At 36.2% G+C, this 60948-nt stretch overlaps 1 protein-coding gene across 1 annotated transcript; it reads left to right on the forward strand.

The window, feature by feature from the left end:
• The first annotated feature begins 24319 nt into the window (after nucleotides 1–24319).
• Nucleotides 24320–58854, forward strand: LOC150096943 (F-box only protein 22-like). Its single transcript, XM_090408490.1, has 3 exons — nucleotides 24320–24693; nucleotides 45960–46158; nucleotides 57994–58854. The coding sequence occupies exons 1-3, from the start codon at nucleotides 24466–24468 to the stop codon at nucleotides 58818–58820; spliced, it is 1254 nt and encodes a 417-aa protein (XP_090264616.1). The 5' UTR covers nucleotides 24320–24465; the 3' UTR covers nucleotides 58821–58854.
• The last annotated feature ends 2094 nt before the right edge of the window (nucleotides 58855–60948 follow it).

The raw sequence follows: 60948 nt of genomic DNA on the forward strand, positions 1-60948 counted from the left end.
GAACTGTACTCCAGGAGATTGATGAGGCCAGGGATTTGGGAGTGTTGGTGGATAGGGAATTGAAGTTTAGGAGGCACATTGCAAAAGTGGCTAAATCAGCTCATCAAATCACTTGGCTTCTGAAAAATACTTTAACATGCAGAGACAAACAAGTTGTTGTTCCTCTGTATCGAGCCTTGATAAGACCCCATCTGGACTACTGTGCCCAGTTATGGGCACCAGGGTTTCTTCGTGATGGGGAGGAATTGGAGAGGATCCAGAGATGAGTGACCAAGATGATAGCAGGTCTGTGGAATGAAATTTATGAGAATAGGTTGAAGATTTGTGGGTTACAGAAATTGGTCAATAGGCGGAAGAGGGGTGATATGATTGAGACATTCAAATTACTGAAGGGTTTCTATAAGATTAATCCAGAAGATATTTTTGAAAATAGGACTGGTGATGGGAGGACTAGGGGCCATGCATGGAAGCTGGGCAAGAATGTGGTTGACAAGGTGTTAGAGCTAGGTTTTTTACTTGGAGAGTGGTGAATGAGTGGAATAAGCTGCCAGAGTCTGTTGTGGGTGCTACGACCGTGAATGAGTTCAAGGCAAGGTATGATAGATACTGTGTGAATGTCGAATAGTTGTTCTTGACATGATGTTAGGCCCTCCCTCGATGAGTCTGTCGACTCCTTGGAGTTGCCCATAATAATAATAATAATAATAAGATGGATTATTATTATTTTTTATACAAAATAAGAGAATTTTATAGGATTGTTGATGATAAAATTAAATATTACAAGCAAATATAAATAAATTAATAAATATATTTATATATATATATATATATATATATATATATATCGATAAAAAATTGGAGGTGCTGCAGTTCTGCAGTGCCTATGCACGAGCCTCCCCTGACTGTTATAATAAATTTGGTATGAAAATCAGCATTAAAAAAGACAACTATGAAAATAGGCAGGAACCTCAACTGCATTCTAAATGGAGAATCTATAAAAAAAATAAAACATTGCAGCTTAAGTAGGCACAATTTTTAAGAAAGTTGGCAAATTAAATATGGAATGTGGATATTGTGAAGTATTCTTGATGCTATTCACTTCTTTATTCTTACTAGGTTTTTGGTGCACCTTCCCAAATGTGAAACACTGTTCTAAGGTTGGGTGAATTTGGGATTTATAAAATATGAGTTATGCAGATGAGAAATGTTTTGAATAAAAGAAGACAGTTTTTTTGGAGACTGAGAAGATTATGTGTGATGAATTTTTCCAGGATAAGTCATGTGAAAGTCAATCCAAGAAAGAAAAAAAAATATCTTGACTGTAGATTGGAATATTTTGAAACTGCCGTTAATGGTGAAGTAAGGTCTGTCTTATGAGCAATAACAGTGTAGTGTTTTGGTGGCAGGCACTGACATTCTTATCTTACCTTGCCTTAATCCTTAATCTTAATCCATTAATCTAAATTTTAATCCATTTGTGGATGGTGAGTAAGTCATTGTTTAATACATTGGTTATGGACATTTGAATCACTCAAGCATTACAAGGTTTCTCAAATCAAGAATAGCATGTACTCTCATTAGCAAAAGTATGGACAATGAGGTTAGTGAAAGGTATTTAATGTACAGGAGGAAGGGTGTAGGTGAAAACATAGAGTCCCAGGGGTACTCAGGCATTGACAGAGAAATCTCCTAAGATTGCAGGTATCAACACAGGACACTGGTGATACCTGCAATCTAAAGAGTAGGCATGGTATTAAGGTAGCCTCTATGCTCTACTTGATCAAATATCCTGAAAATGTCAAGAGTGATCACATTAGTTTTTCCAAACTTTTCCATGCCTTGGACGCAAGCCATGAAAAAAATTGGTTGTTAATGAATTTTTCAAAATGTTGATGACTTGAAATAGGCGGATAAAGACTTGTATGCATGCTCTGCAGATGCAATCTGGGTATGGTATAGGTAATACTGGAGGGGTGTTAATTTTGGAGTGCAGGTTTTAGTCCAATTGAAGGGATACCATATGGACCAGGAGATTTATTGCTATATAGATTACTGATGACTTTTCTGATGTTCTTTCTGAAAAAAAAAAAGACCAGAGAAGATATGCACTGGCTTGTTCATGGTAAAATGAGAGGGAGATTTTCCTTGGTTGTCTGTACAGGATTTGGAAGGGAGGCCCTATGCTGAGATGTCAGTTTTATCTTTAGGTAATGTTTGCATAATGCGGAACTATGGAAGGACAAAAGTTGTGTTCAGTAGCCTTGATGCGGGATCAGAGGGCTCAGCTACTGTTTTAACAGGATATATACAAAAATGCAAGTATTTTGTATTTACAGATTCTGCTTTGACTAATAAATGATCCCTCTTTCACAGACGTTCGGTTTCTACCTTGTGCCTCTTCTGCAGATACTTTCATGGACAGTGCTCTGCCAACTTGGCCATTATTATTATTCCACTCTCCTCCAAAATCATTAAAACGAGCTACTGCTAACCAACACCCTTTTACAGCCCATCTTGAAACTCACCGAACCAACTTCACTGCTTCCTCTTTCATTCCATCTACCTCTGTTAATGTTAATTAACAGAGATAGATGGAATGAGGTAGAAGGCAGAGTGGAGGAGACTGTTCCAAAGGAACAGTCTCCTCCACTCTGCCTTCCCCAAAGATTACAACCCTCAGCTGTTTAATCAAAATGTGAACAGACTCCTCCTCTCTTCTATTCCTCTTGCCCACACATGGCACTAATGCGCTATAGGTCTTGTGGCCTTTCATGTGTGGATCAGATATAAAAAAAATAACAATAATAAAAATTATTGATTTATTTTAATATCAGATGTTGTTGTTGTTATTGTCAGCTAAGCATAAAACTGGGATTTTCAGTATATGTTACATGGTATATGTAACATATATATTCAGAATATACCGAACATGGTATATGTTTTGCCTGTGTGCTAACTGGTGGCTTTGTTATTCATGCCGGTGATTTAAATTTCATGTTTTCTAAAGTTGTAATGTCCATTTTTCCATTGCTCATGGAGGCAGAAACGACATCAAGCAACATCTACATAGCGAGAAACATAAGGATGTTGAAAAGACTGGCTTCAGTTAAAAACATCTGCTCATTTATGGTGAGACGTGGTGGTGATAGTGAAAGCGATAAAAAAAAATTGCAGCAAGTGAAGCACTTGTTGCTCATCATACTGTGAATCACGGCCAAAGTTTTCGGACAGATGACTGCTTGTTGACTTTGATAAAGAAAATTTATGAACCAAAATTTTCTTCAGCATGTACCAAATCAGAAGCTGTAATTACTGATGTTTTATTGCCATACATACTGGGCGAAGTAATAGAGGATTTGAATAAAACAAAAATCATTACAGTCATTTTAGATGCATCAAGCAAAACAAAAGACATCAAACTTTTCCCAATCGTTGTGCGGTACTTTTTTGCCAAATTGTCGTGTTCAAGACAAAATTATAGACTTTATTTTCTTACCTGGTGAAACGTGTCCTACAGTGTGCTATGTTGAAGGAAGTAAGTTCCAAATTTGCCTTACAAAACAAAAGTGTTGCTTTGTGTGCAGATAACACGAACACCACATATGGTAGTTGCAACATGATGTGTGGCAAAAACTTGAAACTGAACTGAAGAGGCAATTTATCGGTATTAGTTATGGGACATACATTATACACAGTTGTCTCCAGTGTGCTGTCGACTGTTTACCAATTGATATCGAAGATTTTGCAGTGAAAGTGATAACTGATGTGGCTTGATGGATATCAATCCCATGGATTCTGATCCCTTCATCACTATGAATGATTCCTGGTTTAAAGGAAGAAAGTTTTGAGCACTTGGCTCACCCTAATTAGGGCTATGTTGAAAGATTTCAATCTGTGATCAGGGCTGCCTGTGGGCGTTTATGTTTCCATCTGTCTTTTACATCGTAATCTGATGACTCATGAATGAGTAAGTTGGGATGGAGTGATGCCTGAGCAAAGTACTTGGTTGCTATCTGGAGGAGAAACATAGGTATGTCTGGCAGGTTTCAGTCTGGATAGAGGATAGTGTTCCTTACAAACCACGGGGCATCGAAGATCATTCGGAGGCATTTGGTTTGGATTAATTGTAATCTTTTAATGTTGCCAGGAGAAGTGTGGCTCCACGCTGGTGAACCATAAGTCAGTATGGGTCTGATGATTGCTTTGTATATTCTTAATTTGTTTTCTGGACTGACTCTGCTTCTACGGTTGAGTAGAGGGTAGAGCTGATCTATTGCTGAGTTTGCTTTGTTGAAGGCATGAGAGATGTGGGAGTTGAAGCTGAGATGATTATCTAGTTTGATTCCCAGGTATTTTACTTCTTTTTGCCATGGGATATCAGTATTGAACATTGTGATTGCTCCATGATGGTCTGCTTTCTTCCTTATAAATAGTATGGCCATGCTTTTGTCTGCATTAACATTAATTCTCCATAACCGAAACCATAATCTGATGACTCATGAATGAGTAAGTTGGGATGGAGTGATGCCTGAGCAAAGTACTTGGTTGCTATCTGGAGGAGAAACATAGGTATGTCTGGCAGGTTTCAGTCTGGATAGAGGATAGTGTTCCTTACAAACCACGGGGCATCGAAGATCATTCGGAGGCATTTGGTTTGGATTAATTGTAATCTTTTAATGTTGCCAGGAGAAGTGTGGCTCCACGCTGGTGAACCATAAGTCAGTATGGGTCTGATGATTGCTTTGTATATTCTTAATTTGTTTTCTGGACTGACTCTGCTTCTACGGTTGAGTAGAGGGTAGAGCTGATCTATTGCTGAGTTTGCTTTGTTGAAGGCATGAGAGATGTGGGAGTTGAAGCTGAGATGATTATCTAGTTTGATTCCCAGGTATTTTACTTCTTTTTGCCATGGGATATCAGTATTGAACATTGTGATTGCTCCATGATGGTCTGCTTTCTTCCTTATAAATAGTATGGCCATGCTTTTGTCTGCATTAACATTAATTCTCCATAACCGAAACCATAATCTGATGACTCATGAATGAGTAAGTTGGGATGGAGTGATGCCTGAGCAAAGTACTTGGTTGCTATCTGGAGGAGAAACATAGGTATGTCTGGCAGGTTTCAGTCTGGATAGAGGATAGTGTTCCTTACAAACCACGGGGCATCGAAGATCATTCGGAGGCATTTGGTTTGGATTAATTGTAATCTTTTAATGTTGCCAGGAGAAGTGTGGCTCCACGCTGGTGAACCATAAGTCAGTATGGGTCTGATGATTGCTTTGTATATTCTTAATTTGTTTTCTGGACTGACTCTGCTTCTACGGTTGAGTAGAGGGTAGAGCTGATCTATTGCTGAGTTTGCTTTGTTGAAGGCATGAGAGATGTGGGAGTTGAAGCTGAGATGATTATCTAGTTTGATTCCCAGGTATTTTACTTCTTTTTGCCATGGGATATCAGTATTGAACATTGTGATTGCTCCATGATGGTCTGCTTTCTTCCTTATAAATAGTATGGCCATGCTTTTGTCTGCATTAACATTAATTCTCCATAACCGAAACCATTTTTCAAGATTCATTGCTGCATTTTGTAGTTGTTGTGTGGCCAGGTATGGTCTGAGCGATCTACTTAGTATCGGCATGTCATCTGCATAAAATGCCATGGTGGTTGATGTCGTGCTTGGGACGTCTGAGATAAAAATGTTAAAGAGCAGAGCCGATAATAGGGAGCCTTGCGGGACACCTGCTGTGATACTTCTTGTAGTTGATCTGAGCCCACAGAGTTTCATTTGAAATTTTCGGTCTTTTAGGTAAGCGTCTATGATTTAGATGAGGTTTGGTGAGTACTTTGCAGTAAGTAGTTTGTAGATGAGGCCTTTGTGCCACACTTTATCGAAGGCCTTTGCCACATCCAGGAAGATTGCACCTGTATGCTGTCGCCAATTAAATCCGATAGTTATGTATTCCATAAGTATGTGGATTTGTTGAGTTGTGCAGTGACCAGTTCGAAAACCAAATTGTTCTTTTGGGATTAGATCTAGATTGTCCGTTTCATTTTGTAGGCGTTTTAGTATTACTTTTTCAGCTATTTTCCCTAGGCCTGACAAGAGGCTGATAGGTCTGTAATTTTGGGGGAACTGAGGTGCCTTCCCTGGTTTGTGGATAAGGATTACATCTGTCTGCTTCCAGCGAGTGGGGAAGTAGTTGAGTTTTAGCATCGCATTGATGATAGCCACTAGATGCATTATTGTTTTGTGAGGGAGTGCTTTTATCATTATACAAATCATTCAATATATATACACAGTCAGAGTTGAAGAACTGAAAAACTTTTGTGACCTTGCAGGAAACAATTACGCTAAATTATTAGATCATAGAAATACAAGATTTTTGTCTTTGAGTCCATCAATTGACAATTTTAAGCATGTTTGATGAGCTTCGTTCTTATTTTCTTTCTCAAGAAAAATGCCCTGTTATGTTGCAAAAATGGTTTGAAATTGTGATTGTCATTTGCAAGAGATCAAGTGTCTACATTCCAAATATTCACAAGCTTAATTGAAAAAGATAATATTTCAGCTACAGGAGTAGCCATAAACATTGAAACAATTTTGTGTCCAGAAAAAGTGAAGTGTTTGTAACTTTTTTGACATCAGTAGATGTCAAAAAACAACTGAAAATATTAGTACATTCAGGAGAAATTAATGAGGTTAAGTTTTTTGATGTAGTTGAGAATTTCTATGAAACTAGCTTAGAATATGTCAACAAGTGGAAGTACAGTTTAGGAAACAGAAGTTCAAGTGGGTGCTACTAGGCAAGTCACCTGAATGGAAAGAAATACAGGACGGCCTGAACGAGGAACTCATCACACGCACAGAAACAGAAGAAACTCGTGTATTCGATCAGTGGACCCACATAAAATCTATAATTGTGAGGTAGTTGGATATATGAAATCAGAGTTGTCGCCAGATTAGATCGCGACTTGAGGCAAACAATCCATATTAAATATGGATTATAAGACAAAAATATAAGAAAATCTCCAATTGCTATATTGTTTTTATTACAAGAGAAACATTAATGCAAAACATATATAATAATATTAATTAAGTATTAATTAACGGGTTTACAGTGATTCTACTGGACCTTGCTAAAGCCTTTTATAGGATACCACATGGAATTCTAATCAGTAAACTGCAGCATATGAGAATGGATATAGGGTTGGTGAGATGGATAGAAGGGTGGTTGATGGAGAGATATCACAGAGTGGTTTATTCCAAAAGATGGCCTGTGACTAGTGGTGTGCTGCAGGGTTCTGTTCTTGGACCAGTACTGTTTAATTTGTTCATTAACAATATAGGGAAGGATCTGAGAGGAACTGTGCATTTGTTTGTCGATGATGCAAAGTTGGGTAGAGCAATAGTGAATGCTCAGAATGTCAAAATTTTGCAGGATGATTTTGATAGTTTGGAGGACTGGGCTAAGGAGAATGGATGTCAATTTAATGTGGAAAAATGTAGGTTTTGCATTTTGGGGTGAAAAGATTAGCAGCAGTATATCACATTGGTGGAACTGTACTCCAGAAGATTGACGAGGCCGGGGATTTGGGAGTGTTGGTGGATAGGGAGTGGCAAAATCAGCTCATCTAATCACTTGGTTGCTGAAAAACACTTTAACGAGCAGAGAAAAACAGGTTATTGTTCCTCTGTATCGAGCCTTGATAAGACCCCATCTAGACTACTGTGCCCAGATATGGGTGCCAGGGTTTCTTCTTGATGGGGAGGAAGTCGAGAGGATCCAGAGACAAGTGAACAAGATGATAGCAGGACTATGGAATGAACCTTATGAGAACAGGTTAAAGATTTGTGGGCTGCAGAAATTGGTTGATAGGGAGAAAAGGAGTGATATTATTGAGACATTCAAATTACTGAAGGGTTTCTATAAGATTAATTCAGAAGATATTTTTGAGAATAGGACTGGTAGGGGGGAGGACTAGGGGCCATCCATGGAAGCTTGGTAAGAGTGGGGTTAGCAAGGGTGTTAGAGCTAGGTGTTTCACTTGGAGAGTGGTGAATGAGTGAAATAAGCTGCGAGAGTCTGTTGTGGGTGCCATGACTGTAAGTGAGTTCAAGGTGAAGTATGATAGATACTGTGTGAATGTTGAATAGTTGTTCTTGACATGATGTTGGGCTTCCCTCGATAATTCTAAGGACTTCTTGGAGTTGCCCGTAATAATAATAATAAATGTTTGCTCTATGGTGATATCACACAATAAAACTGTTTATAAGTTATTCTAAATTTAAATTATAAGCTATGTCTGCCTCTATCAATATAGTTTCTAGGCTGACCAATATCTTTGGTTTCATTGCTGTTCGCAAATTTTTAATCAGTTTAAGCTTGGAAAAACTTTCCGCACAGTGGCTTGAAAACCTGGGGGTGTTGCAATTTTCGAAATATGCATACACGCTGTAAGTACAGTGTATACGTGTTTGGATAAAAAAAAAAAATCAGCTAACGCCTTTTTATTCCCGTATACGGGAGTAGGCGAGGCCATTTAGCCCCATCTAACTTTTGGAGACTGAGTGGGCAGTTCAATCTCCACTGGTACCCAATCAGAGATAGATGGCTCAAGGTTATCACTAATTAAGCAGTACGCAGTGAAGAGAGACGGCTCAAATGTGCCGCCATCTCGTGGTCCCTAACCCTAACACAATATATTTAATGTCTGAAATAATGTGGGTTCTATGGTCGATTTTCTTGAGTTTACTGGACGAAAAACCTGAGTTTCCGGGAGGAAAAACCCGCTTGCCCGTGCCAGAGATCGACTAACTCGTGAACCTGTCGAAAAAAGGCTTAGAAAAATTTCCTCTCGTCGCCGACTAGACTCGAAACCAAGTCTTCCTTCGTGCAGCCAATCGCCGTGGTGTGCAAACGCCATATCCACTGAGCTACACTTGGATGAAATATGAAAATTATGGTTAAAAATTAAAAAAAAAATTAAACATGAAAAAATATTGTTTATTGTCGATGAAATTATACAGTTTGGTATAATTCAAAATTACTTCAAAATAAAATATATTCTTGTTTTGTTTCATGAAAAAAATATTGTTTATTATTATCGATAAAATTATACAGTTTAGTATAATTCAAAATTACTTTTAAATAAAATCCATTCCTTTTAATTGTAATTAAGGGAATGGATTTACAATTTTTGGATATTACAATTAAATCCTTTAATTGTAATGACCAAATATTTAAAGAGACGGAGTAAAAACAATAAGCACTACGAACACCCTATTACTGGCACAAACTGCATATAAACAACAGTGTAACTGCGCGACGGACAGTGCCGCATTACGCTAATACCTCGCATCTCACTATGACGTGCATATGCTTGCGCGGGTAGCAATATGACACTGTGGTAAACACAGTGCTGCTGCGCCCTCCTAAGTGCTACAAGATGGCCTTTTATTATTTTTTATACATGCCACTGATTATTATTATTATATCAAAGATATAATAATAATAATAGATCCCTTTAGACATAAATAATATCAAATATGCAGATGATCTCGTTCTTCTTGCAAGAACCCCAAATGAACTACAAAAGTTGATCAACAAGCTAAAGAAAACCTGTAAAACATATGACATGACAATAAATATACAAAAGACAAAAGTGATGAAAATAGGGAGAACGGAACTACCATCTCAGCCACCCTAAACGGAGAACAAGTAGACAACGTCATATACCTTGGATCAAAACTAACAGAAACAATAGATGAACTCAAAACAATCAAACAATAGCGATAGAATGGACCAACATGGGAAAATTACAGAAAATCTGGAAAACAAACAAGATATCTAAGCAAGCCAAAATCAAATTATATGAAGCAATAATTATACCAACAGTCGTCTGTGGAGCAGAAGCGTGGACAGTTAAAAAAAGAGAGGAGAAAAAACTGCTGGCATTAGAAATGAAATGCTTAAGAAAAATAAATAGAACAAGTTGGATAGAAAAGAAAACAAACATCACAGTCAGACAAGAACTATTGTATAAAAAAGAATAATAGAAAAAATTAGAAAACAACATCTGAGATGGTTTGGACACACTGTACGCATGGACGCAGACAGACTTCCTAACGTCCTAATCAATACTTTTCCAACTGAAAAAAGAAGACCCGGAAGACCAAGAATTACCTGACTGAAATTAATAAAGAACATCTCGGGATGCAGAACATATAAGGAACTTTTCCAACAGCAAGGAATAGAGAAGACTGGAAGGTCCTGCTCAAGAGAAGACTCAACCCGTCTTAGATGGAAGAGAAGAAGATAAAGCTTATTCTTTGTCTTCCACGAAGTACAGCCGATGTTGAGGGAATGTTTTCTGTTATGAACAGTGTGTGGTCAAAGGAGAAATCTAGATGAAGTGTTGAGACAATGAGGGCTATGTTAGTTGTAAAACAAAATTGTGTCATATAGTGTGGAAAGTTTTATGATGAGGTGTTGAAAGAGCGAAATTTGCTGCATAAGATCACTTCATCGGAGAAATACAGTCTCCCTTCGCCCCTCTCAACGCTATCTAAATTTTTGTATGGGTTCTATCACTTAAGAATAATGGTAAGCTCATATGTTTATGTAATAAAACTTTTTTTATCATCTTACTTTTTCTTGCTAAAATTTCACCTCTCTCCCGTTTTTGTCTCAAGGAAATACGAGGGTGGTCCGAAAAGTCTCGGCCTCGACTACAGACGGTATCACTATCGACAAGATTTTTTTTTCTAAGTCGGTACATCTGATATAAGCATCCATGCGAAATTGTGAGTCATTCTATCAAGTAGTTTTATACAGCTGTCTGAAGCAAAATAGTTGTCAGTATCCTTTGAAATGGATAAAACTGAGTATCGTGCGGTTATAAAATTGTTTCTATTATCTACCCTATCTATATATAATGATAAGCCTTTTTACGTAACGTTTTTTGTCAAGTTATTTGAAATGTTTTGAAACTCAGGGGCTACCCTGAGTGTCGAGTCTTTGAAATTCGAGTCATCAGAATTCAAGGAGAACCGGCTTACCAGTCCGGAACACGGGAATAGGGGGGAAAGGGGACAGAACCCCCTAGTATTTGTGTAAAATTCTTTCGACAAAAGAAATTCATTCAAAGTTTATGAACACTTCTCTTTCGTTTTCGACAATCAAGAAATGGACAGCAGAGTTTAAACGTGGCCGTACCAGCCTTGAAGATGATCCACGTGGATGTCCAAAAAGTGTAACAACACCAGAAATCATTGATCAAGTGCACAATATGGTATTTGCATGACCGGCGAGTCAAAGTTGCGAAATTGCTGAGACTATAGGCATTTCAAAAAAAGTGTAGGATATATTTTGCATAAAGAATTGCGTATGAAAAAACTTTGCGCAAGGTGGGTTGCGCACTTGCTCACAGCAGATCAAAAGCGCACTCGCATGAAAATCTCTGAACAGCATTTGGAGAGTTTTAACAAGAATAAAACTGATTTTGTGCGTCGATTATTAGTATGGATGATACTTAGATTCACCATTACACACCAGAATACAAATAGCAGTGAAAATAGTGGACAGAAGCTGGTTGTTCAGCGCCAAAGAAGAAAAAGTAGGTTCCATCAGCAGGAAAGGTCCTGCCATCGGTGTTTTGGAATGCTAAAGGCATTATTTTTATTAATTATCTTGAAAATAGTAAAACAATAACCGTGCAATGTTATTTCGATCTTTTAACCAGACTAGACGAAAAAATTCGTGCGAAAAGACTCGATTTGCAGAAGGAAAAAAATCATCTGTCACCTGCCCACAAAGGTGTTTTGGCAACGAGAAAATTAAGGATCTACACTATGAATTGTTGGAACATTCACCCATTCATCAGATTTGGCTTCCTGTGACTTCTAACTCTTCCCAAAACTAAAACTCTTCCTGGCTGGTCAGTGTTTTTGTTCGAATTTGCAGAGTTTACTGAGAACCACTACAGAAACGAGATAATGGCGCTGGAGCATCGCTAGAATAAATGTATTAGTCTTAAGAGAGATTATGTTGAGAAATAGAAATAATTTTGAAATTATAAATTCGTTTTTTCATTGTTAGGCCGAGAACTTTTCAGACCACCCTCGTATCTGATTGGCTGCCAGTGAAGATTGAACTGCCCACTCAGTCTCCAAAAGTTAGATAGGGTTAAACAGCCTCGCCTACTCCCTATATACAGGAATAAAAAAGGCGTTAGCTGATTTTTTTTTTTTTTTTTGGTTTTGCAGATAATATTCTATCCCTAAATATATTCACTACCAATCTTCTAGCGTAGGATTCTCAAACTCTTTGAACAACGTACCACTGTACATTACCAAGTTAAGTTCATGTACCACTAATAGGTTTCAATTTGGGGGAGGGGTTAATTTTTTACCATGGTACTTTGACACCTTGAAGGTTAATGGGTATAGAGACGGTGGCGGTTGCATGGTAGTGTAATTCTGTTTTCTCGTCGTATTTATCTGATTATCTGGATCGAAATGACGATATCAATATGAAATAATGAAAAAATATGAAACGATTATGAAGTTTCATATTTTATGAAGATGATAATAAAAATACGTTATACCCATGATGCCGGCCTGGTTGGCAGAGTGGTTAGCGTATCCTCTCTCCATTCAAAAGACTGCAGGTTCAAATCCAGCTGTGGGAATGGATGTTTGTGATTGTTTGTGAAAATACACTTAGGTGTACTAGTGGTGCTGGTAGTAGGCAGTAGATGGTGTAGATGATGGGGTTGGATGTAGTTGGTGGATTGAGTGGTGGATATGAATAGATGTAAAGTAGGTGCCTTCCCTCGATTAGTCCTTGGACTCCATGGAGATGTCACGTAATACTACTACTACTACTACTAATAATAATAATAATTATTATTATTATAATATCTTACTCCGGACTTGTAACGGAAACCTTAACTACCAATGAGTTAACATTCTACTAGTCTGCCGTTTCTGAAATTCTACCCATAAATTAACAGTTCTATACCATTGAGTAAGGTTATCAGAATGTAGATGTGAATATAATCGAAATATCAACGAAAGCGATTTGTTTCCGTGGAATGTGAATCTTGCGTTGATCTGATAGAGGTATGTGAAGTAAATTGTGCTGTACATGTTCTCCTGGGACAAAGCAACTGATATTTTAAAATGACTGGAATATTACTAAATATATGAAGAGCCAAAGGCTTCAATTCGGCGACATAACTTATTTAAGTTAACGGATATTATTACATCTCATATTGTTTCTTAGCCGAATAAGAAACTCAAAGAGTTTCATGCCGAATATAGAAACTATATAAAGTTCGGCGATTCCAAGCGTAAGCAAATACCTGGATAGCAGCAACTGACCCTTAAGGTAGTGCAAGCTGAGGCAACTCATAGCAAAGGTGGAGCAAGCTCCGTTCACTACTCTTGATATTTACCCATAATGTGAACTTAGCTCCTAGGAGCTGTATTACTGTTCTACATTATCAGAGAAGGTCACTACCCAGACCGGTTTCAACCTTTGTTGAGGTCTCATCAGTGAGTAGGTAGACCTAGTTAATAATACCAAGTTTGTAGCGAATAGAACTTACATCCCTTCTATGAGAATTGCCAAGAGGTGTCCTAATAAATTACTAAATATATGAAGAGCCATAGGCTTCAATTCGGCGACATAATATTTCTATATTCGGCATGAAACTCTTTGAGTTTCTTATTCGGCTAAGAAACAATATGGGATGTAATAATCTCCCTTAACTTAAATGACTGAAATATGTTTTTATAATTTTGAAATTCTGACCACTTTGTATAGCTTATCTTGCAGCATGCCAGTATGGTCTAATGTCTTTTATGGAATAAGTATGGGGAGGATTGAGATTGATAATGAATGGGAATTATAGATTATTTAGTAATGGATTAAGTTTGTGTGTGTGTGTGTGTGTGTGTGTGTGTGTGTGTGTGTGTGTGTGTGTGTGTGTGTGTGTGTGTGTGTGTGTGTGTGTCTAATGGAAAATGCAGAAACACATTTACAGATGTTAATCAGTGATGTACGAAAGAATGTGAGAAAAGAACAGGGTCAAAAAACAGGTAAACGGCGTGAAGACTAAAAAGAGGGAAAGAAGATATTGCGCTGTATGGGGATTCTATAATTAATGTTGTGAAAGATGGTAGAGTCATTAAAGCATGCTATACAGGGTCAAAGATTAGGGATATAACTGAGGCTGTGAGGTTGCAGAGGGATTATATGAGTGAGGCTGGATACAGAAAGTGAACAATGAGGAAATCTACAGACGAATACAACCAAAAGAAAACCTGATCCAGAAAATAATCAAAAGGAAACTATGTCTATTTGGCCATATATGTACAATGAATTATTATTATTATTATTATTATTATTATTATTATTATTATTATTATTCGTGCCTCCAAGGAGTCCGAAGACTCATCGCGGGAGGACACCTACAACTGTCGCAATCACTACACCGAACCTCTACTACGAATCATCTCCATCAACGCCATCTACCGCCCACCTCCACCACTACCACAAGTAGTATTTTTTGTCTGTAAATTGCGTGTGTTCTGAAGGGCCGATTTGTCTGTATGTGGGATGAAAAACCCGAGTTTCCGGGAGAAAAAACCCTGCTACTTCTGTATGAGATCGGCTAACTCACCTTCGATTGAAATCGACCAGATAAAGAATGATGAGAGAAAATTAAAAACGTTGCTGTTTGGAATGATTGAAGAACAAAAGAGGAAAACCAAACAGAGAAGCGGGCGATGACATCGTCAAATGGTGCGGAAACTCTGTACACAAACTGAGTCATCATGCACAAAATAGAATGCAATGGAAGAATCATCAAGATGGCAGCAGACACCTATGGGCATTGAACCCATGGTTGTTGATGATGATTTTGATGGGAACGGACGATCTTGGTAGTGAAAGATTTTCTACTAGACAAGATTTAAAGACTTGATGATAGCAATGAATGCAGAAAGAGAGAGAGAAAGATAGCAGAAAGATCATATATGTGCTACCAAGATTCGACAGTGAATTAAACAATAGGATAATGTCAAAATTGTATAAAAACTTTTATAAAGAAATGAAACTGAATATTCATTTTGCGAATGTCTGGGATGAATTTGATAAAAGGAAGGAATTTTTTAAGAGGATAGTTTAACGGATTGGGCGTATGGCATTTATAGAGCATTCATTGATAAAGGTTAGAGTGAATTGTCCAAAACAGGGATATGAGATTTGCTAGGGAGGCAGGTGATCGGTCAGCTGTTCTTCTTTCTCATCCGTCGGATGACGAGTTGAGTCCCCCTGTGTGCAAATCTTTGCTATTTGGTTCTATCTTTGGCCATTTCTGTCATCTCTCTCTCTCTCTCTCTCTCTCTCTCTGAAACTCGATAATTGAGACTGTTCCTTCAGACACTTTGGAAAAGTTATTTTGGGTCTACTTCTTGATCGTCTTCCTCCAATTATTACATTCAAGACTATATTTGTGATTATTTGGAAGGACATTCTGTGGAAGTGTCCAAACCATCTTAATTGCTGTTTAAGAATTAAAAGCTATGATTAGTTAGTTTTTGACTTCATTTGGTTTGTGTTCTAACTAGTGAGCCTTATTTATTTTTAATTAAGCATTTCATTTGGTATGCTCTGTATTTATATTAGAGCATCCTTTGTTAAGTCTGTATTATACTGTTTCTGTGCTGTCGAATTTACTTGAGTAATGAGACTATCAAGATGTGTATAATTACTTTGCTTGTTGAAGTATGTGATTTTCTAAGTTTATCGAAACTTTTCCCTCATATCTTCTATTTTTCATTGTTTAGTTTTGCTTAGATTAATTTTCATTCCAACAGTTTTGCATTCTTCATTTAAAATATTTATTGTTTTTTTCAATTGTTTTTTAAATTCTGCAATAATAATAATAATAATAATAATAATAATAATAAAATCAGTTAACGCCTTTTAATTTCCATATATAGGAAGTAGGCGAGGCCATTTTAGCCCTATCTAACTTTGGGAGACTGAGTGGGCAGTTCAATCTCCACTGGTACCAATCAGAGATAGCTGGCCCAAGGCTATCACTAATTAAGCAGCACGAAGTGAAGAGAGACGGCTCAACAAGTGCCGCCATCTCGTGGTCCCTAACCCTAACACTCGTATTTAATGTCTGAAATTATGTGGGTTCTACGGTCGATTTTCTTGAGTTTACGGGACGAAAAACCCGAGTTTCAGGTAGAAAAAATCAGCTTGCATGTGCCAGAGATCGACTAACTCGGGAACCTGTCGAAAAAAAGGCTTAGAAAAATTTCTTCTACTCGCCGACTAGATTCGAAACCAAGAAGTCTTCCTTCGTGCGGTCAAGCTTGTGCAAACGGCTGGATATTTGATGGGGTTGATATTCGTGCCATTCTTCAGCTGTGGAGTTGCATATTTCTTCGAGATAGATAATAAATTTGGCGAGAGTGGGCAATCCCTTTGACCCATTTGAATTTGTCAGTTTTTATTTTATTAAATTTGAACAGTTACTTTGGTATCTTTATAAATGATAATTTATAAAGATACCAAATTTTATAAAATTCGGAATAAAGGTTTGCATTTCTGAATCACAGATTTTAAGTTGTTTATTATTTTGTTCCTGTCGAATCAAATGCTTTTCAAGTCAATAAGACTGCAGTATGTAGGTAAGTTGTATGCCCAGTACCTTTTAGCCAGGCTATTATCTGCAGAAATATGGTCTATGGTAGACCTTTCAAGTCTGAATCTTCTTGATATTCTCTTATTGTCTCATTCATTAAAGTCTCGATTCTATTTTGAATAATTCGTGTCAAAATTTTATAGCTATGACTTAGCCATGTTATGGGTCTATAATTTTCGTACCTTCATTTATTTCCCTTTTTGAGAAGTGATGCCTAGAATTTCAGTCAACTGGGATTTCATCAGTATACAGTATTTGGTTAAAAATCAAGCAGGAAATCGATGGCTGCTATGCCTCCATATTTCCACAGTTCAGTAGGAAGTTCATTATAGCCAGGTGACTTAGATAAGTTAATTTGGTTTATTGCATTTAAAATTTCTTCTTTTACGGCGCATGGTGCTTTTTCTCTTTCTGTTTCTTCGTTCATGTTTTCACAGTTTTCTTCCTTCTGGAAAAGCATCTGGTAGTATTCTTTTTAATTTTTTTTTATCTCTTGGACTGTGCCAGTTTCAATATTATTTTTATCTTTAATTTTTAGTGGTCTGTTTGGTGTATTTTTAATTCTTTAATAATTTTATATAGTCTTGCTATCATTATTTTTATTGGCTTCTCACCCGTTTTTTGCTCTTCTAACCAAGCATTTTTAACAGATCTGCATATTCTTTCTATGTGCTTTTCAGTCTTTAATAATGTTGCTTATTTTCCTATGTATTTTCCCTGTTCAGAGTATTTTTTGCAGCTTTAATTCTTCCAAAATGTCCAAATTTTCTGTGGCTATCCACTCGTTTTTTGTTCTAATTGTTGTACCCAGCGTTTTTTCTTGCAGCATTTGCCATAACTGCTCTGCTTGTTTTCCATCTATTTTCTATGTCAAAGATTTTGTTCTTTAACACTGTTTCTATTATGTTTCTGTAGTTGTTTAGTATAGTTATATGTTTCAGTTTGGTCATGTGAATAATGTTCTTAGGGGTTTGGTTTTGCTGTTTTTAAATATCAACTTAATTTTTGCAGATAGTAATTCATGATCAGTGTCAAAATCTGCTTTCTTCAGTACCCTTACATTTTGGATTGATGTCTATCAATCGAAATTGGAGATGCCCATGTGTCTACCTTATGGTCTATAGAAAAACATACATTTGATTAATAGATTGTTATGGTTACAGAATTCCAGCAGACTTTTGTCTCTTTCACTGCTCTTGTCCACTCCGAATTTGTCCATCACATCTTTCATGTCCTGAGTAAATCTCCCTACCATGGCGTTGAAATCTCACATTAATATTAAGATATCCTTTATGTCGGTAAGTCCTTTAGTTGCTTTTAGAAAGTGATTCTTCATCTTCATGTGATTGATCTGGAGCATAAATTTGGATAATTAAAAAAAAATGCACTTTTCTTTTCCTTTTAATGCAATTGTTATTATTCTTGGACCTCTAAGGTTACGATGGAGCCCTGCAAGCGATTATTGATTAATATTGCGACTCCTTCTTCTTTGTAGGTGTTATCTTCTCTTCCTGAGTAAAATAGTTTTCCATTGAAATTTACCATGACTTCTGTCCAGTGCGTTTCGTCAATACCTGTTATATCCCACTTGATCCTATCTAGTTCTTTCTCCATCAATTTGGTCTTTCAAAGTTTAAGAAGAATTCTTATATTCAATGATAGAAGGTGGGTTATTTTTTTTCAGTTGACCACGTAGCATGTTTCTCAACTGTTTCCTGTGATCTAAGCACAGTTGCGTCGGCTTCCCCGGACGTGGCAGCATTATCTTAGCTCGGTAATGGCTGTCTATTCAAGAGAACCATTACCGAGGCTATGAGGATAGTAGCATGGATAGGGTGACGGCTGATAGACAGGATAGTAGCATGGATTATAACATGGACATGATGATGGCTGAAAGACATACACCAGAGAGTAAAATAGAGTGGAGTGGAGTGGAGTACCTCAGGGTTTGGTACTAGGGCCACTGCGCTTTAAGTTATATATCAAGCACATAGGGAAAGATTTAAAAGGGGATATTCAGTTGTTTCCTGATGATGCAAAACTGGGGAGAGCAATAGTTGATAAAGGTGATGTACATATCCTACAAGATGATTTAAATAAATTGGTATTGTATGCAAAGGATAATGGTTGTCAATTTAATGTTTCAAAATGTAAGGTTATGCACATTGGGTTGAAAAGGTTGCATATGGTGTATCATATTGATGGTAATGGTTTGTAGGAAATTGCTGAGGCTAGGGACTTGGAGATAGTGGTGGACAAAAAGTTGAAGTTCAGAGGGCATATTGCAAAAGTTGTTAAAATAGCTCAAGGAATTACTTGGAAGTTAAAAAACATGCTAACTAGCTATGATTCGGCCACATCATGACTACTGCTCACAGATTTGGTTACCTGGATTTCTTGGCGATCGGGAAGTGGTCTAGAAGATTCAGAGGCAAGTGACCAAAATGGTGACAGGTTTGTGAAATACTCCCTACGAAGATAGGTTGAAAGTGTGTCTGTTGCAACGTTTACTTGATAGGTGGAAAAGAGGGGACATGAAAGAAACATTTAAGATATTTAAGGTATTTTATAAAATTAATCAAGTGAAATTTTTCATATATGAGAATAGTCAGAGAACTAATGGCCATCCGTGGGACTTGTGTAAGAGTGTTGTCATTAGAAGTGTGCGAATCAGATTTTTTGCGTGGAAGGTGATGAGTGAGTGGAATGGGTTGCCAGAATTGGTTGTGAGTTCCCTGACGGCGGATGAATTCAAGAAGAGGTATGATAGGATTTGTGAATGATGGTTGATTTGGATCTCCCGCGATGAGTCTTCGGATTCCATGGAGATCTGTGAATAGTAATAATAATAATAATAATGATCGTCGTTGACTCCTGACTTCTACTTTTCCAGTCTCTGGTTGCATCAGATTTGAATTTTTTTTTTAATCATTTACTGAGCTGATTTTTAGAAACACAGAATTTAAATTAAACTTCAGAAAAAATCGACAAATAAAAAAATATAATAAATATATAAATAAATGGCGAAACTGGAATTTAAGACGACAAAAGAGAAGATGAAAAAAAAATTTGAAGAGCACACTTGGTCAAAGGCTCCATGAGAAGTTAGTGATGATTATCTGCAAGTTTTCTGAGAAGTTCTCACTGACAACTAAATCAGCTGATAGAAAGATTCTAATGACAAAAAAAAAAAAAAAAAAAAAAAAAAAACAGCCTTTTATTTCCTATATAGGGAGAAGGCTGTTTTAATCCCTATCCAACTTTTGGAGACTAAGGGGGAAGTTCAATCTCCACTGATATCCAATCAGAGACAGCTGGCTCTCACTAGTTATACATGGTGTCCAGTGAAGAAAACAGTGTGAAAAACTGCCTGAAAATAGTATGGTGCCACTGCCGATTTTCTTGAGTACATGGGACAAAAAAATCAGGTTTCCATGAGGGAAAAAAAAAAAAATAAAAGTTGCCATTTCTACTGAGCCTATGTAGCTCAGTAGATGTGGCTTTGCACTCTACAGCGCTTGACCACACGACGAAAGGCGTTTGAATCTAGTCGCCGACTAGAAGAACTTTTTCTAAGCCTTTTCTCGACCGGTTCCAGAGTTAGTCGATCTCTGGCACGGGTTAGCGGCTTTTTTCTCCCGGAAACTCGTGTTTTTCGTCCCGTAAACTCAAGAAAATCGGCCGTCGAACCCACACTATTTTCGGACATTAAAAATATTGTGTTAGGGTTAGGGACCACCAAATGGCGGAAGTTACTAGCCGCCTTCTTCACTGCGTGCCGATTAATTAGTGATAGCCTTCGGCCTGCTATCTCTGATTGGCTACCAGTGGAGATTAAACTGCCCACTCAGTCTCCAAAAGTTAAATAGGGCTAAAGTATGGCCCCACCTACTCCCTATATGGGAACAAAAAGACGTTAGCTGATTTTTTTTTTTTTTGATAAAAGTGCTTTTCTGTGCCAGAGATTGACTAACTCTGGAGCCGGTCGAAAAAAGCTTAATAAATGTCCTCTCCTAGGATAGAATTTATGCCGGTCTTTCTTCGGACAGTTTAGAGCCTTAGACAGCGCACGCTATTTTCAGTGAGCTATACAGGACACTTTCTACGACTATTAGAAGAGAAACAGAATCTCGTTAGTTGCAGAATGATGTGAAAAGTGAAGATATTAGAAAGGAACAACATTAGTGACACTTAAGAATTATGAGCAGAGATAATATAAGGTGTATAGTCCTGCCTTAAACCGAATGTGAGCGAACACCTAAGAAAACAGTGGTATGGCATAACGACAAAAAAAAAAAAAGATCTAGATGGAGTGATTCCTGTAAAGTCTGTCAAGAGTTTACAATTAGTAACATTGAACTAATCATCAGTAATCTACCCATCTTCTTTTTCAGAATTAAATTCAATAGCCTGTCATGTCGAGTAACTTGGCATATATGAAACCTGATGATATTGGAGTTAATTCTGTCTGCTTTGCCTACTATGTCTGTAAACTGTATGTGTGTGTTCCTCTGGCAGGGTTGTTTGCTTATTTTTTTTTATAATTTATATTTTTTTGAAAAAAAAAAACAGTTTCAGTGATAAAAAGCACTCCTCCCTAAATATGTGACTGACCAATTCACTTCCAGCTGAAAATTCCTGATACATGTTCTTCATGTGCTAGATGGAATTCGGACCCAAATCTTTTGAACCAAAGAACATCTTTATCACTGAGATATGGAGGATCTCCAGTCTTTAATCACTACCGCTGCTACTATTACTACTAATACTGTACTATGTGATAACTCCAAGGACTCATTACGAGAGGATGCTGTACATCGCACAACCTACAATATACGATAATTAAATCTTTATTTGCACATTACGTAATCTAGGCTATGTCCTTGCTAATAATAGCAATGCCACTAATAGTGATTTGTTCTGTTTAGATTCTTTGGAAAGATGGAATTTTCATCCCACATACATACTGACAGACAAATGAGCTACAGAACACATGAAACTAAGAGATAAAAGTACTTAGTGAGTTACAAATGTATAGTGTATTGTATGATATGTAGTGTGTGAATAGTAGATTAAGTAACGTGCATGGTGTGCTGTAAAGTGCTCTCTGGCGATGCCTCCTTGAACTCCCTGGAGGAATTACAAAATAATAATAATAATAATATAAAAGTTTTTGTTGAGGCCTGTGCAGCTCAATGAAAGTGACGCTTGCATTCTCTGCGCTAGGCTCCCCGAATATAGACTTAAGTTCAAGTCTAGTCGCCTACCAGAGGAACATTTTCTACTCCTTTCTTCGACCGATTCACGTGTTAGTCGATATCTGCCAAGGGAAAGTGGAGATTTTTTTCTCCCCGAAACTCTGGTTTCTCCTCCTGTAAACTGAACAAAATCGTACCTAACCATAACATATCCTGTTATGGTTGGGTACCAAGACACCGCAGCACTTGTTTGCCAGTCTCTTCATCGGTTGTCACTTATAATTAGTGATAATCTTGGGCCAGCTATCTCTGGTAGGCTACTAGTGGACATTGAACTTGCCACTCAGTATCTAAAAGCTAGACAAGGTTAAAAATGGCCTTACCTGAAGGAATAAACGAGTTTGCTGATTATTTTTTATTAATTTAGTGTTCGTTGAACGATTTGCCATTTGTGCCAGATGGAAAAATCCGAGTTTATGGGAGTATACCCTCTTGTTTCTATATGAGACCAACTAATTCACTTTCAATCGAACCTATCTAGGTTCTTTTTGTCATGACTAGAATCAAATATCAAATCATTTTATGAGTAAAGTATATCAATTTTCATTACTCACCAGAATTTACTATCGTATGCAAACAAGTGAATATTGTCACTCAAATATTGACCTACATCATGAAGGTATAAATTAACATTGACCACAGAACAGAACATTTCACACAACTTGTCATTTGGTATCTAGGCATGCCCTTTGCAAAATCTAAAAATATCATTGACTAACATCTCTTCTGTCCAATACAATTGTCAAGTTACTGTAAAATGAATTAGGTTTTGAAATAATACCTGTTCTTTAGAAAGCCCATACCTTCTTCTGGTTAGATTCCCATATGTGTTGATCTACTTTGCTATTCTGTTTCTCATCAGCATATGAGACTCTTTTACGACCAGTCACTTGTTATTCCTTTTACTGTATATGAAACTGGTTAACTCACTTTCAATTTAATCCATATAAAAATTCTCATTACGAGAATTAAATCGTTTTATAAGAAAAATATATCAGAGTTCTTTGTGATTACTTGGCAGAATTTACTATCGTGTGTGGGGAGTGAGGGTTGAATGAACAGTGTTTTTCCACTTGCTGACAATGAATGTTTAACTGTGTTTTCATTTAAGACTTTGTTTCATTGATAGAGAATGACTGTATCAATGTAATCTTTCTTATTGTATAGCCTGCACTGCTTTGGTGCAGCAATTGAAAGTCTATGAATGTCTGAAGTGAATGTGTATTTATGAGGAAATTTTGGTTGCTTTCATAGCACTGTCCACTCAGAGAAGGACTGTCATAAGTTCGATTCCATTCTGCAACTAGAGGGAGTTTTTAGGCCTTTCTTTCACCCGATTTCTTGAGTCGATGTTTAGCACAGGCAATAAGGGTTTTTATTCCCAGAACCTCAGTTTTTTAATCCTGCAACCATGAACACTGACAGTAGAACTCACACAAAAAATATATTAGGATTTGGGGAAAAAAGAGGTTGTCATTTGCCTACTATTCTCTCTTCCCAGGTAATTATGAAATCGTTGGCAACCTTGGGCCACCTATAAGTGTCAGCTATGGGTAAAGATTTGCGGGCAAATTCATTAAAAAGTTGATCAGTATTTTATAAGTCCAATATTCGCTTTTTATATTACAAAACGAATATTGGACTTATAGTATATCGACCTTAGAGAAGAGACCCCAAAACAAATCTTGGTGTCTTAGTTCAACAGTAGTCCTGATTTAGAGTACTCTGTGCTCTAAATCATGACTCTAAATATTGTGTTATTATCAACCAGAAAACATATAATTCCTCCCCTCCTCTTTTTCCCATGGTAAGCTGCGTGTTATTTGCTTGGTCTTGATCAGTACACAGGCTTTAAAATTTGCACATTCTTAAAGGATTACTTATACCTTAAGGAGTGGTAGCATTCCTTATAAAGCCAGAACTAGAGCTTCGGTTCTTATTCCAATGCCGCATTGCAGTTGTGATGGTTGTTCCTATAAAATTTCAAGAAACAGTTCCCATCCAAGCACTATTAATTTCAACTGATACTTAATATTTTATTGGTTATCATTAATAAGAACGGATGTGCAGTATAATAATTGCAGTTTTTGTGAATATGATTGTCCATACGAATGTCGTATACAGTGTTAAAATCGTGTCGTGAGACATTTTTTAACCTTTTGTTTTTCCCCCCTTTTTTTATGTGTAATTCAGTTATGAAATTCATGTCCAAAGCATTGTTTCATAGAGGACTACTTTGTCAATAAATTTATCACGTAGTAACTGACGTCAGCTTTTTTTCCTTTCTTTTATTTTTTTCCCGTTTCGTTTTTCCATTTCTAATGTTCAACTATCTTTATGTGGAATATGATGTACATGACAGAACAGATACTTTAATCCGCGGATCTATACTATTCACATTAGTTAGCGGTAAGCTGTGGGTGTAGATAGTTGGTAATCTGCTTCGTTTGAGTTGATGATTTAATCTGCATTAAAGCATGGCAGCTGCCAAGCCATGTTATGAACGGAAAACACCTGAGATAAACTTAAAGGCAAATGATGATTTCAGTGGAATCATTTTATCTTGCATGACTCATATTGTTGAAAAAATATTGACATGCATGACAGCACGGGAACTAAACACGTGTGCTCAGGTTTGCAAATTATGGAACGATGTTGCCAGATCTATCAAGGCTAGAAGATGTCAGATGTTTTGGATGTTCAAAGTAAGTGCATCTTCGTTTTTTTCAGTAGTTAATGAAAATTTCAGAACTATTTGGTAAAATACTGGAAATTCATTAAACACATTATTTTGTTTATTATGAAAAATTAAATGGAAAAGAAAAGGTTTTAATTTGCTGTGTATGTTATTTCATAATTTTGCTCAATTCAGTAATCTGAATGCACCATCATCACTCACTTTCGTTTCAGCAGTGTTAGTGTGTGTTAATTTCATTATCATCATCTTTCTCATTCGCATAAGTCGGGTTGAGACTATCATGATCAATAACTTTCCAATCCACTCTATTGTAGCTAAGTTATTTAAACTTCTGTATATTTCATGCTCTCTCTCTTCATTACCATCTAGGTCTTCCCGGTGGTTTCTTTCCTTATACCCTTCCATTTTGGAGAATTTGAGGAAACCTATTAGTAGGCATTCCGTACACATGTCCATACTACTGTAACTAATTTATATATATATATAATTTTTATGGGTTTTACATTTTGAAATGATGCTTTCCATTTTTTGTTGACTAAGATATAATTAATACAGTTTTTTGTTTTCCTCTCAGGTGAGGTCCATCATGTGTATTGATGACTGATATTCCTTGCATATCAGTTAATTTAACTTCTCAAAATATCATCATTGATCATTGGCACTTCCCTCCATCCTTTGGGGGATGGAGGGAAGTGTAAGTGCATAACAGAGATTTTTTAATATGGTTCTAGTACAGTAGTTTAACCCCCCCCCCCCCAATGGAAAATATCTTATAGCATTTGTTCACAGTGCATAATTGTAAACTGAAAGAAATGTTAAGTGAAGAAAGGATTCTTTTGTAAACATGCAATACCTCTGGATTTTGTTTTATCAGGAGTGAATAATTCCTTCTCCACCCCACTCCATGCACACAAAAGAAATAAATTTTTCATTTTAAAGAGAGAATATCATAAATAATGGTTTATCAAAATATATGTGTATCCTTTTAAAGGCATTGGCAGAGGTACTCAAAAAAAAAAAGTAATAATACATGGCTGCGATCATGATATCACCTTTTCATTTAAACAGCTTTATTATAGAATATATTTCTCAATAGATTATCTGATTCATGTGTGTGTGTGTGTGTGTGCATGCGTACATTAGCAAAATATAACAGTACATTATGTTTTGTCTTGGTGTTCATCAGTTTCCTTTGTTGACCAAGGAGAAAGATATGTTATGGATTGCTTGTCGAACTTGTCTTTCTTCAATGAAGCTAGTGATTGATTCTTTATATCAAGGAAAATATGCATATTCCTCTCAAAGTGTGATTGATTAGGTAACCTGTTCATTTTTAAATAAATATATTTGTGTACTGGAAAATAATGTATAGTATTATTTTATAACAGAATAATTTCAGTTGATTGGTTGCATTCAGTAGAGTATACATAAAACAAAAAAATTGAGAAACTATGCTTTTGAGAATGTTTGCTAGGATAAAATGTTCATTATTATCACTACCATTATATGGCCCTTCTATGGAACCTAGGGACTTATTGGAAGTGATCACTCTATGTTGAGAGTTTAAAGGATTAAACTAAACTTATTATGGCCATTCTACAGCTACCATCTAAACTACTTACTCTACCATGCAAGCCATGCTGTCTACCTACCACTCATTAATAGTATTTTTGTCTTAATTGTGTGGTCTCTGGTTGATTTGCCTGTATGCAGGATGGAAAAAAACCTGAATTTCTCTGAGACAAATGCTGTTACTTTCGTATAGTATTATCTAAATCGCCTTCAGTTGAAAAAAGCTTCTCATCATGATGAGAATTTAACCTAGGTCTTTTCCAACTGAATAGCATGCTAGCTCATTATTCTTCCAACTGCTCCACTGATGACATGATAATGAAATTATGTTATAAGTATACAGAGAGTAAGAATGAGAGCAGTGAGTTGAAAGACGAAATGCACAATAATATGATTGCCAAGGTTGGTGTTACAAGCAATATGGGAGGCTGTAAGAATGAAGTGACAGAAAATGAAAAGCATGACCAGATGGTGATGGAAAAGACAGCACACTTACGTGGAGTTCTCCACAGAACAAAATGTGAAATTGATGGTTTGAGAAATGCCTGGTTGTAGTTATAACAGAAGCGAAATGGAGGGAGATGCGTGGGGAGGGAAAGCAGATTATAAAAAAGTGCAAACCTGAGAATAAGGATCATATTTTGTATGATTCATCATTGATAAGAAGTATTAATTTGGTCTTAGGATGACTGTCTCCCAGATCTTTGGTAGATTTATATAGCCATACCTGTTGAGGTTTGGGGTATGTTTCAAGGCTTCTGTTGATTCCAGAAACAATCTCTCTGACTTGTAACAGCTTCTGTGCAGCACTTTTGTTTTTTTCCAATTGATCCTGTGTGCAGGGGTATCCAAAGCATGGTCTGCTAGACACGACTTGCCATAGCGAAAGTGCTGGATATATTTTTTTGTGTTCACTGAGGCGGATGTCCACAGTTCTTCCTGTCTGTCCATAGTAGGCTCGATGACATGAACAGGGCGCTTCATAGACTCCTGGATGTGATAAAGGAGAGAATCTGTCCTTAGGTGAGCGGATAAGAGTTGCCAATTTCACATAAGGTTTAAATACGTGCGTAGTTGGTATTTGTTAAGCACCCTACATATCTTTTCAGATGTGCCTTTAATGTATGGGATGGTGACAGATTTGTTGTAGTCTTCTGTGGTAGACAGTGGCGGGGGGATTTTTGCGGAGCATTTAGTATTTTATCTATCTTATGGGGATTATAGCCATTGGTCAGGAAGGTGTGATGTAAGTGAGAAAATTCAGCAGTGAGAGCATTGTCATTGGAACAAATTGCTCTAGCTTTATGGATAAGTGTTTTTAAAATAACACATTGTTGAGAAGGGTGATGGCGTGATTGTGTAAATATCGTGATCCCATCAACTTACAAAAGAATAAGGTATGCCAATTATTGAACACAGTTACTTCCTGGCCTAAAGAAACAGTCAACAAACTCAAGCTCTCCCACGTTAAAATACCCAGGATATATGGAGCTCCAAAAATTCACAAATAAGGTACACCTCTATGCCCCATTGTAGATAGTATAAACAGTCCTACATATAAACTTGTTAAACATTTAGCCAAACTACTAGCCACTTTTACAAACAATTCTCCCTCTTTTGTTAAAAATTCTACCCACCTAAAAAAGTATTTTAGAAAACCACAGCTTAAAAAGTTCAGACTTAATGGTGAGTTTTGATATCACCTCACTATTCAAAAATGTACCATTAACTGAAACCCTTAAATTACGAAATTTGCAATTTCCCCCTGATATATTTCAGTTATTTAAATTCGCAGTATAGGCAGGTTATTTTACATGGAAAGGGAAAATATACAACCAGTTAGATGGGACAGCTATGAGATCCCCCCCCCCCTTTAGCCAACTTCTACATAGAACATCTGGAAAAGCTAGCTATCAATACAGCTACTCTCTGTTTACGCTATGTTGAATGATGTGTTTGCTATTTGGCCACATGGCCCAGACACATTGAATACATTTTTAGTGCATCTAAATAGCCAGCATCCAAAAATTCACTTTACAATGGAACTAGAGGCCAATGACTGTCTGCCCTTCCTGGACACACACTAATCACACGTCTTCCAGAAGGTTCCTTATCATTCTCAGTTTATAGAAAACCCTCACATACAGGGAGATATTTACACAAACAATCACATCACCCTTCTCAACAATATAGTATCTTAAAAACACTAACCCATATAGCTAGAGCAATTTGTTCCAATGACATTGCTCTCACTGCTGAACTTTCTCACCTACATCACACCTTCCTGACCAATGGCTATAATCCCCATAAGATAGATAAAATACTAAATGCGCCCTAAAAATCCCCCCCCCCCCACTGTCTACCACAGAAGACTACAACAAATCTGTCACCATCCCATACATTAAAGGCACATCTGAAAAGATATGTAGAGTGCTTAACAAACACCAACTACACATGTATTTAAACCTTATGTGAAATTGGCAACTCTCATCCATTCACCTAAGGACAGATTCTCTCCTTTATCACATCCAAGAGTCTATGAAGTGCTCTGTTCATGTCATCAAGCCTACATGAACAGACAGGAAGAACTGTGGACATCTGCCTCAGTGAATACAAAAAAATATATCCAGCACTTTCACTATGACAAGTTGCATCTTGCAGACCATGCTTTGGATACCCCCCGCACACAGGATGAATTCGAAAAAACAAAAGTGCTGCACAGAAGCTGTTACAAGTCAGAGAGGTTGTTTCTGGAATCAACAGAAGCCTTGAAACATACCCCAAACCTCAACAGGTATGGCTGTATAAATCTACCAAAGATTTGGGAGACAACGATCCTAAGACCAAATTAATACTTGCTTTCTCTCTTGTCCTCCCCCCCAATTAGAACTTTGGTCTTTGTGTTGCATGCTACAATTGCTCATACTAGTTCCACAGTTACACCGGATTGCAGTTGTCTCGCTACTACAACAAACTTTGTTTGTGTGCTCTGAAGATGCTGGATAGAATACCAGCGAAATATTAGCAATTAAGTCAATAAATAGTTATTTTCTTATTAATCTGTGTTCGCATCTGTACTGTTTAAATCCGATCAACATGGGTGATGAACACATAAGCCTTTCAACACGGTTCATGAAATTGTATTTTTCTGGTGCAGAAATTAAGAATGTTAGTGATGCTCTAAGGATGCAGAGAGTGAAGGCAAAAGAGATGCTAATTTTGGCTGGTAAAAATGATTTAGCAGAAGGCACGTATGGTATTCAAGAAGATATGAAAAAGTTGCTAATGCATGCAAAGGAGAAGAGTGAAAAAGTAAAAGTTATTACTCTCTTGCCATGGCTTGCATATGAATAGATTTAGGATCAGGAGAAAGTGTTGTTCAGTGAGAATTTTGAAGTGCAGAATCAGGTAAACTAGAATGTTTAGTGGAGATTTAAGTGAGCATGTGTCCAGGCAGCATAGAGGTTAATAAAATTTCACATTATTTCATAATGTGATCCATATACATTACGAATAAGAGATGCTAAATGTTGCACCCTAGGTCCTTCACTTTAGCAGGCTAAGCAACACAACACATATAAACGGTTGCAGGATGAATTGGGTATTGAAGTTCTTGGCATTCATTAGCCTAGCTTGCCCAAAAGTTATAGACATTAGCAAGACTTGGTCAACCAAGGATGTAGTCAGAAATAGAATTCAAAAAGGTTATAGTGTCTTCAGAGAAGACAAAAGGAACAGCATGAAAAGGGAGAAAGGGATTTTGCTAATAATAGCAGAGAAATTCAAGCCAAAAAGAGTAGAACTACATCTTGGGACAGGGATGCAGAGGACAGTTCATTAATAAGAATTTGTTGCAGAGAGATGTTGATGGTGCATGAGAGGTGGTCAAGGAGTTTTGAAGAAAGCAATATCAGAATATATATCCAGAGTCAGAAGGATAAACCAGGTAGGGGTTAGATGGATGAATAGTATCATTAAGCATTAGTTGTAGACAGAGAAAAGATTGTGGAAGGAATATAAAGAAAAAAGTGATCAACATGTCTATGAGCAGTACAAGGCACATTCAAGAAGGGTGACCTGTATGGTAAGGAAGACCAAAGCTAATTATGTGAATGCTTGTTCAATCTTATCTGGAACACTTAGTAGAGAAATCTATTGTAGTTCTGTAGTTCTCACATTCAGCTTCATTCTCCTTTTTATAGATGGGAACTTGAGAGCTCTACTCCAGTCATCTGGAATGACTTTCTGACAAGCCTCCTTTTACTTGCTTGCTGTGAGGCAAGCAAGTGAAAGGAGGAATGCCTATAAAAAAAGTGCTGATGGTGGGGAGGCAACAGAACCAAACCAAATAGTTGAAATATAGAGTGAGCATTTTGCAGAGGTATGTATCATCTAGCTGGTGACATTGACACATAGAATAAAGGTTGAAGAAGTGGAGGTGCTTAAAATATTGCAGAACCTCGGTGTGAACACACCATGCAATTAGATGGCATATTAGCCAGTGTATTACGAGAATATGCAAGGGAATTATCAGCTCTTCTGACCAAGCTGTTTAATTTAAGCCTCAGTACTGGGAAGGTTGCCCAGTGGAGTAGTAGGAGGACAAAATAGTCTCACTGCATAAAGGAGTCTCCAAGACAGAAGTAGTAAATTATAGGGCAATCAGTATCTCAGGAGTGGTGGTGAAGGTATTGGAGTAATTGGTGAAAGACCTAATTCAGGACTAGGAGGATAGGAATATGATGCTCGATAAAAGGACATGAATTTGTGAAGAGTAGGCTTTTGCCTTAGCAATTTGCTTACTTTTTATAATAAATTGACAGTGCAGTTCGATGCAGGTAATGGCTACTCAGTAATATTGGATTCAGGATAATGCTGGTGAACAGGGCTTAGTATTTTGGCCTCTGTTGCTTAATTTGTGTATCAGTGATATAGGAAATGACTTCATATGAAATATTCTTTGTTTGCTGATAATGCAAAACTTTGAAGAGATAGTAAATGAAGATGATGTATCCTTCAGGATGACTTAAATAGACTAGCAGTACGAGCAGAGGTAAATGGCTGCCAGTTTAATATAGCCAGGTATTAGGTGATGCAATTTGGTAAGAAGAGATTACAAGCTGTGTACTATATTGATGAGGCCATGGGCTTGAGGGTGACTGTGGACAGGGAGTTAAAGTTTACAGGGCATATTGAGAAGGTAGCCAAAACAGCAGATCAGATTACTTGATTGTTGAAGAACACACTAAACAGGGATAGAGAAGTTATAATTCCCCTTTATGAGACTTTAATAAGGTCACATCTGACTATTGTGTGTAGACCTGGACACCCAGATTCCATCATCAGTTTCCTGATATGTATCTCCCAAGGGGTGTTCAGGTTACTATGTCAGCACTACGCAATTAAGTTTGCATTGTAAGCACTTCAATATTGTCATATTTAACATTTCGTGCTTCTAAGGCACTTCTGACTGAATCAATCCACCTAGACTTTGGTTTTCTTCTGGGTGTCTTTCCTGCCATCTTGGCATCAAACACTTGCTTTGCTAAACTTTCATCACCCATTCTATTTAAGTGGCCATACCACCTTAGATTAGTGCTGCTGACACATTATTGAATGCTAATGTCAAGTTCCTTTCTAATATGATTCTGCCGTTGATGCCATCGGTTCACTCCCTTAATTTTTCTCAGAACCCTCATATCTGTGGTCTGAAGTCTTTGAACAAGTGCTTTATTTCTAACCCAGCTTTCAGACCATAATTTAAAACTATTTTGAACACAGTCTTATATATTGCTAGTTTGGTATTTTGGCTAATCTCTCTCTTATTCCATATAAATTTATTCAGTTGGCTACTCACCATACCAGCTTTGCTTAGTCTGCTGTCTCTTTCCAGATTTAACCTTCCATCTTCACTAAAAGCTATGCCTAAATAGTTGAAATATTACTTCTTCTCTAGGTTCTCTATTCAGAATGCAGCTGAATTTTTTCTATCCCTGCCTATTTGTTTTGTTTTGTATTTGTATTGCTGATCCTTTGTATTGCTTTCCAAACTTGTTACAGCTGTTATTCAGTTTAGTTAGAGAATCGTGGAGACTTGCACTATATGTATTTAGGAGTACAACAACATCTATGAAGGAAAGAGCTAAGTTTGACATCTCCAATTCTAATATCAGGCCTAATGCCACTTTATTTCATAATGTGCATCCTTGTCTTATCTCTGATTTTACATCAAACTATCTTCCTGTATTTCCTTTAATTCTAACTGCTGACTGACAACTTAGACTTTGTATTGCTCTGTATGATGTTCCATTCACCCCATATATTGTAGTGTTTTGAAAAGCTTTTCTCTGGGCACCTTGTTGTATGCCTTTTCCAGATCTACAAAACTTAAGTACAGATCTTTGTCATATTCCTATGATTTCTCAACTATTTGTCTTAAAGCAAAAATCTGATCTTGACAGCCTCTATTTGGCCTGAACCCAGCTTGTTCTTCCCCATGTTTCTCTTCCACAATCTTTCCTCAGCCTCTTTTCAAGTATGCTTGCAAAAATCTTACCTGGATCATTTAGTAGAGAAATTCCTCTGTAAAACACATTCAGCTTTATTCTCTTTTTATAGACGGGTGTATGAGCTGTCTTCTCTAATCATTTGGAATTTGATCTTTTGACCAGGCCCTCTGACTTATTCAGTGTGGCCACTGCAAAACTTTTATTCCTCTATACTTAAGCATTTCTGATCAAATAACATCTACTGCAGCTGCCTTCCACATTTCAAGTGTTTAGTTGTTTTTTTTTTCTACCTCAACTATTGATATTTATTCCTCTTGAAAATTTTCCACTAATGTTCTGTCACTGCTTGGTTCATTTGACAGTCGTTCAAAGTAGTAATTACTCCAGACATCTAAGATATTTTCATGTCACTTTTATCATCTTTAATTCCTTTTACAGTACTCTTTCCTCAATTTCTAAACTTCATCAATAGCCTTCAGAACATTTTGCCACCTTCCTGATATTTATTTTCTATAATCTTACCAGTCTTTCCATGACTTTCGTGCTGCTCAACTTTAATTCTTTTTAAAACTTTCATACATACAGTTCCATTCAATGTGATATGCATTTTATTCTGCTTAGTACTAAATAAGGGTCACTTCCAGTTTCAAATCCTGTGTACACTCTTGCATCATGATGATATCACTATCAACAATGATGTAGTTAATGAGGCTTTTCTTATTTCTTGTGTCTTCTCTTCATGTAAACCTGTGCACATCTTAATGTTGAAACATGGTGTTAGTAATGACTAGTCCATGTCCTGAGCAGAAGTCTAGTAAATACCATTATTATTAGCTTTGCCCTTTTCTCCAAATTTTCCCAGAATATTCCTATATGCCTGATGAATTTCTCACTCTATTCAGATCTCCATCAAGGACCACATTTTGTTTATGTCAGCTGCTTGTTCTAATGACTCAAAAAAATTCCTCCACATCTTCTTCCTTAGAACAACCTTCTGTGGGACCATAAGCACAAATAAGTTCATTGTCTATTTCTCCATTTTGAAGTTAGCCCACATAACTACTTGAAACTGCCTTATAAACTTCTTGATTGTAAGGCAGTTTGAATGCTATTGCTAAACCTTCCTTTCCTTGATCATTATTGTCTGAAAATAACATCCTATACTTATTATTTACTGAGATCTCACCTGTTTTTAGGATTGACACTGGAAACTTTTTTTTCAGTATATGGAAAGATGGGGAGACTAGTGGTCACTCATGGAAATTATGCAAGAGTGTGGTTAGCAAGGGTGTTAGGACTAGATTTTTTACTTAGAGGGTGGTGAATGAGTGGAACAGGATGGAAAAAGTGGTTGTGAGTGCTTTATCAGTGAATGAGTTTAAGGAGAGGTATGGTAGGTATTGTGTGAATAACGGATCTTATGTGATGAGTCCTGTGATTTCATGGAGATACCTGTATTATAATAATAATAAATTATAAATTCATATATCACTTAAAATGTTTTTGTATATAATATGTGTGTGTGAATTGAGCTGTTTGATTTTTATTGTGGTATTATTATTAACATTTGACCTTCATGGAGTCAGAGACTCATTGTTGGAGATACACACTATTGCACACAATTCTCATCCAACCATGCTTTAAACTGATTCAATGTGTCTACAGCCACAACACACTCAGGCAATACATTCCACTCACCAACAACTCTAGGTATAGTCAAAAATTTAAAAAAAAAAAAAAAGCATATTTATATTTTCATGACCTCTTTATGGCTTAGGAATTTTTCTGCATATCACATATCTAGAATCAGAAAACTTCACTTCACTATGCTGTTTATGATTATATCTATTTTATATCCCATAAACACATGCATTTTACAGACTTCACAGCAAGAAGCTAGGGAGTAAGAGACAATGTGACAAAATATATAGTTAGCTACAGCTGTGGGCCATGGAATGCAAATGAATATGTAGATAGCATACCTTAGGACATCAGCGAAGTGATTACAAGGTAAGTAGTTATGAGAAACTGTTTTGTAGAGGGATCAAATGAAATTTTTACAGCTGCTGAGTAAAATCTCTTTTGATTGGAGAACCAAGATTTGAAAGTATATTGGATCTATATTGGAGGTTTAATGGATTTTTTACAACACTCAAAAAGAATTAAATTAGAATTTAATGCTTCCTATATTTCGTCCTAGTCACTAGGACATCTACGGGGATTACAAAAACAATTAATGTAATATGCACACAAAAGCTTACAATACTAAGCCCAACCACGTGGGTGACACTAAAGTCCTATCTAGGTGGAGCGCCCTCTAAGGGCGGTATAGGTGGCCTGGAATGTAAGGTGGGACCTCTGGTGATGAGTGTTTCCCAAATCTTCGGAAGCTTAATGCAACCGTATTTGTTAAGATTTGGTTGGTTTCTGAGAGCTGCTGCTACTTCTAAGAAAAGTCTCTCTTTCTTGAATTTGCTGGTGGAGCATGGTGGTTTTCTTCCATGATACTCTGTGGGTGGTGTCCAAAACATGGTCAGCCAAGCCTGAATGGCCATAGTTGTGTTTAACGATGTACGACTTGTGTTCCTCCAGGCGGATGGATGCTGATCTGCCTGTCTGTCCTTAGAAGCAGCAGCAGCTCTCAGAAACCAACCAAATCTTAACAAATACGGTTGCATTAAGCTTCCAAAGATTTGGGAAACACTCATCACCAGAGGTCCCACCTTACATTCCAGGCCACCTACTACCGCCCTTAGAGGGCGCGCCACCTAGATAGGACTTTAGTGTCACCCACGTGGTTGGGCTTAGTATTGTAAGTTTTTGTGTGCATGTTACATTAATTGTTTTTGTAATCCCCGTAGATGTCCTAGTGACTAGGACGAAATATAGGAAGCATTAAATTCTAATTTAATTCTTTTTGAGTGTTGTAAAAAATCCATTAAACCTCCAACATAATGTCCTCACAGCACTTAAGCCTCTACACAAGTATATTGGATCTAGTGATAGGGTCATTACCAAATCCCCAAATGGTAATGACCATTAGGGGATTTGGTCATTACCATTTGCTTCCAGCTGGAAGGAGTGATCTTGTGTATACATCATGTGGGAGTAACATGAATGAGTGTTATCATTAAGGAAAGCTATGTAAAAGCAAATATTGTGGCAAGAATATAAGGAAAATATTATCATCAAGCTTATAAACAATACAAAGCAATGGCTTTGTATTGTTTATAAACAATACAAAACAATACAAATACACTGGCAAGATGTGTGACCAGCATGATAAGGAAGACAATCAAATTATGAGAGGTAGTTATTACAGCAATTGAAAGGAAACCCCGAGTATTTCTTTTATTATGCACTGAGTAAAAGGAATAATGATTATGAAAGTATGACTTTCATTAATGCAGATGTTAGGTAGGTTACTGAAGCAGAATAAATAGTTGAACTACTAATGACTAGCTGTATTATCCAGGTGGAGATCATGTAGCGATAATGACTGATATATGAATTAAGGGAGAGGAATTGGAAGTGCTTGGTATATTACAAAATTTTGATGCAGATATAGGCATAGGATTAGATAGGATATCATTTCTGTGTTATAAGAAAGTGCAAGAGAAATGACAAGGCTACTGGTAGGTTGTTTAAATTTTGGTACTGCAGGTTGGAAGGAGAGAGAAAGAGGCAAGATAGCTTTACATAAAGGAAGCTCTAAGACAGGTAGCAAATTATAGATTGATCAGTATCTCAACAGTTGTAGATAAGGTATTGGAAAAGTTGGTTAATACCAAATTCATTAAGTGAATGAAATTATGACATTCTGTGGTAAGCAATACAACTTTTGAAGTGGGGGGGGGGTAATTTCTTCACTTTAAAAGAACAGTTGAGTGAGATAGATGGATGCACCTTGATATTGCTGTACTTTGAAAAGGTATTTAACCGCATGGCACACAAAAATGTATTATATAAATTGGAGCAAATGGGGATGGGTATAAAGCTGGTAACATAGATAAGAGAATGACTGATATGCAAACAACAAAGAGTATATGTAGGAAGGGGAATGAAATAGAAAGTAGGTGATTGGTAGTATGTTGCAGTTTCTGTACTTGAACTGCTGTTTAATTGGGACATTAATGCTATCTGGAATAATTTGAGAATGAATAATGTTACTATTTAGGACCCATGGAGTCCTGTGACTTCTTGTGAGAAGTTTGTCTTAAATTATACAAAGTATCATGCCACTTTTTGAAAACATTCACTGTGTAAATTAAAAATACCAAGAAATTATATGTTTGGTTTAATCCTTTATCCAAGTGTAAGCAAACAAAGTCTGTGCACAAAATATGACTTCTGCATTACTTCAACCTTAGTATCACCTCTGGGTCTGGCTCCCACTGATGAGACCTCAATAAAGGTTGAAACAAGTCTGGGTAGTGACCCTTCCCATAATGCATAGCATTATACATGTCCTAAAGATATATGCTTTGCATTATGGGTTACTAAGGCAAGTGATGTGAAGTGTTTAGCTTCAATATACAAGTTGCCCCAGTCCTGAAAATACTTCAGGCACAGACTTTGTTTGCTTACACTTGGATAAAGGATTAAACCAAGCATATAATTTCTTGGTATCTTTTAATTTATAGTCTTTCTCTCTCTCTCTGAGATCTCCTTGTGCCTGAGGACTTGTGATTTTCCTGATAATGCTTCGCTGTTTCTTTCTCCCCCTGTGCTTCTCTTAGCTTGTTCTGGTTTAAGTTCAGTGATTCTTGATATTTGGTCAAACTATCTGTTGGAGGGGCGTCTCTCTTTTTCCACACAGATTACCCTAGATGGTTATTTTTTTTCCAGGCAGTTGCCTTCCCTTTTGCATTCTTTTGTCAATTATGTATGTCAGTCTTGTGTGGATATTCAGTTCTTCTAGGATACTTTTGTTTGTTTGGTTTTCTGTCCAAGACACGCTTAACATTCTTCTCCAGCACGAGAGCTCAAATCCTCAATTCTTCTATCATCTTTTGTCATTGTGTAAGACTCAGAAGCATAGAGAAAGATCGAAAAAACTAAGGTTTCTACAAGCTTAATTTTGGTATTTTTGGAGATGTGCCTGTCTTTCTAGATCTTAGTTAAATCATTCATCGCTTTCTTAGCTAGTACTATTCTTTTTCTTATCTCTTTTTTACACCCATCTTTTTTTTGTTACTATCACTCCAAGGTAGCTGAAATTGTTGATAATTTCAATTCCTTCTATATCTATCTCTTCTGCTTTGTTTAAAATCATTATTTTGGTTTTACCTTGATTTATATGTAAACCATGGCTTAAGCTTTCCCATTCTGATTGATTTAGGATGGATTTTAATTCCTCTTCGTTTGTGGCTATTATCACTGTGTTATCTGCTTATCATAAGTTAGTGATTGTTTGGCCACCCAATGTAATGCCTCTATAGCACTTTTTCTAAAGATCTTTTCATTATAGTTTTGCTGTAAATTTATAGTATAACCAAGTGGAAAAACTTCCAACAGCATTCACTGTGTATTCTCACTATCCTCTTGAAGCAATGCATTCCATGCCTCATCCAAAAAAAAAAAAACATATCACCCTCTTGCTTACCGTTTCTTTTACAACTTCCAGGGATATCTATTGTTGATGATGATGCTAGACTGCACAGGGCAATAGTTAATAACAGTGATGTAGATGTCCTGCAGAAAGATGTAATAGGCTGACACTATAAGTAAAGGATAATGGCTGAAAATGTTATAAGCTGTTTATTACGTTGATGAGAAGACTGTATTGCAAAAAATCACTTGAATGATGAAAAACACTATTGGCATTGAGGAAGTTATTATCCCTCTTTATATTATTAACCCCCAGATCTCTGTAAATAAAAGACTCATTGCAGGAGGTATACGTTGTTACATACACAAAGCAAATCGAACTTAGACTCGTTCATTGTGTCTGCATTCACCACTCTTAGACAATGTTTCCATACAAAGAACCTGCATCTGGCTCATGCCCTCTTATACATGGGATAGCTTCTTATCCTATCTCTGTCTGCCCATTCTGAAAAATTTCTTCCACATTAACCTGGTAACAATCCCTTACCATCTTATGTTTCAATCATATTCTCTCCCTCCCCTTCTCCTTCCATTCATGTGGCTCTGTAAATCTCATTCCCTCCATCTTTTTTATATGCCACATTCCAAAGACCAGATATTCTCTTAGTCAATCTTCTCTTTTTGATCTTTTCTAATATATTCTCATGGGAATTCATGAGATCAATCCCATTTCATAGGATTGATCCCATAAATACATGACCAAATCTGTTAAGTAATTCATGAGGCCTGATGCAGGCTTTATGGAACCATAACCTCTGCCTATCAAGGTCCTCTACGTCATTGCCATTATCCGACGTGATGACTTCATAACTTATGTAATGTGATCACTAAACTTTAGGTCTACCTTGACTTCCAGATTTTTCTTCTCTGCCTCCTTTAAAACTTCCCACCAAACATATACTTTCCCATCATTGCCTACCAAATTTCAGAACCTTACACTCTGCAACATTTAACTGAGAGTTCCACTCGCTTGTCCAGCTCAAATCCTCCTTTTAGCCATACCATCTACTTGACTCTTTATTGTTCTCTCCAGTTTTGCATCATTTGCAAATATTTGCATATATATCCAGTCAAACTGAAAGATTTATACAGGATTTCAATTGATGAAATTTTTTAATTTATTGAGGGTGGGGAAAGGATGAGAGAGCATCCTTGGAAGCTGAGAATGAAGACTGCTAAGATGGGGGTGAGGGCTAGATTTTTCTCTCAGAGGGTGGTGCATGATTGGAAAGGATTGGCAATGGATGTTATGAGTGCAAGCAGTATGAATGAATTCAAGAATAAGTATGATAGCTGGTGTGTAGTATGTGGTCCCCTCTCGATGAGTCTCTAACTCCCTGAAGGTCTCTCTTAATGATGATAATAATAATAATAAATAAAATCCATCTCAGTGTCATTAACTTCAAGTTAAGAAACAATGATGGACCTCAGTGCAGACCACTGCAGCACACTAGTAACTTTATTCTTTCAGAATACTGAGCCTCATACACAGCTTGCTGATACCTATCTGACAGGAATTCACTTATCCACCTTATTGATCTAGTATCTAATCGCATCTGTTTCTAATTAGTTACCAGCTTGTTATTTGACAGTATGTCAGAAGCCTTTGCAAATTCCAGGTATTCCACTGTATATCCATCTCTGTTCTCTACTGTATTTGTCGCATCCAGTTTATTCATGCTGTACTTGAGTAAGTTGGGAAAACATTATTATTATCAACATCCAACCTCCATGGAGTCAGACTCATTGTGGAAGGTACACACTATTGCACACAATGCTCATCGAACATCTTAAAATGATTCAGTGTGTCTATATTCACAACACGCTCGAGAAATGCATTCCACTCACCAACCACTATCCATGCAAAGAACCTACTTTTACTCCTCTGCTCACACCCTCTTTATACAGTTTCCAGCAATTGCCTTTTGTTCTACCCCCTCTCATTCTATGAAAAATCTCTTCCATGTCAACCTGATAACAATCTCTGACTAGCTTATATGTCTCAATCATATCCTCCCCCCCCCCTCCTCCTCCTCCTATTCATGAAGTTTTGCAATTGTACATTCTCTCAACCTGTCCTTGTACTCTACATTCCAAATACCACTGACAACCTTTGTGAGTCTTCTCTGGACTCTTTTCAACATATCCAAGTCACCATGAAAACCTGGTGACCAAATCAGTGCACAATAATCCATATGAGGCCTGATCAAGGTCTTATACAATGGAATCATAACCTCTCTATTTCTGTGTGTCAGGGTTCTCCACATCATCGCCATTATCTGATGTGATGTGATGTCTTCACAACTTGTGCAATGTGGCCCCTTAATTTCAGGTCCTTGTCCTCCACCACCACTCCCAGATCTCTCATTTCCTCTACCTCCTTTAAAGTTTCCCCACCAAGTGTATACTTTGCATCCCATCGTTGCTTACCAAATTTCAAAACCTTACGCTTTGCAACATTGAATTACAGTTTCACTTACATACAATCTATTCAAGTACTCCTGCAAGACCACAGCATCTGCCTGACTCTGCATTGCTCTCCCCAATTTTGCATTATCTGCAAACAGCTGCATATCACTAGTTAAGCCCATCCCAATATGATTAATACATAAATTGAACAACAATGGTCCCAAAAACTGACCCCTGCAGTACACCACCAGTGCCCTTCCTCTTTCAGGATACTGCATCCCTATATACATCTTTCTGATGCCTATCAGACAGCTAGTCACTGATCCAACTCAGAAGTCTGTTATCCAGTCCATTCTGTTTCAATTTATTTAATAGTTTGTCATGTGGGAACCTATCAAAAGCTTTTGCAAAATCCATGTACACCACTGTATATGCATCTCCCCTGTCCATGTTTATTAAGTTATATATTTATAACTTAATATATAACTTAATAAACCCATGCTGATAACCACAAAGAATACTGCTGTTTTCGACCAAATTAACCTACTTCTCCCAGTCTCTCTCTAATACTTTCACCTCAACTCAAGATATGCAGATTGGCCTATAATTTGAAGCCACACAGCATTATCACCACCTTTATGCAGTGGAACAATTTTGCCTTCTTTCCACTCCCTGGGAACCTATGCTGTTGTAAGACTTATTAAACAAACATTCCAATGCTATTGCCAGTTCTCTGGAACATTCCCTTAAGACACGTGGTGATATCTCATCAAATCCTATCACCTTATTGACATGAAGGTTATTTATTTCTTCCATTATCCATTAACATCATCTTTATTACCATTATTAAACACCATTATTTACTAATATATCTTTGACTATCTGCACAGCTGTAGCTTTGCTGTCGTTTTGTCTTTGTGTAAATACTCTTTTGCTAAATTTTTTGTAACTTTCTGTAAACCTTATGTACTATTGCAAACCTTTGTTATGGCGCAGTATGACCATTGTAGTCTTTGTGCCAATAAAACATAAACCAAGCCAAACTGGAGACTTTCACTAGATTTGTTTAGGTGTACATAATATTGGAGTACATGATATTATGTGAATTGTGTGGCTAGTGTGCAAATAGATCTCCTACAATGAGTCTTTCAACTCCATGAAGATACCTGTATAATAGTAATAAGAATAATAATTTGTATAAAGGAAAGAACTATGTCTGATATCACCAACTTTGAATAATATTGGAGAAAATGTGCACTCTTGTCTTTAACACTTTCTTTTATATTAAACAATCTTTCTGTACTTTCTTCAATCCTTACTGCTGTCTCATGTCTTATTATTCATTTATTTAGCATGTGGATTAAAAATACAAGAAATTAATGAGAATAGCTATATACAGACTAACGGTTCACTTAACTATTGATGGCATTATCCAAATGTCTGAGGCCTCTAGGGAAGAAGTGTGTGGGGCAGCCATCAGTGATATGATGCATAGTCTTCTCAACACCATACACACATGCAAAAGGACACAGTAGCCTTGTCCGATTTTAAATCTGTTTGGCTAGCTCCAGAGATGTCGAGGTAGATTGAATCCTAGAGGTCTGATAATTGAATCTACAAACAGGTACTTGTTTGCAGTTCATTCTGGTCTTCTCCACCGGTACTTGGGACCATTATCTGGTATTTCCACTAGCCATATGGGAGAGCTAGAGGTGGAGAGTTATCTTGATATATACAAAAGTACATGTTATTTCTGATTTTATTTATTTCTTTCATGGTAGTTTCTTCTCTTCTGAAAAAATGTAATTTTTGATGTAGGAAAGAAGGTAACAATGGAAGAATAGATCTTAAGGCACCAGAGATGGTGGTTCTCATTGTTATGTTAGTCTGTGTATCCACAAGAGTCATGTGGTCACTTCAACTCCAAATTGGGGACAATACTCTGCAACTGGGAAGATCAGAGTCAGGGCTGCTGTTCTAAGAGTCAAAGCATTTCAACCCCAAGTTGTGCTTGTGAGCTTGTTTATGATGTTGTTCCTGGTAGATATCTTTAACTTAGTTTTTTCACAAATGTTTTCTGTATGTTAGACAATGGTCAAGTGTGACACCAAGCTAATGAGGGTTACTTTCTTGGATTAGAATCCTATTATTTTTATCTATGATCCTCTTGGTTATTTAGATGGAAAGCTGAAACAACTTACTCCTTAAATACAAATTATGTATTGCTTTGTGTAATGTTCCATTTACCCTGTATAATATGAATGGCTTAAAATGCTTTTCTCTTGGTACCTTGTCATATACTTTTCTCCAGAACCACAAAATTTGATTACAGATCCTTGTTATAATTGCATAATTTCTAAACTATTTATTGTAAAGTGAAAATCTAATACTGATGACCCCTGGTTGGCTTGAACTGAGCTTGTTCACATCTAAGTTTCTCTTGCACAATTTTACTTAGCCTTCGCTAGTGAAGATTTTACCTATAATAAACAACAGAGAAATTCCTCTGTAATTCTTACAATCAGTCAGTCATACTCCAACATGTACTATATACAGATTTTGGGTATCACTGTTATTCTTCACACATAAGCAGTGACTTAACTGTATAATATAAAATAATTAAGTCACATTGCTTATCCAAAGTTCCTTGATCTAATTCTACTTGTGATATTCCTGTTGACTTGGAGATTTTCATTAACCACTAGAATTAATTTTTGCTAATTTTTGAATGATACAGATTTTAACAGTTGGGAATGAATTCTCTAAATATTTCAATATTCCAAACATGTATTTTCTTTTTATTAATATGTTCTTCCGTGATTTTCACTTTTTGAGATACTTGCTTTTTTCATGTGATTACCATGTTTTGACTGTGTTCTTGCACCTAATATTGCAATCACTCTGTTTATGTTGCACTTGTATTTTGTAGTGCTGGTACCTTTTATATACATCTTTTGTAATGAATCCTACCCATGAAAGGTATAAATATACATTATTGTTGTGTGCAGACTCAAAGGGTAGATACACTAGTGGCCAAAATTGTGGAAACCTTTTGGAAAAAGTGTGTTTTTGAGGTTTGATGGCTCATAACACCACTTTTTTTTTGTGTGTAATACCATAAAATTATATATATCAATGGAAAGATAATTTAATCAAGAATGTAATGCAGCAAAGTTTGTTCAATTATCTGTATTCTATGAAAAATTATAGCCAAATAACCAGAAAAAAGAAGCACAACTTGCTTAGGTTGATATGAAGTAGCTTTCCTTCATTTGAATGTAGCCAATGAGCATGAGTGTTTAGAGAACCAATCAGGTGTCACCTTGTTTTGGCAATGAGCCAATAAGATCACAGTAGGATTCAACTATCGATGTCATGTATTGGAGCTGAGAGGAGGACATTTGTCAGTGTGTTATGTGATTGCTATCAAGTTGGTTGGGTTTTTTTTTTTTTTGTGTTCTTTCATTTCGTGAGCTTGTAAAATGTAATAAAATTAAAGAAATGGCGCAAAGAGTTGACTGGTCACAAAGAAAGCGATGTAAAATAGTACTATTAAGTGAACAAGGCTACAGTTATAAGAAATTAGAAGAAAAATTGGTGGAAACTTAACCAAAGGTGGCATTTCTAAATTTTTGAAGAGGTATAAGGAGATTCAGTCACTACAAAACCAGACTGGTAAAGGCAGGAAAAGGTGCACAACAGCAAGTGATGATAGAAGAATTGAGAGACTGTGCCTACGTGACAGAAGAAAATATCTGGGTGTATACAAGATGAAATGGCGCAATACAATGTGAAGTTGAGTGTAAGGACTGTTCTGTGCAGACTGCAGGAATTTGGTCTAAATGCTAGACTTCCACAAAAAAAGACCATTTTTATCTCTCAAACAAAGGTCGAAAAGATTAAACTGGGCTAAAATCCATGTTAACTGGACAGCAGAACAATGGGACAGTGTTATTTGGAGTGATGAGACCCAAATCTCCCTGTTTGGTAGTGATGGCATAAAATACGTAGGGAGAAGAATCGGAGAAGATTTGCATCCTGATTGCATTGCACCTACCATGAAACAGCCACTTAGTGTTATGATCTGGGGTTGTATGACATCAAAAGGTGTGGGCAGAATTTGCGTGATTAATGGGAATATAAATGCTCAAAAATACATAAATGAAATAATTGAGCCCAAACTGAAGCCTTCCGCACGTGATCTTTTCCAAGATAATGAAGCATTTATATTTCAACAGGATTCAGCTCCATGTCATGCTGCTGCTGTGTGCAAAAAGTGGTTTCAAGATGATCATATTCCACTGCTGAAAATGGCCTGGGAATAGCCCAGACCTTAACCCATTCGAAAATCTATGGAGCCGACTAAAGAAACTTGTTAGTCAGAAGCAACCCATCAATAAACAATTAATAGAAGCAATAATTCAATCTTGGTTTCACAAAAGAACTAAAAAACTTGGTTCACTCCATGGGAAGGCATTGTAAGGCTGTAGTTAACACTAAAGGTTACCCAACTAAGTATTAACTCACATTGTGAGAATTTTTGTATATCTCATTTTTTCTATGTGTTTCACTTTTCTTCTTTATAACTGCTGTTCTAATAAAAAAAATCCTTCATAAAAGTTATTGCATTACATTCTTGATTAAATTATCTTTCCAATGATATATAATTTTATGGTATTACTCCAAAAAAAAAAAAAAGTGGTGTTATGAGCCATCAAACCTCAGAAATACACTTTTTCCAAAAGGTTTCCACAATTTTGGCCGCTAGTGTAATTTGGAAACATTGCTTTACTGAGACTAAATGTAAAATATTTTCAAGCCATTTCTGGAATTCAGTAAGTAGAGTGGTAGTGGTCTCACCATTGGGCAGTGAAATTCATCTCCCACCTAAAGGCATTCACAAACAAGCTCATAGTGGGTCTGATGCTTCTCAACCAATCAGGCTAGCAGTAATATACATGTCCTAAATATAAGTGCACTTAATGGATACAACTTATGGGGGAGGGGGGGCTTTTGCCTGTACATATGTAATAAATAATTCTTCAGTAGGTTTATGGTTGAGGGATTGTAAACAAGAATTAATAATGATATCACTTATCAGCTTGACTAAAATTTTTTATTATCTTTATTATATATAAATCTTTATATATATTATGTCTTATTGCTGTTGCAGATGTGTGTACCTGACATACCAGTTTTTCAAGCTGATAGTCCCTTCATGTTTCCAAATCGGTTCATACCACCACCACATCACAGAGAAATACAAGAATGTCTTAGAGAGACCATATATAGTGCACCTATTGATGATCCACAGTTAGCTATTTTCTTTACTTCAGGTTTCTCAAATAACCATGTCAAAGACCAAGACGAAAGTAAGATATTATCTTCTTTGTGTGTGTGTGTTTTAATTATGTTGAGAGGACTCCTTCAGAGATTATTTAAGACATATGGATATTAGAAGAAATTAAGACTGATTTCCCATAATCTGACTAGAGGAAATTTTCTGGTGCAGATTCGAAAATTTCTATCTGTGCTATTAATTACTTAACTCCCATGTGATTCATCAAAAAAGGTCCACACATTCCCTTTAAATTTGTATAGTATAATGCTTTTTCTAAAGACTGATTATTGATGTTTGTTAATCCACTCACACTAATTTATGCATTTATTGGTTTAGGTCAATAAATTTAGCTTTCAATTCAGATTTCTGTTCAGATTGGAGTGAGGAACTAAGGTTTCAGTTTTCTTTGTATAGTCATTTTAAAAGAAAACAGACTTTTATTTTAGACCCTTAGTCATTTTCCAGAGGATCCAATGTTTGGTCAAGATTGCATTTTCGGCAGTTCCAGATTGTTCTAGCTCATAAAATTAATGCAGTTGAAATGTTCATCATGAAGAACAGCCAAGGCTGAAGTAAGATAACTCATGGGTTTGTCGTATTTCATAAATGCTGGGATAGGCTAGATGTGGAAGCTTATCCTTTACAGAACCCAGAAAGGAAGAAAGTTTATTAACTAAACAAAAATGTCACATTGAGTCCAACAGATCTTAGTAGTTTGGTGATCCTTTTGGAAATATTGCTGATATAAGAATAGCAATATGGTTGATAACTTCCTGGGAAGTAGACAATGGAGAAAACCCCATAACTGTTAATAACCTTGTAAACAAGGAATTGGTGAAGCCATTCAACAAGAAGATGGTCTTAATAAAATTTATTTCTTACTTGAACAGTGCTTTAGTAGAGCATAAAAAGAAGTCCAATAGATGAGAGTCATTATGGTGCCAGATTTTTGATAAAGATGATATGACTGAGTGTAGATATAAAATCCAGTTTTCTCTCTTTTCTTTCAAAAGACGGAAAACTTGAAAGCTTTCATTTCGCTAGCAAAGAATAGGGTCTAAGAAAAGAAATGGGATTGATCTTTTCCATTTCAAGAATACACTGTATTCAAGAATGGGCAGCACCATTATTTTGCAATGCTGTAGACAACAAGGTGATCTTAAGACATTTTTTCAGACTATAAAAATGTCTAAATAAAAATACAAAAAATATATAAAATTCTTAAAAATAGGAGAAAAAAATCCTTACCCTATTCATAGCCCAATGTACTATAGGATAATGATTTTGTGGGTAACCCTCTTTCTCCTACTCCTCCAAACTACTTTATGAAGCAATTTGAATGTGACTGCTCAATAATTGATGATGTAACATCCATTCTAGGTCCTCTTTAAGGTAGGTGGACAAATTTTTGCAGTATGGCAGTTTCCCCTTCTGATTGTCAAGATTTCATTACAAAGATAAATGCTGTTCATTCTTGAATATTCTTGAAATTCGAAAAGTATCGGCACATTTTTTTTTTTACCTCCTCATTCTTTGCTAGCTAGATGGAATCTTCAGTTTTCCGTTTTTTGAAAGAAAACCCACACCATGGCTATATTTGTGCTCAGTCAGATCAACATCCTTGTCAAAAATATGGCACCATTCAGAATCTCATCCATTGGGCTCACTCTTTATTCTCTATTGAAGCATTGTTTATGTAAGAAATAAATTTTATTAAGACCACCTTCTTGTCTAATGGCTTCACCAAGTCCTTTGCTAACAAAGTTTTTAATGGTTTTAGAGTTTCCATTGCCTACCTCCCAAGAATATATCAGCCATACTGCCATTCCTTATATCAAGGGTATTTCTGAAAGGATTAGCAAACTACTTAAATCTGCAGGACTCAGTGCTACATCATCTGGATAATAAACTTTATTCCTTTCTGCCAGATCCTTTGGAAAAAGACTAAGATTTTACACAAAACTGTATAAAGAAATCTGTGAAACTTTACTTCACCCCCCTGAATAGAAACAATGGACTGAAGTTATCTTCCTTATGAAAAATTGTTCTTTATAAATCCAACCCATTCTTTTTTTTTTTTTCTTGTTGTTGTTCAAGAAATCTAGTTAGGACCTAAAAAGTACTTGAAACTGTGCCTTCTTGTAATTTGTGTTTTGCTTGCACATTTTCATTGTTAAGTTTGAGGTTGATTGCTTTTATACTGATGATACCTCTGAATGTTTAAGTGAAATATCTATGAAATAAAAAAACTTGTGTCAAGTCCTCTGTTGTTAATTATTGTATTAAGTATGTCTGCTACATTACTGTTCTTTGCAATACAGCAGAGAGTACTGTAAAAGGAATCAGCAGTTATAAAGGGGATATAAAACCTGAAGATGAAGATATGCTGAATCTCTGAACTAATTACTCTGAAAGATTGCTTGATGAATGATAAAGTCCTCTTTTTTTTCTAAGCCCTTTTTATAAACATTTATGGTTATAGTTTCTCCCCACCACCACCATTTGTTTCAATCTTTCTCTGTTAAATGCTTCCTTATACAGCATTCTCTAGCCATCTCCATTATGTCATCTTTATGTTTTCTCTCTTTTCATCCTGGCATTCATCTTCCTTCATATGGATGCCACTTGGTGAATGTCTTTGTCCACTATCACTTTTCATCCATGCAATATGTCCTGCCCACCCCATTTCTGTTTTAAAATCTCTTGCCCTGTGTCCAACACTTTTATTTCTTATGTTGTCATCCTTATTTTATCTTTTATCAGTTTTACTCATTCTGTCTGGTATTTGTTTAGTTATTGGCCATGTTTCTGATCCATAGGTCATAACTGGGATTCATTTTAAAGAAAGGATCATAACTGGGTTCATACACTGGTTGAAAAGTTTGACTCTATTTTCTGCAGTTTTATTTTACTGCACAGGAATCTTTTTCAGTTTGCCAAAAGCCACCCAGCCTAGCTGAATTCTCCTCTTTTTTTCTTCATGAATGATTCTTTTTTCCTGATGTAAAAGTTCTTCTTGAATATATGTAGATTCTTGTATTTGCTCTATTTTGTTACTGTCTATTATTATTTGTTGTGTTATCTGTTTTCTTCAATATTTATCATTATTTTAGTTTTTTTCATAGTTTATGGGTAATCCAACTTTATTTGATGCTGTATTTAATTCATTCATCATTTCTTCTGGTTCTCTTTTGTTTGCTATTACTACAATATGATTAGCATATCATAAATGCTTTATTTTTTTACTGTTGATGTTGATCTCCTTGTCTCACCAGTCTAGTTCAATCAGAACATAATCTAATAGTACACTGAATAATTTTTATTATTATTGAGAGAGAGACCTTCAGGGAGGTCTCTCTCTGGAACTCACTGAGGGAGGCCATACTATTTGCACCAGCTGTCATATCTGTTCTTGAATTCATTCACACTACTTGCGCACATATCCAACGGCAATCCATTCCAATCACGCACAACTCTATGAGAGAAAAATCTAGCCCTCACATCCTTTCCCCACTCACACCATAAAATGAAAAATTCCATTTACTGAAATTCTGTATAACTCTTTCAGAAGTTTGTAACTGTCAATCATATCACCCCTCTTTCTCCTGTTTGCTAGTGCCTGCAGCCTACAAATTCTCATTCTGTCTTCATAATCAGTATTCCACAACCCTGATATCACTTTTAACACCCTCTCCACTGTATCAGAATCACCATGGAAACCAGGAGACCAGACCTGCATACATTAGTCCAAGTGAGGTCTTATCAAGGCCTTGTAAAGAGGCAAAATGACTTCCTTATCTTTACATGTCAGAGTTTGTTCAACATTGCAATTATTCTCTACAATTTTTGTTATATGATCCTTAAACTTCAACTTCTTGTCTACTAAAACTGCAAGATCCCTAGCCTGATCAGTTTCTTCTAACATAATCCCAACAATATAATACAACATTGGATATCTAATCACACCAAAGTGCATGACCTTCATTTATTAACATTGAACTGACAACCATTTTCACATTCCTACAGTTCCAGCCTATTCAGATCGTTCCATAAGTACTGCATATCACAGCAGTACTTCTGATTACCCTGCCTATCTTTGCATCATCAGCAAATAGTTGTATGTCACATGTCAAATCCTTCCCAATGTCATTAATGTACAGTTTGAATGACAATGGACTAAGATCTGATTCTTGAGGCACACCACTGATTATCTTGAATCTTAAAGATCCACACCAATATACACAACTTTATCTGTCAGTCAGTCAGCTGTCCTCTTATCCCTGACTATAATCCATAATCCAATCTCATAGTCTCCAATTTATACAACAGTCTTCCATGCTGTATTCTGTCAAAAGCCTTAGCAAACTCCAAAAAGTATCATAGTGTATCCATTACCCTTATTTAACTCAGTGGTAACATTATTATAGAATGTGAGCAAGTTGCTAAAACATGACCTTCCATTAGTAAACTCATACTGTTCATTGCAAAGTAGAGATTCTCTGTCAACCTATTTCTGAATGTGAGCCCTAACTTTGATAAAAAAAACTGATTGATTGATAGTTGGATGCATTGGTCTTTGCACCACCATTGCGCAATGAGATTGCCTTACATTCTTTCCACTCATGTGGGAAGAATGTGTTCTGAGACTCGAATTATATAGCCTGGGCAAAGGAATAGCTGGTTCAGTTGTAGAGGTGAGTTCAATATTGCATATACCAGGTTGATAGCTTTTAGCAAAATGGCTACTCATTAGTTGAATAATCACTTCTGCATCAGTCAACCATATGCAATCTGCATTTCTTTAATTTTGGTGAGATAGTATCTCCTTGGCAACTCCTTTATTTGTAATGGGCTGCTTTGTTCATATATAAGGATATTTGCTGTTGCTTTTAGATGTATATAATTTTGGCTTATTCCAAATTTCTTTATTGCTATTAGGATTACTTGTTTTTCAACTGAATCAAATGCTTTCTTATAGTCTATAAGACCTAAGTACAATGCAAATTGTATTCTCTGCATTTTTCTCTTAGTTGATTCAATGTCTGCAGATAATCAATTGTGCTAAACTCCCTTTCTGCATCCAGCTTGTTCATTAGGCTGAGTTTTGGCTGTCTTTCTGATCTATCATTCTGTTTATTATTTTTGTAAACAATTTATATACTTGTGAAAGCAAGTTTGTAGGTCTGTAATTTTCTATCATTTTCTTGTTACCTTTTTTTGAACTAGAGTATCATGATTGCATTGTTCCAGCTGTTTGGAAAATCTTTTAGGCATTTATTAAATAGCTTTTTTAGTTCTTCTGTTAATATTTCTTCTGCTGCTTTCATCATTTCTAATGTAATTTCATCTTCTCCTAGCATTGTATTATTTTTATATCTTTCAATGTTTGTTCTATTTCAAAACGTTGCATTTCTAGAATACTTTCTTCTTCTTCCCCAGTTCTTCTGGCTTCCATGTAGTAGTATTTTCAATAGCATTTGTGGTGTTATACAATTCTGAAAAATATTTTCTAGCCCTTTCTAGTATACTTTTTTTTTTATCTTTGATATCTCACCTAGTTTCATCTTCTAGTATTATCCTTTTTTTTTTTTTTTTTTCATATTGTGATATTATTTTGTGGTACTTTCATATTTTTATTGTTGTCTGTCGTTTCTTGTATCATTTTATTTTCTTTTTATCTTCTTTAATATTTTTCTGGTTGTTTTATTTATTTCTGTAAGTTCTACTATAATAAATTTAGTTTAATCCTTTATCCAAGTGTGAGCAAACAAAGTTTGCACCTGAAAATATCTTCAGGACTGGGGTAAGGTAGTACAACACCAGGCAACTCGTTGCAAAGGTGGAGCAAGAGAACATCACTCCTATCTCAGTATCTCCTATAGTGCAAAACACATCTCCTTGCGGATATGTATAATGTTATGCATTAAGGGAAGGGCTGCTACTACTACCCACTACCCAGACTACTTTTGACCTTTACTGAGATCTCTTCAGTGGGAGCCAGGCCCAAGTGGAGATACCAGGCAGAAGCATTAGCAAGGTCATCTCAATCTTTTTATTAAATTACTCTGGATTTAGAGAAAGATGTTGAAAGTTTATTTTTCACTTGCCTGGTGTTGTACTACCTTACCCCAGTCCTGAAGATATTTTCAGGCACAAACTTTGTTTGCTCATATTTGGATAAAGGATTAAACTAAATTTATTATAGTCTAACCAAGAAAAATAAACTTTCAACATCTTTCTCTAAATCTGGAGTAATTTAATAAAAAGGTGGCACACCGTTTGGCAACTCCTATGGGTAGAGATGACCTTGCTAATGCTTCTGCCTGGTATCTGCACTTGGGCCTGGCTCTTACTGAAGAGACCTCAATAAAGGTCGAAACTAGTCTGGGTAGTGGCCCTTCCCTTAATGCATAACATTATACATATCCGCAAGGAGATGTGTTTTGCATTATAGGAGATACTGAGATAGGAGTGATGTTAACTTGCTCCACCCTTGCAACGAGTTGCCTGGTGTTGTACTACCTTACCTGAGTCCTGAAGATATTTTCAGGCGCAAACTTTGTTTGCTCACACTTGGATAAAGGATTAAACTAAATTTATTATAGTCTAACCAAGTGAAAAATAAACTTTCAACTGTAAGTTCTGCTGTATTCCTTTTTCCTTCTCCAATTAGTTGTATTCTTTTCTCCAGCAAATTTTTGTTTTCTCCAAGAGGTTTTTATCCTTTGCAGTCTTATGTCTACTTTCTATAATGATTAAATTATGATTTTCTTATATATTATCCCTTTGTGAAATTTTTTTCAATCATGTTATTTCTTTGATTGTATAATTTTTTTATAATTTCTGTTTGATATAATTTTTTGTTGGCTACTAATGTGTCATTATTCATCTTTACATATTTTGTTACCTCTTGTAAATTTTTTCTTCTATTGTTATTTTCCCTCTAACTATTCTGAGATCACTTTCTATACCTATTTGATTGATGGCTGAAACATATTTAAATATTCTGGGGATGATAAATATAATCATTTCATTTTTTGTTTGTCCATTTGGACTAATTCATGTTCATTTTTGGTTTGGTCTTTTCTTGTGGCATTCATCGTTAAGTTTAACATCATATTTCCTCTTTCCTTTCGCTCTCCTATTTCATTTTTTCCTATACACTTTTCATTTTTATTTTCTCCTCGTCATGCATTAAAATCTCCCAACACTATTGTGTAAGCTGTAAGATCCTGCTGTACATTGAACACAGTGTTAAGCAAAATCCTTCAACTTCTCTCATCTTCATAGCTGTTGGTTGGCACATATATTTGTACTATTTTAATGTTTTTTTGTTCTGAATTATGATATATTCTAATTTTCCTATATATTTAGTAACCTTGTTTGACATACTTTTGTTCATAAGGAAATTTACTCCTCTCTGTTTGACATCATCTGGTCCTTTCCAGTAAAGCATATTTCCTGATTTTAGTGTTATGCAATCTTCTGATTTTCTTTTAATTCACTTAGTGGTATTATATCCCATTTCATTTTGTTTATTTTATATTCCAGTTCCTCTACCTTTTCATCATCTGCTAATGTTCTTACATTGTTTGTAGAAATCATGAAATTTGTTTTTCTTGCACTTGCTTTTATTATTTTGCTTCAGAGTAGCATATCCAGTCCAGTAACTTAGTTTCTCTACTGAACTAGTTCTCCTGGGATTGTAAGGCCCACTGATGCCAAATACGTTGAGCTCATTCTTCTCTTAACATGATTTTAATGAGGGGGGAGGTCATTTTTTCCTCCTATGAATCAGTTTGGGAGAAGATTGGCAATAGCCAATGTAACTAGAGCTGTGGAACACCATCACTGATTTTATCACTTTTTGTCATCCAAGGGATAGGTAACCTGCCTCTGTTCTTACCCAACCTACACTTCTCTGCCTCGGAATATGTCTAAATAACCAAGTAAGCTCTATATGCAGCTGTCTCCACCCCAAGGGTTGGCAGATACTGTTGGGAAGCTGCTCCTCTTGAGTGCCATCGTGTGCAGTCAGAAGACCCCTCCCCCCCTCTCAGTCTAGTTCCTTAGTATCGACCTGTTCGGCTTTGGAGGCCCTACTAGTAGAATACACTAACATAAAGAAAATATATAAGAAAATATTCAAGAAGAATGCACTCAGAAATACATATCTTTGAGATAGAAAAAGAAACCTGAAATGTGGAAAGGCAGCTGGAGTTCATGATATTTGACCAGAAATGCTCAAATATGGAGGTATAAAAGTTTTGCAGTGATTGCATTGCATAATTCAGAAATTTGCAAAATTCAGAATTTATTTATTGATATTTTGAATCTTGCTTTCTTTGAACAGAACACAATGGCAGTACTCATGAGATCAACCATGCAGGCTTCAGTCAATGCAACTAGGTGAGCATCACAAAAATCAATTCCCATTAATGGCGAAGATTTTTCTAAAATGGTTCAATGTTGTGAGTGTAATATGCATGCATGGCAAAATGTGAGAGATGTGTTTGTGGAGTTACTGAGCAGGAGATGAGAGAAAGTATGGATTTGTAGGAAGTGTGATATTTTCTTAAACTATGAGTTAATGAATGCAAAGCAGACTGAAGGAAATGAAAGATAGCATAAATGAAAAAACTGGAAATGGAATGAAAGTTAGTGAGACTGAAGGAGTAAAAGAATGCAAAAGTGAAAGTAAGTGATAAGGAAGGAAGAGGAAATGGAAGTAAGGTGTGTCAGAAGGAGCAGTAGCAAGACAACGGGAGTGACAGAGAGTGAAATTGTTGGAATGCAAGATAAAACAGTTATTCAAAATGAAAAATGAAATGAGGAATATGCAGAGTGATATTAGACGTTTAGTGGAAACAAATGAAAGTGTGCAGAAGAATAGAAAGAAAGAAAATAGGGTAAAAGAGGTGATGAATGATTTGAGAATAGCAATTCATATGGAGAGTCCATTGTTAGAGGATTGGTTAATGTGAGTCCATAAGATCTGCTATCCAGGAGGGAGAATGAGCAAGATCATTCATCCTTTGGATATGAGGAGAAAACGAGCAAGAGAATTAATGGTGGTTGTGGGGACAAATGATTTAAATGGGCATAAGGAGAATGTAAGGGTGAATATCAGGAAGTTATTGAGGAAAGTGAAATATAACAGTATAGTGGGAAAGGTTGTCGGTGTGTTTCCGAAGTAAGACAATGATGAGTTGAGACAGAGAGCCAGAATCATGAATGATATGCTAGCAGAGCTGTATGAAGAGAAGGGAGTGCAGTTGGATGTATGGCATGGATTTGAAGGAAGAATGGAGGAATCCATTCTTCCTTCAAAGTCATTCAAATGCAAAGGAGATTGCATTTGAATGACTTTGAAGTGAGTGAACGATAGCACGGGAATTATGTGCACATAAGGTAGACATGAAAGAGGGAAATAGTAGCAGTGGCTATGAGGCAGATGTCAGTATGAAGACATTTAGTTAGAAAGAAAGAAAGAAAAGACAGATAGATATTATGAGAGATAGGGAAAAGGCCTCAGCTCGTTTATATCATCATATGGCCAAAGGCTATCAGTTTTCCTTTTTCACCGATCTCATATAGATGAACCACCAAAAGTCCAATTGAAACTAAAGTGCAAAGATGACTGATACCTGTGTGGTTAGCCTTATCTGAATTAACTGCCTTGAGTTGGCCTTCTCTGTCTGGGATTGCTCTCCAGTCATTCTTGCAAGTGACTATAAGATCACATTGAATTAAGAGGATGGAACCATTTAGAATAACCTCTCGTAGCAAAAATAGACAGAATTTTATCTCCCTTTGGTGAATATTGCATGATGTGGGTGGTCTACACCAGCGCTTCCCAAACTGGGGGTTGTAGGTTTTGTTGAGGGGGGAGCCGTGAAATAATGAAAACAAATTTAAAATGTTTTAAGACTAAATAGATTTTTTTATCTAAAAAAAAAGTATTTAATTTTTATTATTTATTTTTTGTTATTTTTTATATTTTAATGGAAAAAAATCACACGTTGGTGGGAGTTCACAAATTTTGCTTCCTGCGTATTTCGGTGCTTAATGAATATTAGTAAATATATACTTATTCATATGAGTTTCATTTCAAAGCAGAAATCTAAGAATTGTAGTTTCAAATACAGTAGAACTCGGTTATAATGATCACAGTTACAGCAAATTCACATTTATAACGAATAATTTTGAAGGTATATTTGAATTACATTTGATTTAATGCATATATTTCATGTTTATTACGAATTCGTTTCACGGGAATAACGAACGAATAATACACGTTAGTCATTCCTTTACTGACATTTCGTACGTATGCATTTTCTGGTTGTGGAAAAATGTTGGGAGTCAAACGGAAAATTTTATCATTTTCCAAAAAAGTAGAAATTATACGGGAGGTGGAAAGTGGCGAATCAAATCTGACAGTAGCAAAGAGGTACGGTTTGTCCCCATCTATGATATCAACAATTTGGAAGAATCGCGAGTTGACTCTGAAAGCTTTTGAAAACAATTTATCGAAGTGTAAACCACTTAAAAAGTGTAATAAAAGTGACGTTGACGAGGCACTTCTTTCGTGGTTTAAAGTGCAAAGAACCACTGGCTTACCTATTACCGGACCAATTTTGAAAGTTCAAGCCGAAAAATTTGCTGTTCAACTTGGTTATAGCGATTTTACATGAAACAACGGATGGATTGATCGCTTTAAGAACAGAAACAATGTTGTCTATGCAAAAGTAAGTGGCGAAGTGTTGTCCTTTGACAAAAACTTTGTTTCTGACTGGATCAAGAATGTATGGCCGGACATCAAACGAAGGTATGGATACAACAACATTTATAATGCAGATGAAGCAGGGTTTTTTTATAATTTAACGCCCGATAAAACTTTTCAATTTAAAAACGAAAAGTGCATTGTCGGAAAACTTATCCAAAATAGATTCACAGTTTTAGTTTGTGCGAACATGACCGGTAACGATAAAAGAAAGCTTTTTGTAATTGGGAAATCGGCAAAGCCTAGATGCTTTAAAAACATAAAGAAACTTCCCGTTGATTATACAGTGAATAAGAAGGCCTGGATGACATCTTCAATTTTCAAAAATGAAATTCGCAAGTGGGATAAAAATCTTCGCAGTGAAAACCGAAAATTTTGTTATTGATAGACAACTGTCCTGCCCATCCTGTAGTGGCTAATTTAACAAACATAAAACTTGTTTTTTTGCCACCGAATGTGACATTTGTCTTGCAACCACTTGATCAAGGCGTAATTAGATGTTTTAAATCCCATTTTCGTCGTCTGTTAGTCTTGGAACTGATAGAACGCAGAGAAAAATCCACGGAAAATGCTTATGACTCGAAGATCAGTGTACTTCACGCAATACGTTTAATGAGTGATGCTTGGAATTTGATGTCATCGTCTACGATACAAAACCGTTTTAAGAAAGCTGGTCTTGCGGAATACGAGTGCGAATCTGAAGAAGATGAAGAGGATAACTTACCGTTATCAGCGTGGTGAAAAGCGCGAAACTTGAACAATTTTGAAACATGCACAGAGATTGATAATTTTATAGACATTGATAATGGCGTTGCAACCTCGGGTATACCGACAGATGCCGACATCTTAAAACAAATCTCAATATATCCAACTTACTATAGGAATTGACTGTTATTTTGGTAAAGGATTGGGCCAAATTTCAGAGAAAGTCAACTCAGGAGTATATCTAATCAGTCAAAGATGTATTGACTTGCAAGCATAGTAGGTGTGTGTGTTGCACATTTGTTATATAAATATATTCTAGTCAGTATGTATTGATATCTACATATATTATTTAATTATTCATATATTTATATTTTACAGTTATGGCCATAATTCGTAGGACTGTACCAAGAAACTGTGCTACTGTTCTTACAGCTAATTCTAGCATAATAGGCACTCCTTCAAATAGAGAATTACCTCTTGACTGTAAAGTTTTTCCTGGAATATCAGGAGTATTTTTTCCAAGGATGCCTGGAGTAGATGTCTTCACGTTTCCCATTATGGCAAGAGGAATTATGCACAGAAGAGTTACTCAAATAACCTTAATTCCAGAAGATGTGCATATCAAGTGTCTGTTATTCTTCTGTGATATGTATCATGAAACAGAAGAAACTGTACATGATATAATAGAATATTACTATAGAAAGCAAGGTGATAATATTGTTATTGGTGGAACTTTCACTGAAGCAGTCAGGTTTTCAAAACATTGGAAATTCAACAGAAATCAGGTGGGAGTTGGAATTGCATTTTGTGGAGAAAGAGTTTTGGCAGCTTCATCTGTGATTGAGACTTCTTTACATAGAGAAGCAACTTTACAGAAACTGAAAGAAATTAAAGACTGTGGTTTTCCAGAACACCAATCTTGTATATTTGTCTTTGATTCTTACTTGCGACGAACAATGCTTGGTGATAGGGGTAATTTCTATTTTTCAGAGACTGGAGAAAGTGCACTTAAAACAGTATTTCCATCTGTACCACTGTTTGGTGCTTGTGGATTCTCTAGCATTGGAATCGACTGTTTACCAAAGCAACCCTTCAATTATGGCTTGCGATCACCATTGTTTTATGGAAGTAGGAATGATTTGTGGACTCATGATGACAGTTTGGTATTTATTTTTTTGTCTCTCGTAAAAATCTCCATTCATTAGTCAATTTTATTATAAATAAAACTGAAAAACTGTGTGTGTGATTTATTTTTCTGTTTACTTATTACTAATTACTAAACTTATAATTAGATCAGTTGGACATGTGTTGATTTTAATTCTAGAATAAATACTGGGATGTACCTTTGAAGAACTTTGATAATAGGTCGATCTCAAAGTTAACATACTTGTATTAAGATGATAGTGGAAAGTCAAGAGCATCATCAAATTACTGACATACAGGAAAACTGTCAATGAATAGTAATAATGTAGGCTTATGTAGTACTATTATACTGTCATCTGTTAATAGTTTTCCTCCAGATGAGTTTGTTACTATTGTCAGAAGTCAAGAGCATTGACTGAGTGGTGTCAGATAAAATCGTATAGTTACTTTCTTCACCCCTTGTAAATAGAAAAATGAAACTAAAGATACATAATACAGAGCATCTTGGCATTAACTTCTCCAACCATAAATTATAGTTTAGTGAGATTTTAGTAATTTTAAACTCATAGTTTGATGTAAAAGAAGGACCATACATACTGTTTAACAGGACAGTACCGATTTTTTTTTTTTTTTTTTCATATTTCCTGGCTGTCCTGTCATTTTAATAAAAATGTCAATTTTGTCCCATTTTTAATAAAAACTATAAATATACTTTAATATTGGTCAATCATAAATTATTATTCTTAACCTATAATCATATATCAATGTCATAGATACCAGTAATTTTGTATAACCATGGAGTTGCATTGTTTGATACTAAATATCGATATCTGGAGTGATTTATTCAGAGAAAAGAAAAAATACACGTTGACAACACTTGCATGTCTCAGATGCAGCGTCTATTCTGCAATAGCGTTAGTTTTTGTTTTGCCTGTATGCTAATCGGTGGCTTTCTTATTCGATGCCAGTGGTTTAAATTTCATATTGAAAGTTTATTTTTCATTTGGTTAGAGTATAATAAATTTAGTTTAATCCTTTATCCAAGTGTGAGCAAACAAAGTTTGCACCTGAAAGTATCTTCAGAGCTGGAGTAAGGTGGTACAGCACCAGGGCACTCCTTGCAAAGGTGGAGCAAGCTACCAACACTCCTATCTCAGTATCTCCCATAATGCAAAACACATCTCCTTGCAGTTATGTTTAATGTTATGCATTAAGGAAAGGGCCACAACCCAGACTAGTTTCGACCTTTATTGAGGTCTCTTCAGTGGGAGCCAGGCCCAAGTGGAGATACCAGGCAGAAGCATTAGCAGGTCATCTCTACCTATAGGAGTTGCCAAATGGTGTGCCACCCTTTTTTTAATAAATTACTCTGGATTTAGAGAAACATGTTGAAAGTTTATTTTTCACTTGGTTAGAGTATAATAAATTTAGTTTAATCCTTTATCCAAGTGTGAGCAAACAAAGTTTGCGCCTTACCCCAGTCCTGAAAGTATCTTCAGGACTGGGGTAAGTTTGCTTTATTTGATTTAAATGACTGTAAATTGTATTCCTTGGGAAACATCATGGGGGGGGAGACTATTCCACAGTTGCAGGAACAGTCTCTAGGTGTTTGTTTCTTTGTTTCATACAAAAGTGAGGGGAGAGAGTTGGTAAGAGATGGGCCATTTATAAGTCTGACTGCTCTTCTCTGTATTGAGTCAAGCATTTTGAGAGAGCTTTTAGGGGCCACCCACCTATTGAATACTGCCCCCACCCCACCCCATATGTGGGAGCAGTATTCAATAGCTGGGTGGATTTTTGATTTGTATAATGTTAATAGATGTGCACTAGTGAAGTAATGTCTTGAAAGAGAAATCCTAGTTTTTTTTTAATCTGAAGCTGTAAATTGATATTTAATATTTTGCAACAAAAGTATACAAATACTTCAACAATCAGTTGAAGAACTAAAAAAACTTTTGTGACTTTGCAGGAATCATTACACTAAATTGTTAGAGCATGGGAATACAAGATTTATGTCTTTGGGTCCTATATTGACAGAATTTTAAGCATGTTTGATGGACTTCATTCTTATTTTCTTTCTCAAGAAAAATGCCCTGTTATGTTGCAAAAATTGTTTGAAATTGTAGTTGTCATTTGCAAGAGATCAAGTGCCTATGTTCCAAACATACATTAGCTTGATTGAAAAAGATA

Source organism: Typopeltis vanoorti, chromosome 18, assembly GCF_054136105.1.
Source record: "Typopeltis vanoorti isolate ZY-2024b chromosome 18, IOZ_Tvanoo_1.0, whole genome shotgun sequence".
In the NCBI taxonomy this organism is placed as follows: Eukaryota; Metazoa; Arthropoda; class Arachnida; order Uropygi; family Thelyphonidae; genus Typopeltis; species Typopeltis vanoorti.

Excerpts from the sequence above, each read along its gene's own strand:
- LOC150096943 (XM_090408490.1), top strand. The coding sequence starts at position 24,466 with ATGGCAGCTGCCAAGCCATGTTATGAACGGAAAACACCTGAGATAAAC. Across the intron at positions 24,694-45,959 it reads AGATGTTTTGGATGTTCAAA|ATGTGTGTACCTGACATACC; the intron begins GTAAGTGCATCT and ends TTGCTGTTGCAG. Across the intron at positions 46,159-57,993 it reads TGTCAAAGACCAAGACGAAA|TTATGGCCATAATTCGTAGG; the intron begins GTAAGATATTAT and ends TATATTTTACAG.